We start from the raw sequence: 72,089 nt of genomic DNA on the forward strand, positions 1-72,089 counted from the left end.
TAAGTTTGTATAGAAACAAATATAAAATCACCACGTTGCCTTTTGAAATTAAATATGGGAAACACAATACTTTATTCAATCAACAAAACAAACAGTAAAACATTTTAAAATCCCTTAGTTCCAAAATATGGTCCAAAAGAGGGCATATAATTTGTAAAATCCCTTAGTTCCAAAATATGGTCAGAAAGGGGGCATTTAATTTTTCAGTGGGAGAAATTAAACCACTATCTTCTAAATCTATCCACCATTATAAGGTTTTTTGTTTTTGAAAAGTTGTAAGATTTTATTAAAACAAACACATGATAAAACATAATCCAATCAAGGTTTCAGGACTAAATATGAACCTTTCCTCTACTTTCAAAGGTTTGGAGGATCCTTGAAACTTTCATTACCAAAAGGTTAAATTATTAGTAACATTCTGAATCACTGAATAGCCTTCCTTTCCTTAACTTTGAACATTACATTTATTTGAAATGAAGCACTTATTATTAATTGCTACCCTGTCTAGGAAAAGATATTTTCTTCATGGATTCTGTCATGTTTTTATGCTAAAGAACCTGTCTTATCTGATTAATTTGCTTTCAATCATTTTAAGTGAGTTCACAGACAAGAGCAGATGTTTGTGGCATTTTTTGAATCATCTCCAAACAAAATAGAGGTTGTTAAATCTAATTGAGGAGCCAATAATGTCTGACTTTGTCCCAGAGCACCTTAAAGGCAATCAGCTCTAGCAAAATCTAGAAACCTCCTAACATAAACTTCTCAGTATTGCCCAATCACCCATCCTTATGAAATCAGAATTTATCGGCCGGGCGCAGCGGGTCACGCCTGTAATCCCAGCAGTTTAGGAGGCCGAGGTGGGAGGATCATCTGAGGTCAGGAGTTCGAGACCAGCCGGGCCAACATGGTGAAACCCCCGTCTCTACTATAAGTACAAAAATTAGCCAGGCATGGTGGTGGGTGCCTGTAATCCCAGCTACTCGGAAGACTGAGGCAAGAGAATCACTTGAACCCGGGAGGTGGAGGTTGCAGTCAGCAGAGATTGCACCAGTGCACTCCAGCCTAGGCGACAGAGCAAGACCCTGTCTCAAAAGAGGAAAAAAAAAAGAAAGAAAGAAAGAAAGAAATCAGAATGTATCAATATGAATCCAAGGTCATAACACCATTACAAAATAAGTGTTTCCTTCCATCCCACTCACACACTTTGTCTAAACATGCATCTACAAAACAAACTTAACATCAACATCCAACCTAACCACTCTGGATCAGCTTAACAAACTTCATATCCTACTGACCTGTCCCCTGCATTTGAATTCTAAGCCTACCCCCTTGAATTCACTTCCCTTCACTGACCTAGTCTATTTCAAAGAAACCATCCCCCATCCTGAAGTTTTCCTACAATCTTAACATGCTAATGAAATACAATAAGAAGACACAAGATATATGATCAAATGTTTTAATATTAGAATCAACAGATCTAAAAGTATATTTTAATAAATATGACAAATACAACAGGAACAATAAAAGAATAATAAAAACTGTCCAGTCTTAATTTAAAATATACATATAGGCAATTTATATAGAAAATTGCTGTTTCACTCATAACTTCATACTTCCATAACTGTAACTAGACAGAAAGTTTAAAGTGAAATAGCAAATTCCTCACACTCAATGCTTATATGCATACTTTGAACAAATACCTTACATATCAATATTTAAAGCTTTTAATGTGATAAGTGAGCTTGCTTCTTGCTTGTTAATTTGTCTAATCTAGGTTGGATTGATGACAATGCTACCCTCAGGGGATAATGTATATTTAAACTGTTTCTATGTTTTGTTTTAATAACACTTAAAGTAGAGAATCCGGTCTCACAGAGGTACGTTGAGGGAAAAAGAAGAAGCGATTTTAAAGCAATTTCGGCAAGCTCAGGATATTCATTTTTAGCTTTTATCCAAAATGAAGGAAGTGATGCTGTATTTTCAAAGCTGATTTTCAATCCTTCATTGGTAGCCAGCTTCAACAACTTATCCTGTAGAGTTACAGTTAGATTTAAGTTATCTTTTGATGAAAGAAATGGATTTTGGATCCACAAATTTCCTATGCGTGGATCTTCTTTTGATGGAAAATAAAATTCAAAACATTCTAACAAATTTGTAAGATGTTCACTGATAACCATTCGCAGATGTGCAATATCAAGATCATTACCTACTTCATTGATAATTGTTGTTAAATTATGAAACATGTCATAACAATCTGTAGAAATTCTGTTTTTCCAAGCTTCTAACTTTTGTTTTTGTCCTTCAACTTTATCTGCCATTGAAAAATAAGTTGCATTCTTCCCTTGCATAGAAGCATTAAGATCATTAAAAATACTGAAGATATCAGACAAATAAGCAAGTCTGGCTGTCCAATTCACATCTTTAAAAAGTTGGGACCAAACGGGTTTCTTGCCTTGCAGAAACACTAAGAGTTCATTTCGTATTTCAAACATTCTTGACAGAACTTTTCCCCGTGATAACCACCGTATCTCAGCATGCAGTAACAGTTGCTTATGATCAGCTTCCATATTATCACATAATAAAGAGAATAATCTTGAATTCAATGCATTAGATTTTATGTAATTCACAATTTTTACTATATCATTAAGTACACTATTCAGTTCAGCTGATATTTTTTTCATAGCAAGACTTTCTCGATGAATGAAGCAATGTGTTGTTTTACATTCTGGTGCAAGTTCCTTAATCAGGGTTACCACTTCAGAATGTTTTCCTGTCATTGAAGCTGCACCATCAGAACATACTCCTACACAAAATTTAAATTCCAAACCACATCTGTTAACAATATAATTCTTTACAGCTTCATATAGTTCTGAGCTAGTTGTGTTTGTAGGCAAAGAGGCTGAAAAAAAGAACTCTTCCTTTATATCATCACCATGTTCAAACCTCACATAGACTAAAAGAATTATCATGTTAGCAATATCTCTGCATTCATCAAGTTGCAATGAAAAATACTTTGCTAGTTTTATTTGTTCTATAAGTTGATCTTCCATATCATTAGCCAGTTCCTGAATACGTCGAGCTATGGTGTCATTGGAAAGTGGTACCTGAGCTACCTTCTTTGCTGCAGATTCACCCAACATTTCCAAGCAAACTTCTTTGATGCAGTCTTTCACTAGTGTCTCAGCAATTGTGTATGGTGTTTTAGACTTAGCAACCGGAAGTGCTACTTTATATGAAGCCCGCAAAGCACTAATGTTTATATGAGAAACGTTGAACACCTGCTTTGGTTGGCTTTTCAATTCACTGCTCTTTCTTTCAAAGAATTCTTTTGGTTGTGAACTTATTTCTTTATGTTTTGAATATAAATGTCGCTTAAGCTTTGATGGTTTCATTGCTTCATTAGCCAGTACATCTCCACAAATAATACACTGCGGTTTTAGTACTTCACCATCAATTACAGCTACAAAACCAAACTCAATATATGAAGGATCATATTTCCGAGTGAAACTAGCATGAACTCTCTTGGTTCTCCCTTCTTCAGGATAACTTCTATTGTTAACATTTCTTTTATTACTACTACTGTGTTCAGAAAAGGCATGTCTTTTCTTGACAAAAAAGTCTAGTGAAGCTTGTTTCGCCACCTGAAATTAGGAATAAAAGTAAATAATATGAATTTTACTTTCCTCCTTTAGCTAACAATGTTAAACCACAAGTTAAAAACTATACTTGATTAAAATAAAAAATTATTTTAAAGTTAAGTTATAAAAATAAATAAATGCCTATATTTTCTCAGTTTTATACATCTTTGGGTTATGGCTGATAAACTAAGCATAAAGTATCGCAGGTTGTAATGGGGACCTACTGAGTTTGACTAGTGTGTAACTGCCACCACATGTGACTCACCTTGAGAGTTTAACAATACCTAAATTGGTCTATAGTCTATTCGGTAAGATAAGTCCATTAATCATTTGCTTGAATGTTGCAGTAATGTCAATTGCTATGTTTCTAAATACTTATGCTCAAGTTTTATACTTATTTCCTTACGGACTGGAGTTTTTATACCAGTACTGGTCTACTGATCACACTTTGAGTACCACTAGTTTAAGTCATGAGTAATCTCCATATTTCAAAACATTAACCCTACCTCATAAAGCCTACTGATTTTAAATTTTATTGGTTCTATTTCATACTCTCCATTTAAATTCCCAAACTGAAGTCTTTCCCAACACAAACCCTTATCTTCCAAGCAAATTTATCATCCCCTACCCCTACAAATACTTCTTCACTTGATTTGAAATGTCTTTTCTTAGCTTACCCCCAACCCAAACTCACGATTGAAACAGAGAAACATTAAATTCATGTTACCAAATTCATTCTCTGAAGAAACATACTAGCATACACACTATTTATTCCCTCAATCTTAGCTTTCTCATTCTCCCAAGAAATGCGTGACATCAAAAAGGAGTAAAAGAGATACTGTTCATCACTCCCAGAATAATAAAAAAGACAGCATTCAAGGTTACAACTTTACAACTTCCAACTTGGGAAAAAAGAGAAGTATTAAAAGTAATTAGGCCTTCTTTGGGGGAAATATATCCAAGGTAATAAAAATGTGCTTTCATATACCTTGTCACACAACACTTATTCACAGTAACGTGTAATGAGATTCTTTCCCTGCTTTCATCTATGGCAGATATGCAATCTTACCCAATCTCCTACTTTGTCTGGTGAGAATGTTGTCCCTGATGGCTTTAGCATTTTGGAAGGTTGAACAGGCAAACTTCTTTGAATCTCATCACGTTTCCTTTTCATTGTGCTGGTTTCATAGCAAAGGCTACAAGTTATTTGCCGACCACAGCCCTCAGTCTCATGTTGAGAGGGCACTCCACAAATTGCATGGATATTTCCATCACATGATATACAACTATTAACACCTGTGCATTCTTTTTCACAGACTACACAGGATAAAAATCTTAGTCTCCTCTCAGGGGGGCTTTTTTCAGCCATCTTAGGAGTGACAGAAAGATTCTCTTCAATATCACTACTATCTGTTCCAGTCTCAATGTTTTCTTCATACTGGGCTCTTAAAGTATTTTCTAACTCTTTGTCAGCTTGATCTAATTCATTTTCTGTATGCAAGCTGGCAACAAGTTCTTCAGTTAACTGAGAATGGGACAAGCCCAGTTTAGCTTCAGAGCTAAATGCACTTTCACATGGAGTCTGTTGCATGCTTCTGTGATAGGGTTGATTTTGGGTCATCTGAATGAACCACAAAAATTCAGCCCAGTGTGATGAGTTGTTAGTTTGCATCCAGGAGAAAATCCTCTTTCGGATATCCTCAGTTTGTTCTGCAGAACTCTGGCTTTGGCAGGTCTGAGACTTCCCATGGACAATTTTCAATTCTGGCCAAATATTACTGAGTTCACTGACAACCTGGCTTGAAAATTCCCTCCCATTGTCAGATTGTAGGACACTGGGTGCTCCAATAATTGTAAATATATCTAAAAGAGCATGTGCAACTTCCGTAGGTCTTTTAGACTTTAATGACCGCAAAAAACTTAACTTTGTACGGAGATCCTGATAATGCATAATAAATTTATACTCCCCATCAGGATTCAACTGCATGTCTATAAGATCTACTTGGCATCTTGAACTAACTTCCTTAATTGGTTTTGATGTTAGAACCTTCTTGAGTTTTGAATTTTTCTGTTGGCATGGTTTACAGAGGGTCAGATATAGCATTATAACTTCTTTTGTGATGTTCTTATATTTCGCTTGTAACTCCTTCTCCATGCGAGTACGTCCACCATGTCCAATGCTGAGATGTGTATTATGCAGAATGTCGAATAAGTCCTCACTATGTAAGTAATACCGTATTTTATCTGTTTCCCCATTTACAGCCTCAATTAGCTTCTCATTTCCTTGTACAAGGATAACATCAAATCTAGCCAAGCGACGGTAGTCAACTGATTCCTTTTTCGCCTTAGCTTTAGCTTCTTTCACTTCCTTTATCAACTGACAGTACTTTGCTTTAGAAAATATCTTAGTATTATTACTTTTGTTTTCCAGTAACATTGCTAAGCTTCTGAAGAACTTTTCTCTCATGTTTTCTGGTTCAATTTCTGCTTCATTAGTATCTAAGCTACTGAGGTTATCATCACCCATGCTTTGGGACATCATGGAAAACCACAAAAATGACCCTAAAAACAAAGGAAAAAAATCAATTAGAATATTCAGAAATATAATTTAAAATACATATATTGTCAAAGGAGCCAGTAGTGCTTGAGGTAGAAGTAGGGACTATGGGCACACAAAAGGGGATACCATTTTCTTTCTTTTTTGAGACAGAGTCTCACTCTGTTGCCCAGGCTAGAGTGCAGTGGCACAATCTCAGCTCACTCACTGCTTCCCAGATTCACGCAATTCTCCTGTCTCAGCCTCCCAGGTAGCTGGGATTATAGGCGCACCACAATATTTGACTAATGTTTTTATTTTTAGTAGAGATGGAGTTTCACCATGTTGGCCAGACTGGTCTTGATCTCCTGGTCTCAAGCAATCTGCCTGCCAGCCTCAGCCTCCCAAAGTGCTGTGATTATAGGCATGAGTTACTGCACCAGGCTAGGGGGATACCATTTTGATTAAGGAATCCAACCTTGGTGGAAGGAAGAGCATAAATGACGAACTCCAGCTAGTAATAAAAAGTTTCACACAATAAAGGGTAGAAAGCCAGGACATGACTTTCCAGAGCAGTTTTCATGATTGAAGCATTGTTTTACATAAAATAGGATGCAAATTAGCATTTATTTGTTTGTTTACTATGCAAAGACTTTTTTTTTTTTTTTGAGGAACCTCAGCAAGCCAATAATAGATTTTTAAAAAAATCTCCACACTACACATTTTCTCTTTTATTCAGTCAGGTTAGCTATTACATCAACATTTGAAGAGTAAGTTCCAACCTGATATATTCATATCAGCTCCCTTTCAGGGCTATTAAGTACAAACTCAATACAAATAGCTTCATTACTAATTTTAATAAGAGTAGTGGATGAGTCTAAATTAGTGAAAAATTTTTGACTTAATAAAGCTTATTAAAAGAAATTTCTAGAATACTCATAATAACAGAAACACTAAGAATACTTCAAATTTGGCTAAGTGTTAAGAAAAAAACTATTTTGGAAAAAATAAAAAAGAATACTTTAGAATTAGCATTACATCTCTAGATAGTTTTATAGTTTCTTGGAAAAATACTTTCACTCAAGTCAACATTATTTATACTATCAATTTGCATACCAAATAGTGAGACAGAACAGGGACTCCTCTTAGGGGACTGACAGCCACCCCTAACCCCAACCATGGTAATAACAGAAAATCTTGAGTTCCTTCAAGGGAAATTGCACGCATCTAACTATCTCTAAGAAGTAAACGAGCAATTTGAGAAACAAGAAGGTAATACCTTAAAACAACATCCAAAAAGTCATGAGATGTTCCCTATATTAACTAAAGATAACATCTTAACATATATCGCTAAGTTGTTTTTCAGAAACCCATACCTCCACCAAATGGATCCACTGGTCTGAAGACCTCAGATAAGGGGGAACTGAGGACTGAATTCCAACCGCTGCTTTGTTCTAAAGTTCTTCCTGTGGGGCCTGGAAGAAGTCATACCCACAAGCCAGAGCTAACCTTCTTTTCTGCTGATCCCAAATTTTTAGACAAAGCTTTGCCTCCTTAACCAATTGCAAATCAGAAAATCTTTGAATCTATCTATGACCTGTAAGCCTCTTGAGATGTCCGTCCTACCTTTTTAGGTCAAACAAATGTACAGTGTCCACATATTGATTTATGACTTTGCTTGTAACCTCTGACTCCCTTCTTTTAAAAAACCCTTACTTGCAAACCATCGGGGAGACTGGGTCTTAATTTTGAGGGGCCCAATTCTCCTTGCTTGACACTCTGCAAATAAATGCCTTCCTTTCTCCTACTGATGTGGATGCTTGGTTTTCCTGTGCCAGGCAAGTGAACCATAGTTTGGTTCTGTAGCAGTAATGAACTAGTAAATTTAAATCATCTAAAATGTTTATATTTTCTAAAAGTAGGTTAAAATTAATGATATGTTACTGTGTGGTTTGGCCTCATTTAACTCTCAATTGTTCCAGTAAGCCTTCTTTGATCATTAAATTGAAGCTCACAGTGAGTTTTCCTTTCCTGAAAATCATAATCTATTTATAACACAAGTTAGCCCTATAGCACTTTCTTCTTTAACTGTTTTATAGGTAGATGCAAAAAGACTAAGTTTCTAAAGAAACAGAGATCACTTATTTCTCTAGTATCTTTCACATTATCTAATACGTTATTACATCGAGTGTTCAATAGAAAATTGTTGATTAACTTTATAATAAAAGAACAATAATGGTAAGTGCTATCTCAAAATGTGACTGAAAAAGACCATCGTATGGACAGCATTTCTTTCCATGCTGATCCATTTTGTGCCATGCTATAGAACTAGAAGCATAGAAGGAAAATAAACAAGAATGAATTAGAAGAAGAAATACAGGGCAATGTCAAGAGAACCAGGAAAATATGAGCCCTGTAAGTTTTTGAATCAATATTAATGTCTAATAAAATTGTTAGGGCTGTAAGAGGAGAAAAACATTGTATCCATTTTACCTAACCCTTTTTAAACAGAAAAGATAGCTGTTCCAGAACCAGGCCAGACTCCGCCTCTACTACACATTATACCAATAACAGACCTTAGAACACTAATAAACATAGACTTCAGAAATGCCATATTTTAACGTAGAATTTCCAAATAGTATTTCCAATGTATACACAGTCATTATGTGACAAAAATCATGGTCAGAGGCTACAGCAATGGGACCCAAGACTACAATGCCAAGTGCTCAGTATTTACATACAGAGGTATCTGATTTATCCACAGGTACTTACCAACTTCATTACAAAGTATCCATGAAAAATCTTGGGTTCAAGTATTTTTGACATTATTACCTGACTGCTTTAATTCAACTCCCTTAATAACACTACACTATATGGGTTGACTTTTCCTTCAACTATTAATACATTCAGTAGAAGCTGAAATGGAATGAGGTTTGGTAACTTTCAATACTAGACCCTTCACTCTCCCAAGTCTCACCCTCTTTCTTAGAACTAAATTATTCTCACCATTATCTTGAAGTGGGTGTGGCTCTGGAGATTCACATTCCATTCTATCTTCCATAGACTGAAGCTGGGTGCCTAAAGACTCCTTTGCAGAATCCAGAGGGGCCATTTCTTCTATAGAAGCTTCCTGACCATATGTGCCCTGTGAGACCTGTGGACAAATAGATGCATTTGGTAAACAACATAAATAATTGTAGTTTGTCATAGCTAAACTTGTATTTTTCCATTAAAATAGAATGTAAGAAGAAAAAACATCAGTCTTTACTGAATTCTTAAGTACAAGATAAAATATGAAGAGAAATGAAAAATGCTGGGACTAATAAAGCCAGAGCCATACAACAGAAACTGATGTCTTTATACGACAAGAGTTAAAATGTATCCCTTTGGTTTCTGTTTCTGGGAATAACAATGAAAGCATGTTAAGAAATATCTTCTAAACTGTGATGACTAAAAAAAATTGTAAATGAGTTTCAGTGTGGTTAATTAAAAGTAAATATTGGGCCGGGCGCAGTGGCTCACGCCTGTAATCCCAGCACTTTGGGAGGCCAAGGCAGATGGATCACCTGAGGTCAGGAGTTTTGAGACCAGTCTGGCCAACATGGCGAAACCCTGTCTCTACTAATAATAATGCAGATTCACCAGGCCTAAGAAAATGTTCAAATGGTTAAAGGATTACAAAGTTGTTAACGGTTACACTTACTCTACTACATCCAGTTGGAAAATGTCCATGGATAGTGAATCCCAAAATTGCACATAAACCAGAATATTCTAAAAGGGAATATCCAAAGACGTAGGAGGAGATGAAAGCCTACATATTATTAGAATATCATGTTGGGATTTAAGATTCTGTGTCACGCTCCTTTCCTCCAACTTGGACACCACATTATAAATTTATTTTCGCTGGGCACGGTGGCTCACGCCTGTAATCCCAGCATTTTGGGACTAATAAAAGGAGGCCGAGGTGGGTGGATCACCTGAGGTCAGAAGTTCAGGACCAGCTTAACCAACATAGTGAAACCCCATCTCTACTAAAGAGACAAAAATTAGCCAGGTGTGGTGGTGCATGCCTGTAGTCCCCGCTACTCAGGAGGCTAAGGCAGGAGGATCACTTGAACTCAGGAGGCAGAGGTTGCAGTGAGTCAAGATCGTGCCACTCATGACAGAGCGAGACTCCACCTCAAAAACAAAATAAATAAAATAAAATAAAATTCTTAAACTGTGCAAAGCACATTTCAAAAAATCAATTTTCTCAAAATTCATAAAATGGTTGAGCCAGTTCCCTTTGGTATGTTTTTCCCTTCTCTGAGCTTAATAAGGTATCTTATGTAAATTGCTTTGTCTAATAAAATAGCATGCATTTCAATTTGCCTAAATCTTTGCATAACTGCCAGAAACAGAATCTGTGAAAGAAGGCCACCTGCTGTTTATAATTAAACAATGTATCAGTTCTGTAATGTTGGTATACACAATCCCAGCTTTTGGAGCAACTAAGAAACAAAATATGGATATGGTTCATTGTGTTGAATTCTTCACTGACTCTCCCCCACCCCCCACACACTCTAAGCACAAACACAAATCTAGCCTCTTGATTCCTCTACTTGTCCACCAGCTGCACTGGACCAAAATGGGTGGGCCTGGTCTTAGAACTGGGAGGAACTCCACCTCTGTCTCTATCACAGAAGTTTGAAGTTACCCTGGGGGGTGGTAATAAATTACAAAACTGAAGTTACTTCAAACAACAGTCATTAGTCTTTCACTATTCAATTCCTGGGTTTGATTTTTTTTAATGCTGGAAAGAGGTTGAGCGCAGTAGCTGACACCTGTAATCTCAGCACTTTGGGAGGCCGAGGTGGGAGGATTGCTTGAGCTCCGGAGTTCGAGACCAGCCTGGGCAACATAGTGAAACCTCATCACTGCCAAAAATACAAAAAATTAGCCGGGCATGGTAGCACATATCTGTGGTCCCAGCTACTCAGGAGGCTGAGTAGGGTGGATCGCTTGAGTCTGGGAGGTGGAGGTTGCAGTGAGCCAAGATCGTGCCACTGCACTCCAGCCTGGGTGACAGAGTGAGATTCCATCTCAAATAAATAAATAAATAAAAATGCTGGAAAGAAACTTTTGGTTGTAATATGGTAAATATTGCTGTGTTCATTAGAAATGCACATATTCCCAATAAGTTAGAACACCTAACTTATAGTGGCACAAAAAAATAGGGGTTTATTTTTGTTACATAACAAGAAGTCTAGAAGAAGGTAGTTGCTGGCACCAACTCATTTATCTAACAGTTTTGTTAGGGACCCTAGCTGTCTTCATATTTCTGCTCTGTCACTTTTAACACTAGCATTTGGCCTCATGTTTACCATCACTTAATGGTCACAAGATGGCCAGATATCACATTAGTGTTCAAGACTGGAAGTGGGAAAAGGTGAAACTAAACTCATCTCCCCTATTTTATTAGGAAAATAAAAGCTTCCCCAGGAACCTCCTCCCCGAAATATGCTTATTTCTCCCTGGCCAGAATTCTGTTGCACAGTTAACTCTAGAACAAGGAAGCCTGGAAAAGAATTTAATTAGATACACTGCCAGTATGAACAAAACCAACATCTTGTCGGGAAGAAAGAAGGGTAGAACAGACACTGGATTGGCAGCTAAACATGTCTGCCACAGTGGTATTTCCCCTGTGGGGGAAATCACACAAAAACAAGAAAAATGAGAAACATTTATACAAACTTGATCTTCAACAAGACTAAGAGATATTTATAACTCTGATCACATTTAAAAAAAAACTATCAAATATGATCAGCGCTTAACCTGAACAATACCCAAGTCCTACCAGAAGCTACAGTTTTCAAAAAAGCTAGAAGGGGAAATTTTAAAGCAAGCTTGTCCACCCTGCAGCCTGCGGGCCACATGCAGCCCAGGACAGTTCTGAATGTGGCCCAACACAATTTTGTAAACTTTCTTAAAACATTGTAAGATTGTTTTGTGATTTTTTTTTTTTTAAGCTGATCAGTTATCGTTAGTGCTAGTGTATTTTAGTGTGGCCCAAGACAATTATTCTTCCAATGTGGCCCAGGGAAGTCAAAAGATTGGATACCCCTATTCTAAAGTAACAGGCATATCTTAAGGGGGGGGGGTGTGGAACCCTGTATTTGTTATTTAAAGCAAAAGGAAAAGGGTGTGCTGACTAGACTTGAGAAATTGCTTATATAGGCATTTGTGCTGCAATGTAATAGATGAATGTATTAAAAAACATGCTTTCTGCAAAACTGCAGAAAAGTGACAGGATTTATGGGGAAAATACGGTTAAAGGGTGGACTATTTTAACACCTACACAACTTTGTCACCAGAGCACTATTAAAACTATAACAACTCCTGGCTGGCGCGCAGTGGCTCACGCCTGTAATCCCAGCACTTTGGGAGGCCGAGGTTGGCGGATCACGAGGTCAACAGATCGAGACCATCCTGGCCAACATGGTGAAGCCACGTCTCTACTAAAAATACAAAAATTAGCTGGGCTTGGTAGCGCATGCCTGCAAATCCCAGCTACTTAGGAGGCTGAGGCAGGAAAATCCCTTGAACCAGGGAGACAGAGGTTGCAGTGAGCCGAGATCGTGCCACTGAACTCCTGCCTGGTGACAGTGAGATTCCGTCTCAAAAAATAAAAATAAAATAAAATAAAACAAACACTATAACAACGCTAGTAAAAATATAAGACGTTAATAAATCTCACTTTAAGTATAGGATTTTACCTTAGAAAGGTGATGTTATCTTATTAGAAACAAGTGTGAGGAAAGGGCGAAGCAAGGGTGGAAGGATATAATTATCAAAAATTCAAAGGTGGACCAGGCGCGGTGGCTCACGCCTGTAATCCCAGCACTTTGGGAGGCCGAGGCGGGAGGATCACGAGGTCAGGAGACTGAGACCATCCTGGCTAACACGGTGAAACCCCGTCTCTACTAAAAATACAAAAATTAGCCAGGAGTGGTGGCGGGCGCCTGTAGTCCCAGCTACTCCGGAGGCTGAGGCAGGGGAATTGCGTGAGCCCGGGAGGCAGAGCTTGCAGTGAGCCAAGATCACGCCACTGCACTGCAGCCTGGGGGAGAGAGCGAGTCTCTGTCTCAAAACAAACAAACAACAACAACAACAAAAATTCAAAGGTGGAAAGATATAATCATCAAATGTGAAGTGAAGAGGCTTGAACATTTGATGTTATATCCTTCCACCCTTGGATACAGTTATACTACAGGAAACATGATGTGGGTTCCGGTCCATCATCTTGTTTTTACTTCTCTGACACTGGCTTATAAAAAGATGCCCAGTGTTTGCTGTTTTAACACTTTCCTTCTTTCATAACGAAGCCGTTTATATGGCTCCAAATAGGACTTTATGTCATGAAGTAAAATCATGCTGCGTTCTGCATTGTAGTCATTATCTTTTAACCACTCCAACCGCTTCTCTATCATACTTGAAACAGAAGATAACTGAGCAGTGAAAAGCTCTTGGGAGGCAGCTTGTAGCTTGCGGAACTGCATGTTCTTCCTCCACACCTTCCATTTGTGCCTCAGCAACTAACTTGCAGCTCCTCTGTAGAAAGATCCTGTGTGTCAGACTGCAGCACTCCGCATTATCCTCACTAGCATCTTCTTCAAATCCAGCCCCTTTTGCAAGAGCAACACAGCTTCGGTTGGTTTTGGAGAGGTCTTCTGAAGGCTCAAAGGCTTTGGAATCATAAATTAAATCAGGTAGAATTGTATATCACACCCCATGCAAACAGGCTTTTGTGAAATCATTCCAGGCGTCTACAATAATATCAACCATAAGTTTAATGTTGAATCATTTACATAATTCAAAAACTGTTAGGGGACTGTCACCCCCTGTATAGACAATCAGTATCTTGAATGTTTGCTTTAAATAATAAGCTTTAAAGATTGCAATCACACAGTGATCAAGGGTCTGCAGTAAAGAAGTTGTATTGGGAGGTAAAATGAGAACTGTGATATTTGAAGAAAGCTCAGTAACTACTAGAGGGTGGCTTGGTGTATCACTGAGAATTATAAGAGTTTTAAAAGACAATTTTTTTCTCTTGCAATGTTTTTTTTTAATCTACAAAAAAATCACCTAAACGATCAGAAAATGTCTGCCCTGTTATCCAGTCTCTCTTGCTAGACATATAGTAGGCACCAAGGCTAGTCTTTACAATTCATTTTAAAGCTTATAGATCAGCACAATGATAATCACAGGCTTTAGCTTTAAAATTCCACTGGCATTTGCACCCAGCATCACCATCTGCTGATCCTTTGTAGCCTTAAACCCCACAGTGTGTTTCTAGAGCACTTCCAGTCCTGCTTACTCCATTCTGGATCCATGCACCCAAATTCTCCACATATCCCCTTGAGGGCATCTACTTCCAAAAGAAACTGGTTTCATAAAAACTAAAAATCTAAGCCAGGGGATGGCCTTCTTCATCAATCTAATTTCTTAATGCTGGGGGAAATGTCTTTGCAGCTTCTTCATCTGCACTTACAGCCTCGTCTGCACAGTTTAATACTGTGGAAACTACAGTAGTTCCTGAAGCCACTAAACCAGCCACTGCTTCCACTAAATGAAGGCACTTCTGTGGGATTTTCATCTTTTTTTTCTTAATGTCTCCATACATTGTGATGGTATTCTCTTTAACTCTGAGAAACACTGCACTGGATTGCTTCCTTGTTTGGTATTCAATCTACACACTTAACAAATGCTCCATTTCCTCCATTTCCTTATGCCTTGTTCCAATAGATTTCATAACACTGGCAGTTGTTTCAGCTAGATAATTTTCTTTTATTTTTCCCATCATTGTCTCTAATTGTACATACATTTACTCCTTTATGCCAGTTGCATGACCAATCTCAGTTTCTTTTCTTTCAAAACACTGTACAGTTTCAAACTTGTCTTCAGTTGTTAAAGTTTTTCTTCTTTTACACTCACTAGCAGAAATTGTATCACAAGCACACTTCTATGGCACTTGCAAAACCCTCTGCTTGCTCCTTTTCTGGAATCCAAAAAAGTTTAGCAAAAAATACACAAAGATGGGAGGGAACAACGTAAATAGGCACTTCCAAGACAGCCAAGGAAGGATGGGGGGGCAAATGGGAATTATGTACTGTATTGTATGTACTCAGGACTTGCTGTGCTCAGCTAAATCAGATACTCTGAATTCAGCCACTCCCACTTGGTGGCCCCAAACATCAACTTGCTGGGAAAACTCATACATGAGCCCTCACAATTTCAGCTTTATACTGACTCACTTATGGCATACTGACCTCATTTCAAAAGATTTTGCATTCCAGAAACATGCGTTTTTAACAGATCAGACTGTATACATAAGGGTTCATATTCTGAAACAGTTCAGATAAATGTATGAACATTATCACTAAAAAATATAAGAATGTCTGGCAATATCCATAATGTCCTAAAATTACTGTCAAAGAAGGCAAATGTAGTCCTTTAGAAACAACTCTATTGTAACGGCAAAAAGCTTTTAAAATTCTTCTAAAAATAATTTTGAGCTCAAAATATTTTACATACCAACAACTCTAGATACTGAAAAGAACCAAGGAAATCATGCAACTAGTATTTTCATTGTACAGATGAAGACATTAATGTTCCAGAGAAGGTGTAATATGCCCAAGGGTACACAGCTAATTAGTGACAAAGCCGAGATAGCTTCAAAAGACAGTAAATTTTTTTTAAAAAAATTACTATTGTATATTTCTTTAATCTCATAGTCACTACATAAAATATATTTTCTGGTAAAAAATAGATCAAGGTTTTCCATTTGGTTAAATCATTTAATTATTTGTATCACACACAAAGACTGTTATCTCATATGCATGAATCTATTCATCTACACCAGTGATCAAATAAGAAATAATGCCCTAAACCAGGGTTTGGAACCACCAGTGCGAAATAACTCTCATTACTCCATTCTGGATCCATGCACCCAAATTCTCCACAGAAGATGGCACCTCCAATTTCTCACCTGCTGTCTAGGATCATCAAGCTCCCTCTCCAAATCTTCCAGCAAAGTTACCACCTCTTCTCCACTCTCAGGATTATGCTCCCGCACCCAGGACTGGAGCTCCTCAGGCAGGATGGTCAGGAACTGCTCCAGCACCAACAATTCCAGGATCTGCTCCTTGGTATGTATCTCTGGGTTCAGCCACTGACGGCAAAGTTCCCGCAGTTGACTCAGAGCCTCCCTGGGCCCAGGTGTCTCCTGATAGCAGAACTGCCTGAAGCGCTGACGAGAGAGTTCCCTGGTATAACACAAATTCCTAGGTAGGCCTGATTCCTGATCCCAAGTATGGTCTTCTTCTTTAACCTTTACTTTGATAATCTCCCCTTGTTCTTCTGGAGCCTGGCCAGCCAAGGCTGGGAAGACCCTGGAGACTGCTTCCATCCCGAGCTTAGACAGCTCAGGGAAAGGCTCTCTCCAGACAGGGTCTAGGCAAATGGGTGATTTTACTTGAGCTCCTTTTTTGTTCTTGGTGAGGAAAGTTTTTGATATAAGAAAACACTCAACACAGGACAACTACAGACTCAGTTTAAAAGGACTTGTTTACGTGACAACACAGGTCAGTTACTCGGGCAATTCCATTGAAAGTGAAGCCATCCTCTGAAAAGACCAGAAATAGTGAGCACAGAACGACTCACTAAAGCTTCAGGGTCACAAATTGAGCGGCAAGATACTAGCGAGACAGAAAACGGAGGTTATGAAGGATACTTTGGCCCTAAATAAAACCTGGGTATATGAGCCTAGGCAAGGAAACGAAGATCGGAGCAGCCTGGGCGAGGGCGGAGAGGGAGACGGGCTCACAAGCTGCCTGGGGAAGAGGCCCGATTGTCGCCGCGCATATGCACCCTTCCCTCGGCCGCAGCTCCCACCTGAGGAGCTCAGACCCTGTCGAACCCGGACTAGTGGGTCGAGGGAAACACTCAACGGCTCAGGTGGCGGTTCCGCGGACACACCCGCAGCTGTGCCCCTAGGTTCCGGCCGGGCCCGGTGAGCCAGGCTCACTTCCGGTCCGCTCTAGGATTCCAGGTGGTGCAGTCTTCTCACTGGTTGGGCAAACACCTACGGTACCAGTAATTCTGGAGAGGCAAGTACTCTGGAAACTACGGAGAATCAACTCTCCGGAATTACCTAGTTATCTGGCATCCCAGTGAAAAGAGTTTCACAGTGTGAGTAGTGCTGGCGTAGAGGCTGCTGGTCTGTGTTTTCCTGTCACCATGATAAACTACCGCTGGCACTCAGACCCGCGTTGCTCACCGCAGCGACCTGAAACAAAACAGAGAGGAGCATCCCTAAGGACTACCACGTCAGCGAATCTGTAGGCTCCTCCCCGGCCTTTCCTCGTTAATTTCGGGCCACTTTCACCTTTCCCTTTCATCCTAAATCAGACTTAAAAAGAAATGTAAGAATTAGTCTATTGTTTCCATTTTACGGATTGGAAAACCAAGACCCACCGAGAATGAGCCTCAGTTGTTTAGTCACGGAGCACAGAGCCGTGACTAAACAACTGTGGGGAAACTGATCTCAGAAATCTAACAAAATCTGGACGGCTGATCAGCGCCTAGCGAATCACTGGAGTGGAGTAACCAGAACATTCCCTTCAAGCAGTCACTGGGTTCATCCATACCTCTGGTAGCGCAGAGATGCCCCAGGAGTATTTGTTGAATTGCTGCCTGGTTCCCTTCTCCATTCTCTGTTTCCTTCTGCTTTGGTCCTCATGTTGATTTCTCACGTTTTGGCATTTCTGAGTAGAGAAGCTTTGAATAATCAGAACATTTCTTTCAGAAATCTCTGGAAAAAAAAAATCTTAGCGTCCGTGGATGGTCTTGAGTAAATCGCTAAACCTAACGAAATTGTGTATAAAATGTTTGTCTGTGTGCCTGTGTCATCCAACCCTGAAAGGATCATTTTCTCAGCCACTATTAACGTGCTGAATTTATCTTTTGTGTTTCCCCCCTAACTATCCTTTGCAGTCAGGGATTCTACTACCTTTTTCTCATTCTGCAAGGCAGTGATCTCTGCCATGGTGAGCACAGTAGGCAGTTAACATGGAGTAAACATGACTTCTAAGTCCTCTACTGACGAGCCTTACTCTTTTTTTGGTTTTGTTTTGTAGATTTGCATTTTTAATTACTACAACAGTGATAGACATTTATTTAAAAAGTCAAATATTCAAAAAGTCAACATGGCAAAAAATGAAGTTTCTTCATCCTCAGTTCCATTCCTCAGAAAAATTCATGCCAAGAGTTTGTTGTATGTACCTCCAACCTATTTCTAACATGTTCACATAAAATTGAATACAGTATTATTATGTACAAATATAACTGAGTCACAAGTATAACTCATAATTTGCAAAACTTAAATGATACTAGACTACAATTCAGCAAGTTACTGGCCTTTTGTGTTTGTTTTAAATTTAAATCCTCCCCCAGAAACTGCCAAGCCAACATGTGTTACGTGTGTCTATCCCATTCTTTTTAGTGACTGTAGAAGAGACTATTTTGATAGATATTGCTAAAAGATTTGCACCCCAGAGAGATGTTTATCAGGAGTTTCTGTAAAGTGTGTTAAGATCCTTTCCTTGCACTGTGCTTTCCAAGGCCTTGGGAAGAAGTTGCTCTGTATGAAACATATTTTGTAAAATTTGCAAAAGTATGCTATTATAATGAAAATTAGTTAAGACAGCTGCCGCTTCCTACTCCTCTTCCTACTCTTGTACCCTCAGCTACATCATACAGGCCTTAGAGTACCCACAATTTTATGTTGACAACAGCTGTTCTTTTTTTTAAAGGGGATTTTCTAAATTGTTAATTTTCAGACCTCACAAATCTGCCCCGGATGATTTCTGGAAGCTAATTTATGCTAACAAAAGCGCAGGAAAGAGTGCACAGATCTCCTTGAGTTTTATTTTACCAGTTACTCCTCCAGCAACAAACAGCTTTCCTATCAGCGTGGTCTCACTGAAGCCTGACTTAACTCTTCCAGATTGGAACAACTAGAAAGTTTATTATCAAGGAGGTATTTAACCACGACTGTATATACCTAGTCTACCCTTGTGGTTGGTCCCATGGTGTAATGGTTAGCACTCTGGACTTTGAATCCAGCAATCCGAGTTCGAATCTCGGTGGGACCTTTCAAAGGTGAACGTTTTACAGTTCCTGGATGGCCTCTGAATGTGGGAAAAACTCGTTCCCCTGCTTCCTATCGAATTCACTTCGAAAACGCCTTTGTGGCCGCGTGCACGGTATTGGACTCTCCCCTTCTATCCAAACACAAGTACTAAGTGCCTTCGTCTAGAAGAATGCTTTCAAAGCGTATCAAATTCACTGGTTTGGAGACAAAGAGAAAGATGCTGCTCCGACTGACTTATGAAAACCTTCAGCAGCAACGTAGAAACCCAATTCCTGTGATGGAGACAAACACTTCCTCAAAATGTCCTAGTGTTCGAAGCCCTCCTCTCTGCCACAACTAAGTGCTGCGTGTAAAGTGGCTGAGCCTTGGTCTCAGGCGTGGTTTTCTGTTTTGTTTTGTTGTTTGGTTTTTTTTTGCTGTGGACCTCGCGCCCGGGTTACTTCTTGCCCCTTTTCCCCATCCCCCATCTCCATGACACAATTCACCCTCATCTGCTTTCTCAAGTCGCCTGTCCTTAGTCTCACCGCTCACCCCGACTGCAACGTCTGGAAATCCCTTCAAAGCCAGCAGCCCCGGAGGGCTAGGGTCCCTGGTGTCCACGGCGTGGGGCCTTCCAGCCGGAGAGAAAAACTCACCTTGGGACCAGACCCGGGCCTCGCCGCGCCGGGAGCTGGCATTCCCAACTCAGGACCACACACGGTGGAGGGGTCCTACAACTTGTGTGGGAGACAAGGGAGATGGGGGTAAAACGACCTCTGCCTTCGGCCGTTCGCCTAGCATCTCGCCTCTTCAGCTCCTAGTGCCAGGGTGAAAGGAGGGGACTCCCTGACCGAGTCCTCTCCAGACACTACCAAACACTTGGTCCGAAGCACCCGGGAAACAGTCCCTTGGAGCTGAAGGTCAAGAACAGAAAATGTACCCGCTATCTCGCCTCCCCTGAACTCTGTGTGTAGACCAGGATCGAATTGGAGATAGAGTTGATGAAACCTGGAAGGTCCGGAAAATTCCTAATAGACACTCATTTAGCTGTTAGAATGAGGTGGGAAATGTGAGGTGGCAAGGTGAGGGAAATATGTGCCCTAGAGGACAGAGAGGACAAGAACTAAATTAGAAACAAATATTTGTGTTTCGTACAAATTAATCTCTTCTATGATGTAAAGGCAACCTTTACATCCAATTCTTTATTTTCAGATTTCTTACTTTGACATTTTGATTTTCTTATACATACCTAAAAACCAAGTCAAATCCTACTTTCACCAAGTCCATTAAACCAGTAATAATTAATTAGCTCATATTATGAATTACCATTGGTTACACAGAGACTCTGTAAGTTGACAAAATTTATGAAAGCATTATTTTGGTTCCCATTATGTGTGCTTGATTGTACTTCATATGGTCTGTAATGGTGCTAATTGCAGAGGGAAATAACATTTTCTTGTGGTGTTGCCTTAGCTAGTGTGGCCCACCTTCTTTCCACTTTGTTCGTGTTAGCGTGATGAGATCTCACCCAAAGTGTTTCCCCTTTTCCTAATGGCCTAACAGCCTCTTCTACCTGTTTGGGATGCTTATAAGCCCAGCCATCCTTCCACCCACCACCATAGCCAGCCTGTGGTACTGTGCATATTCATTATGATCACATCCATCATCAAGCATCCACTTATCCTAGCTCAAACCAGTCACTCAGACTTTATCCCAAGCCTCTAAATTAAGGTAATGGACAAGACCTGATTGGAGATGGTGCCTGCACAACGTGACCCAGAACTGAACAGAAGACCAAGGAGCAGCTGCTGTGAGGAGGCAGAAGCAGTCACCCACACTGGGATAGGCTGGGAGCATATGTAGATTCTCCCCCTGGTGGCTTACATATTCTTTGGGTCTTCAATTCCTTTAGGAAGCTGAGGAAATTCCGGTGGGTGTTTATAAAAACTCCATCCTTGAGCAAACTTTACTTAGGTTCCTCTGAGCCCTCCTCTCAACTAGGTCTCATCCTTGGCTTGTCCAGCCCCATTTCAGCAAATAATCCAGTTGAGCCTAGTTTTAGCAAGAATCCTGCTAAGCCAATTCAGTACGAATTCCTCACCTCAAAATCCTATCAAGTTTCTGTTTTTCCGCCCTTGATATCTAAACAAGTTCCTCGTAGTCATTTTCTATCAAATGGTTGTCTTACCCTTACTACTGGCTATAGATCCCCAGATGTCCCTGATGTATCTGAATTTGAGTTTACTTAATCTCTCTCCCCTATTGCAATTGTCTGGAATAAAGTCTTCCTTGCCTATTTAACTCCATCTGGTACAATTTTTCTTTGACAGTTTCATCAAAGAATGTATAGGCATATCCTGGGAAAACTTCTTTTCCAAAGAAGAGATCCAGCTAAGGATTGAGAATATGATCAGCTGCCCAGAGAAGATGTGTTCAGAATAGACTAAGCAAATTAATGGTAGCTGATTTCCTGAGGAAATAAAAACAGACTTTAAAATCTGTCCATATCAAAAAATGTGTTATACCACATTAACAAAAATGAAGGATAAAAACCATGTGATTATATCCATAGGTACAGGAAAAGTATTTGACAAAATTCAACACCCTTCCATCTTAAAAACTCTCAAAAGATTAGTTTTATAGGGAATGTACCTCAACACAATAAAGGCCACATATGACAAACCCAGAGCTAACATCATACTTAATGGTGAAAAGTTAAATGCCTTTCCTCTAAGATTAGGGACAAGACAAGGATGCACACTCTCAACATTTCTTTTTAACATGGTACTGGGAGTCCTAGCCAGAGCAATTAGATAAGAGAAAGACATAAAAGTCATCCTAATAGGAAAGGAATTGAAATTAACTCCATTTGCTGATGACATGATCAGCAAACATAAAACCCTAAAGATGTTACAGAAAAGTTAGAACTGATACATTCATTAAAGCTGCAGGATACAAAATCAACATTAAACAATCAGTAGCATTTCTATATAATGATGAAGTATCTGAAAAGGAAATTAAGAAAACAATCCCATTTACAATAGCAACAAAAATAAAATAAAATACTTAAGTGTAAATTTAACAAAAGAGATGAAAGACCTGTACACTGAAAACTATAAAACTCTGATAAAATGACAAAAACACAAATAAATGGAAAATATTCCATGTTAATGAAAGAATTAATATCATCAAAATGTCTACCCAAAGCTATCTACAGATTCAATGCCATCTTTGTCAAAATTCCAATGTCATATTTTACACAAATAGTAAAAACAATTCTTAAATTTGTATGGAACAACAAAACACCTCAAATAGACAAAACAAGCAAAATAAAGCTGGAAGCATCACACTCACTGTATCTATTATAAAGTGATTGTAATCAAGGATGGTACTGACATAAAAACAGACACACTGACCTTTGAAAGAGAGTAGGAAGCCCAGAAATAACCATATATTTATTGTTGATTGTTTTTGACACAGGTGCCAAGAAAACACAATGGAGAAAGGACAGCCTCTTTAATAAATGGTGCTGGGAAAGCTGGTTATCCACGTGAAGAAGAATGAAATTAAACTTTTACACCATATATAAACATCAACTCAAAATGGATTAAAATACAAGACTGGAAACTATCAACCTAATACTGAAAAATAAATAAATAAATAAGGGAAAAGCTCCATGACATTGTCTGGGCAATGATTTTTTTTTTTTTTTTTTTTTTTGGCTCCGAAGCACAAGCAACAGAAGCTAAAGCAGACAGATGGGATTGCATCAAACTAAAAGAAGTTTCTGCACTGCAAAGGAAACGACAAAGTGAAGAGACAAACCACAGAATGGAAAAACATTTGCAAACCTTATATCTAATAAAACGTTAATATCCAAAATATGTAAGGAATTCAAACATCTAAATGGCAAGAAAACAATCAATCTGATTACAAAATAGGTAAAGGACTTGAACAGACATTTCTCAAAAGAAGATATACAAATGGCAATACATATGAAAAAAATGCTCAGCATCACTAAGCATTGAGGGAATGAAAATTAAAGCCACAATATCACTTCACACCCATTAGAATAACTTTTTTTTTTTTGCCGGGCGCGGTGGCTCACGCCTCTAATCCCAGCACTTCGGGAGGCTGAGGCGGGCGGATCACCTGAGGTCAGGAGTTCGAGACCAGCCTGGCCACCATGGTGAAACCGCGTCTCTATTAAAAATACAAAAATTAGCCGGGCGTGGTGGTACGCACCTGTAATCCCACCTACTCGGGAGGCTGAGGCATGAGAATCGCTTGAACCCGGGAGGTGGAGGTTGCAGTGAGCAGAGATGCACGCCAGCCTAGGGGACAAGAGTGAGACATCATCTCAAAAAATAAATAAATAAATAAATAACATTTTTTTTGTTTTGCTTTTTGCTTTGTTTTGCTTTTTGTTTTGAGACCGAGCCTGGCTCTGTCGCCCAGGCTGGAGTGAAGTGTCAAGATCACGGCTCACTGCAACCTCAACCCCCTGGGCTCAAGCAATCCCCCTTGCCTCGGCTTCCCAATTAGCTGAGACCACAAGCCTGCACCACCACGCCCCGCTGATTTTTACTTATTTTGTAGAGACGGGGACCCCTCTATGTTACCCAGGCTGCTCTCAAACACTTGGGTTGGAACTCCTGGGCTCAAGCGATCCTTCCACCTCGGCCTCCCAAAGTGCTGGGATTACAGGCATGACCCACCACACCTGTAACAATCTTTCATCTTTTTGACAAAATCTTTTTGATAAATGCCAGCTTTTATCAAAAAGATGAAAGATGATAACAAGCGTTGACAAGGAAAGAAAAGGCAACTTTTGTACATTGTTGGTGAAAATGTAAAGTAGTACAACCATTATGGAAAATAGTACATAGATACCTCAAAAACTAAAAATAAAATTACCTTATGATCCAGCAGTCCCACGTCTAGGAATATATCCAAAGGAATTGAAATCAATATATCAAAGAAATATCTGTACTCTCATGTTAATTGCAGTATTATTCATAATAGCCAAGATACGGAATCAACCTAAGTGTCCATCATCAGAGGGATATATAAAGAAAATGTTCTAGGCCGGGTGCAGTGGCTTACACTTGTAATCCCAGCATTCTGGGAGGCCGAGGCGGGTGGATCATCTGAGATCAGGAGTTTGAGACCAGCCTGGCCAATGGGGTGAAACCCCATTTCTACTAAAAATGCAAAAATTAGCTGGGCATGATGGCGCATGCTTGTAATTCCAGCTATTTGGGAAGCTGAGGCAGGAGAATCACTTGAACCTGGGAGGCAGAGGTTGCAGTGAGCTGAGATTGTGCTATTGCACTCCAGCCTGGGTGACAAAAGCAAAACTCAAAAAAAAAAAAAAAAAAAAAAAAAAAAAAGAAGAAGAAGAAGAAGAAAAGCTATATATACAATGAAATACTATTCAGACTTTAAAAAGAAAGAAATTCTGTCATTTTTCACAATGCGGATGAACCTGGAAGACATTATGTGAAGAGAAATAGCCAGACCCAAAAAGACAAATACTTCATCATCTCACTGATATGTGGAATCTAAAAAAAAAAAAAAAAAAAAAAAAAGATTGGACTCGTAGAAATAGAGATTAGAATAATGGTTACCAGATGTTATAGGATGGGGTAGGCGTTGGGTAAGGAATAGTGTGGTTAGTCAAAGTGGTACAAAGTTTCAGATAGACAAGAGGAATGTTTGGAGGTCTATTGCACAGTAGGGTGGCTATAGACAAAATTTAAAAAGTGAAATTAAATTTAAAAAAAAAAAAAAACCTGTCCAAGTTACGAGATGTGTACCTGGAAACATCGAAGACAGAATCTGTCCAGGAGCGGTAATCTCACGCCTGCAATCCCAGCACTTTAAGAGGCTGAGGGGGGCAGATCAAGCCTAGGAGTTCAAGACCAGATTGGGCAACATGGTGGAAGGATTGCTTGAGTCTGGGAGGTGGAGGTTGCAGTGAGCAGAGATCACAGAGATCATGCCACTGCACTTCAGCCTGGGTGATAGAGCAAAACTCAGTCTCAAAAAAAAAAAAAAAAAAAAAAAAAAGAACAAAAGAAAGAAAAAGAAAATTATAGATGAATGGATATAACATGTAGATACTTCAGCCATGTACAAGCCTGAAGACCAACATAGGAAACATCTGAATACTTGATTAAATCATAGATTCAGGAACACCACACCCCCGCCAATCGCCCCGCCACGGAGGTTATAATGCAATAGATATGATCGAGGCCCAGAATTCTTCATTCATAACAAACACTTTGGGTCATTCTGATGTAACAGCCCAGAGGAGGGTGAGAGAAACAAGAATTTTAATCATTACTGGTGAAGAGTGTAGACTATTAAAATCCTTTTGGAGGGCCATTTGGCAATATCTATAAATATTTTACATTCGTGTATCCTAAGACACAGCAAACTCACTTCTAAAAATTTATATTGCAGTATTACAGATATATACATTCAAAATTTTATGTATGTATATATAAAGTTATTTGTTGCAGCATAGTTTATAATAGCAGAAGATACAGAAAGCCCAAATTGTCCAATAGAGAACTGGTTAAATAATATATGGTAACGTATGCATTGGGATACAATGCATCCTTAAAAAAGAATAAGCTTTCACTTTTTTGATGATAGGAAAAGCTCTCCAAGATATATTGGTTAGGGAAATGGGGCAGGATAAGGAACAATGTTCATAGTATGTTGTCATTTGTGATTTTTTTGAGACAAAAATAGAAATATATATTTTATGTAATATATATCCGTGTGTGCTTTAGTATAATCCTGGAAAAATTAACAACAGTGGTAATCAGTAAAGAATGTAATTAGGTGGTTGGGGAATAAGGGTGGGTGCAAGATTTTATAAAGCTTTATACTTTTGAAATCATGTGAATGCAGTGCCTATTCAAAACCTTAAATAAAACAAATAAAATAAAAACTATATATTTTTTATCCGAAGGCCCACGATGGAAATCACAAGTAGAAACGGTGGCTCAAGCCTGTAATCCCAGCACTTTGGGAGGCCGAGACGGGCGGATCACGAGGTCAGGAGATCGAGACCCTCCTGGCTAACACGGTGAAACCTCGTCTCTACTAAAAAATACAAAAAACTAGCCGGGCGAGGTGGCGGGCACCTGTAGCCCCAACTACTCGGGAGGCTGAGGCAGGAGAATGGCTTAAACCCGGGAGGCGGAGCTTGCAATGAGCTGAGATCCGGCCACTGCACTCCAGCCTGGGCGACAGAGCGAGACTCTGTCTCAAAAAAAAAAAAAAAAAGAAAAAGAAACTATTCAATATGGACATTCCTCTCTGTCTTGTTTATGGAAGCATCTTTAGATCTAACTGGGAATGTTGTATGGAGTATATTTTTCAGCTTTGTGGCATCTCTAAGCGGAGACAAATCCTCCTCAAAGCTAGAGATCAACAGACAATAATGGTTAAGTATTTTGTCGGGGATGGGCACTTTAAAGTTAGCAAACAGTAAAAATTTCAGTTAAACTTAGGCTGAAAATACCTGCAAAACATAGTATCAATAATTTGTTGTATATATTTATGTGAGTGATTTTTATCATTTACTTTAAGTTTATTGACAATATTTTTCTGTAGCCCTCAATTAATTATTCAGTTGCTCCCTCAGAAGAACTGGAAACTCTATGGAGAACATAAATATTTCTTGCCCTTAAGAAGGTTACCATTTGGAGGGAAAAGTAAACACTACCCAAAGTGGTGTCTCAACTGGCTAATTTAACTTACAAGTATAATCAGTGTTGCTGACAAGGAATGCTCGCCAAGACTGAGAGAATCTTATACTCAGAACCGAAAATTAGCAGAGGCCAGTTAAGATACATTCAGTAATTTACTCGGTTTCTTGGCGAATTAATCTACCAAAGATAAACGCTAACTATGCAGCATCCAGACCCATCTTTTTAGAGGGTTAAATAAAACCTCACGAAACGACGAGGATGGGATTCGAACCCACGCGTGCAGAGCACAATGGATTAGCAGTCCATCGCCTTAACCACTCGGCCACCTCGTCACATGTTAAGTGTGGTAAAGTCATTTTCTTCCTCCGCACAGTTAGTCCTGTAATAATACTATTTTTAATTGGTTTTTTTTTCTGGCGTAATCCTGATTCAGTCCTTACAACGACACTCAGAATCGAGTATTTTTAGGTACATTTCGCAGCAACCACAAAAGTGATAAATGACACCTAGAGTGGTTCAGTTACTCGGCACATATCAAACGAACGGATAAAAACAGTACGCGTAGGTATTAAACACGTAGATCCTTGCTGAACACCGGAATGAATGGACATAGGATTTGAATTCTGATCTGCTGACCTGGCTCCAGCCAGCTACTCTGCGTTCTCCCTTTGGAGGGACCGGATTATTCCTTCTCCTGATAAGAACATCTCCAGGGATTCCTGTTTTCTGGGAGGTGCCAGAAATTAGTAAATAAACTACAACGAACAACAAACAGGCTCTGTGATTCCCTTATACGTTTTTGCTTCTGAGATATGCCAGACAGCAAGGAGACGCTTTCATCTCTCTCTTATTCTTTCTCTGGGGTTTGGAATTATTGCATTGCTGCGATATGCAGCAATGGGTCAAAACAGGGTTGGAAAAAAAGTAGAAAGACTCCCCGATGTGAGCATTTTCGTTCTAGAGTAGTTTGGAATGTTACTGCGTAAGATGATTTAGCCTGGCTGCCACCAACACTTAAAGGGTCGGGTCGGGAAATCTTTCCTAGAACAGGAGCCAGCTAGCTTGGGTCGGGGTTCTGTCCCACTCACCATGTGACCTGGGCGGGCTACTTCACCAACTTCATCCCATAGTTTTTATCTATCCAGGAAAAAGCTGACTTTGACAATTTTAAATAAACCCAGCACCAAGGAACCCATCTACTCTCTAGGGCTTCTCTGCTTTTCTGTATCTGGTGGAAAAAATTGGAGAGATTATTTCTTGCCCAAATGCTGGGTTTTGTTGTTGTTGTTGTTGTTGTTTTGTTTTGTTTTTCCTTCCTTTGAAACCTTTACTTCTGTTTAGGCAGAAGGGACTGTCTTCTCCCCCCATCAAGTTCCTTTACCAAATTTCATATCTCCATCCTCACCGTACAACTACCCAGCATGGGAAACTGACCTGTGATCCCTTGGTTAGAGGACTAAAGATTTGTTTATTTAATGATTCAAACAATCGTAGTTATCTATTTTAATGAGGCCAGTTATGATTTTCCGGTCTGAGGTGGGTGTATCACTTGAGGTCAGGAGTTTGAGACCAATCTGGCCAACATGGTGAAACCCTGTGTCTACTAAAAAAACAAAACAAACAAACAAACAAACAAAAAACCATTAGCTGAGTGCGGTGGCGCGCGCTTGTAATCCCAGATACTCGTGAGGCTGAGGCACAAAAATCGCTTGAACCCAGGAGGTGGAGGTTGCAGTGAGCCGAGATCACACCACTGCACTCCAGCCTGGGTGACAGAGTGAGACTTTGTTGAACAGAAAAGAAAAGAAAAGAAGAAAGTAATTATAGCAAGGTTGCAAGATACAAGGTTAATATATGAAATTCAATTCCTTTTCCACATACTAACAATACTCATTTGGAATTTGAAATTAAGAAAGCAACACTATTTATATTAGCACCAAAAAAAGAAAAGAAGAAACAGAAAACAAAAAAGAAACAGGATACTGAAATATAAATCTAACCAGATATGTACAAGATCTATGTGAGGAAAGCTACAAAACTCTGATTAAAGTGATCAGAGAATCCAAATAAATGGAGAGATATTCCATGTTCATGGATAGGAAAACTCAATATTGTCAAGACATCAGTTCTTTCCATTTGATCTATAGATTCAACACAATCCCAATCAAAACCCCGTGGGTTACTTAGTTTTAGAAAAAACAAACAAACTCAAAATTTACATGGAAAGGCAAAAGAATCAGAATTGCCAACATCATGCAAAAGAACAATGCTGAAAAACTAACACTACCCAATGTCAAAGTTACAGTAATCAGGACAGTGTAGTGTTGTGATATGGTTTAGGTGTGTCCCCACTCAAATCTCATCTTGAATTCCCACACATTATGAAAGGGACCTTGTGGGAGGTAATTGAATCATGGGGGCAGGTCATTCCGTGCTGTTCTCATGATAGTGAATAAGTCTTATGAGATCTGATGGTTTTAAAAAGGGGAGTTTCCCTCCACAAACTCTTCTCTTGTCTGCCACCATGTGAGACATGCCTTTCACCTTCCACCATGATTGTGAGGCCTCCCCAGCTACATGGAACTGTAAGTCCAGTAAACCTCTCTCTTTTGTAAATTGCCCAGTCTTGGGTGTGTCTTTATCAGCAGTGTGAAAATAGACTAATACAGTTGTCAAAATAGAAAAATAAATGAATGGGAAGAAGTGAGTTTCAGAAATAGACCTATAGTAAACTTATCTTTGACAAGGGAGCAAAAGCAATTCATTGGAGAAAAGCATGATTTTTTTAAACAAATTTTAATAAAACAATTGGAGATCCATATGTTAAAAAAAAGACTTTAGACATTGACCTTAACATTTTCATAAAAATTAACCCAAAAATTGATTATACACCTAAATGTAAAACACAAATCTATAGAATTTCTAGCAGATAACATAGGAGAAAATCTAGGTTGTGTTAGCTTTGGCAATTAGTTTATAAAGACAACACCAAAAGCAAAACATCTGAAAAAAGAAAAAAGTTGGATTTCATTAAAATTAAAACTTCTCTGTGAAATACACTGTTAAGGAAACGAAAAGAAAATGTACAAGAACTCTCAAAAATTTAACAAGAAAACAAACGACCTAGTTAAAATGTAGGCAAAAGATCTGGACACTTCACTAAAGAAGATGGCAGCTAAGCTTATTTATAGATTCTCAACATCATATGTCACTAGGGAATTGAAAATCAAAACAGTAGGTGTGGAGTGGTGGCTCATGCCTGTAATCCCAGAACTGTGGGAAGCTAAGGCAGGCGGACCACCTGAGGCCAGGAGTTCGAGACCAGGCTGGTCAACATGGCAAACCTCCATCATTACTAAAAATACAATAATTAGGTAGGCACGGTGGTGTGTGACTGTAGTCGCAGCTACTTGGGAGGCTGAGGTTAGAGGATTGCTTGAGCCCAGGAGATTGCAGTGAGCTGAGATCCCACCACTGTACTCCAGCCTGGGTGACAAAGTGAGACTATTTCTCAAAAAAGTAAAATGTAAAAAGTAAACAGAGTTTTAAGAAATTTATCACCCAGAAACAATATATGAACCTACTTTGGATCATAAATCGAACAACTCACCTATAAAAAAATTTTTGCATAACTGGGAAAATCAAACATGGACTAGGTATTAGATAATATTAAGAATTTTAGTTAAATATTTTAGAAGTGATAAAGTTATTAAAATGATGGTTTTGTTTGTTCATTCTTTTTGTTTTCTGTGACACAGCCTCAGGAGGTCCTGATAACATAAGTCCATTTTTTAAAATGTTCTTTTCTTTTAGACATATACTGAAGTATTTAAACATCAAATTACATGATGCTTAGAAGTAGCTTAAAATACTTCAGTGGAGAAAAGGAGGGATGAATGAAATAAGAACAGTAAATGCTAATTGTTGTTGAACCTGGTTGATGTGTGCATGGAAAGTCAGTACACCATTCTCTCTAACTTTGTGTAAGTTTGAAAGCTTTAATAAACAAAACTAGAAGAGCTTTTTTCTTTTTTTTTTTTCTTTTTTTTTTTTGAGACGGAGTCTTGCTCTGTCGCCCGGGCTGGAGTGCAGTGGCCGGATCTCAGCTCACTGCAAGCTCCGCCTCCCGGGTTTATGCCATTCTCCTGCCTCAGCCTCCGGAGTAGCTGGGACTACAGGCGCCCGCCACCTCGTCCGGCTATTTTTTTGTATTTTTAGTAGAGACGGGGTTTCACCGTGTTAGCCAGGATGGTCTCGATCTCCTGACCTCGTGATCCGCCCGTCTCGGCCTCCCAAAGTGCTGGGATTACAGGCTTGAGCCACCGCGCCCGGCCAAGAGCTTTTTTCAATGCAAGCGTTAGTTGTCAACTACCTGTTTTTGTCAATGATATTCAAAATTACTCTCACTCTTGTTTCAAGGGGAGGAGGGGGACAGGGTCTTGCTCTGTCGCCCAGGCTGAACTGCAGTGGTGCAATCTCAGTTCACTGCAGCCTCCGCCTCTCAGGCTCAAATGATCCTCTCACCTCAACCTCCCAAGTTGCTGGGACTACAGGCACGTACCACCACACCTGGCTAATTCATGTGTATGTATTTTTAGTGGAGATGGGATTTTGCCACGTTGGCTAGGCTGGTCTCGAACTTCTGACCTCAAGTGATCCGCTCGCCTCAGTCTCCCGAAGTGATGGGACTACAGACGTGAGCCACTGCGCCCAGACAGAACTCTCACTCTCAAGGCTCCACCGATGTTGAAGTGTTTGAGGGGGGAAAAGTCGTTGTTCTGTGGGACCCTGGTACTGAAGACACGATCTGGGTGACCCCTAGCTCTTTCCTACTCACCCACCCCGCTATGCTCTCCATTTCCCTCTCTCTTCTGACATAATGAGGCATGCAGGCCTGAGTGAAGGAGTACCTTCTGGCAGCTATCGGAACTATGGCTATGCTGATAGTGCATATAATGCCTGTGAAGAAGAGAGACTCACTAAAAGTTTGACCTAAATAGGTCCTTTGGTTTATTTTTTAATTTAATTTAATTTTTATTTAATTTCTTCTGATGGGTTATTTTTTCTTACATATGACGATGATAATTCATGACACTTAAATAGTGATGTTTTGTTTTGTTTTTGACACAGAATCTTGCTCTGTCACCCAGGCTGGAGTGCAGTGGCATGATCTCAGCTCACTGAAACCTCAGCCTCCTGGGTTCAAGTGATTCTCCTGCCTTAGCCTCCCAAGTAACTGGGACTACAGGTGCGCACCACTACACCCACCTAGTTTTGTGTTTTTAGTAGAGACAGTGTTTCACCATGTTGGCCAGGCTGGTCTCAAAACTCCTGAGTTCAGGTGATCTGCCCACCTCGGCCTCCCAAAGTTCTGGGATTACAGGCGTGAGCCACAGTGCCCAACCCCTTTTTGCCTAAATCTTCCTAATAATTTTTGATGATAATGACCTCTCTTTCTTCTCTGCCCTAATACCTCATTCTCTAAATAAAGCTTATGATTTTGGCATGTGTCTAGTAGGGCCCAATTCATATATGTATTAGTCTAGTCACTGTTTTATATTAACTTTATAAATTCCATTGACTTGGCTTATAATAGCTTTATGATTTTTGCTACTTCGGTAGGCCATTTGATTATCGTTGGTGACAGAATAATGTAATTACTAAACTCTGAATGGAAATAAAGTATTCAAAAACTCAAATTGAACTTGGAGTATTGTTGCTTTAATTTATGGAAAGCAAATCATAAAGGTGGACTGCTGAGTAAAAGAAAATATTAAAATAATATTAAATACTCTGTGTTGCTGCTACTTTGGGATTTATCCATTTGTAGGCACCAAAAATAAATTTTTAAATAAAATTTTAAACACTTTCTCATCCTTAAAGTTTACTTTGATGGGTACACAAGTCTAGATTGGCAATTATTTTATTTCAATATTTCCAAAATATATTTTATTGTTTCCTGGATTTTACCATGAAGATGCTTGTTAACATTCTAATTGTTCTTTCTTTGCAGAAAATCTATACATTCTCTCTGGCTGATTTGAGACATCCTCTTATGTTTGATATAACACAGTTTCAGTATGAGGTGTGTAGTTATAGTTGTTTCTCTTTAACTTGCTTGTGACACATTTGCTTTCTGACTCTCTAAGTGAAAATTTTCTCTCCAATTTGGGAAATTTCCCAGGTATATTATATCTAAATATTACCTCACTTACATTTTTTTCTCTTCTTTTATTCCTGAACTCTAATCGTGTATACTTCAGAATTTTCACATAATCTTCCATTTCCATTATTGTTTTTTTTAAATCAGTTTTCTGTGGCTGTGTAATAAAGTACTCCAAACCCGGTGGCTTAAAACAACATAGAACTCAGCTGAAATGTATCATCTCATCTCCTTGTAAAATCAGCTGGATTTACAAATTAATGTGAGCTGGCAGGTCAGCTGGGACTCGCTGCTCCTGGATGCCCTTAATGCCTGGATGTCTTGATACTTGGCAAGGGCTATTTTCTGGAGTTCATCAGTTTTCCTTCATGTGATCTCCCCAACAGGACTGCCCAGCTTTCTTAGACAGTGATAATGTTCCAACATGTTGAGAACTGAAGCTGCAAGCTTTCTTGAGACCTGCACTTGGAAGTAACACAGCAGCACTGCCACTGTGTTCCAATGGTCAAAGCAGATCACAAAGGCAGCCCACATTCCAGGGTTAGGGGAATAAGATTTGGCTCCACCTTCTGATGGGAGGAGATGCAAATAATTCGCAGTCGTGTTTAGCTATCTCAGCTTGCTTCATATGTTCCATGTTCTTAACCATTTTTGCTGTATTCTGGGTTAATGTTTTGTCTTTATCTTTCAGCTTAGTAATTCCTTTGCCAGTTGTAGCTAATATGCTATTTAGCCTTGTCCATTAGGAATTTTTTTTGGCTGGGCACGGTGGTTCACGCCTATAATCCCAGCACTTTGGGAGGCTGAGGCTGGTGGATTACCTGAGGTCAGGAATTCAAGACCAGCCTGGCCAACATGGTGAAACCCTGTCACTACTAAAACTACAAAAATTAGCCGGGCGTGGTGGCACACCCCAGCTACTCAGGAGGCTGAGGCAGGAGAATTGCTTGAGTCCAGGAGGCAGAGGTTTTAGTGAGCGGATATCGTGCCACTACACTCCAGTCTGGCTGACAGAGCGAGACTCTGTCTCAAAAAACAAAAATCTTTTTTTAACTATTGTGTCTTTATTTCTTGAATCTAAATTTTTACATAATTTTACTCTCTCTTTTGCATACTTCCATTTGTAATCATATCCTTAATTTATTGATATATGTCATACATAGCTATTATACATTTTGTATCTTAAAATTTAACATCTACAGTTCTTTAGGTTTCAATATGACTTTTTTGTATCTGTTGAGTCTCAAGCATAGTAATTTACCTTCTTCGGTTTGTAGTAATCTTTATTTTTAACCTTATTTTGTGATCTTAACATAAGAGCGTTCTGCAGGCCTAACTCGGGGAAGTTTTCTTTCAGGGAGGATATATTTCTACTTCTGCCCGGAGCTAGGGAACAAACTTGACCCTGAACCACTTGGTCTCACTACAGGTTTTGCCCCATAACAAGAGTGTCAGGCTCAGCTTCTCCACCTCTCTGCTTTTCTGTTATTAAATATTCATCCTCACAGTTGTAGTATTTCTACTGGTATCTGATTTCAGGTTAAACCCACTCCTCTGTTGGTCCAGGCTGGCTTCCAGCAGTTCTTGCTCCCAACTGTTCTAACTCCCAGGAACTTTAGGCAGAGTTCCAACAGTTACGGCTTTGACTACTCACTACCCTGACCTGGGCTCCAGGTGTTTCTAAGTCACTTTAGCTCTCAGAAAATATTCATTTATGTTTGTTTTGAGTGACCTCTAAAGAATTCCTTAATCCTTTGTGAGACCAGAAACGTCACAAAAAGTGTACTATCAAGGGACTTTGTTGGAAAGATTTTTTTAAAGCAAGAACCAAAAAGTACAGACCAATGGCTGAAAAATATATAAGCATGCAAGATTATTTAGTATTCCAATGGATAACGTATACCCTGAGCCTAGTCATGAGAAAGTATCAGTCAGTGAAAGACATTCTATTTTTAAAAATGAAATGAGGCCGGGGCGGTGGCTCAGGCCTGTAATCCTAGCACTTCGGGAGGCCAAGGAGGGCAGATCACGAGGTCAGGACTTTGAGACCAGCCTGGCCAACACGGTGAAACACCCGTCTCTACTGAAAATATAAAAAAAAAAATTAGCCAGACGCAGTGGCGGGCACCTGTAATCCCAGCTACTCAGGAGGCTGAGGCAGGAGAATCATTTGAACTCGGGAGGCAGAGGTTGCAGGTGAGCCGAGATCGAGCCATTGCACTCCAGCTGGGCGACAGGGCGAGACTCTGTCTCGGAAAAAAAAAAGAAAGAAATGAAAATAACACTATTTTTAAAATGACATATCAATGTCATAAAAAATGAAGACTATGCAAATATTCTTCATTAAAGAAGACTAAAAAAGATATGACAACTAAATGCAACGCCTGACCCTAGACTAGATCCTGTATGAGAGGGAAACATCAAGTCAATTGGTCAACTTGAAATGCAGACTGTAGATTAAATACAGCTATTGTATCAATGTTAAATTTACAAAAGTTCCTAATAGTACTGTGGGTATATAGTAAAATACTTAGTAAAGGAAATAGAAGTGATGTATGCAACGTACAGGAGAGAGAAGCAGCAAATGATAAGGCAAATGGGGTAAAATATTAATAATATCTAAATCCGAGTAAAAGATAGAAGGGTATTTTTGTATTATTTCTATTTTTTCAACTTTTTAGTGAGTTATAAATTGTTTCAGAAAGAGAGAGGGAGAGATTTCAACGGAGGTGCCTCAGAAGTCAGTAGTTGTGAATCTGGGTTGGCTGGGCCAGCTCTTTAAAACGTGGGAAGCTTCCCCCACCTCCCCTCACCATTCGAGAAACCAATAATTTTTCATTGCTCCATGGTTTCCTACAGATCGGTCGCCAAGAAACAGATGCCAGCCCTGCCTTAACCTAATTCATCTTTTTTTCAAATAACACTACTACCCCACCCCCACCCCCACCAGCTTGGCTTAGCAGGGGACCCTCAGAGTTTTGTCGGAGGTAAAGTACTCTAGAAGTGCCGATCTGGGTGCCTACGTGATGCCTCTCACCCGGGTCCAGGTTTCCAGTTTGTCCTTGTGATTGATTCATGACATCTTGAGCTCGCAAGAACGTTCCCTGCCATCACCACTAAATGTTCAGTGGACGTTATGGGCTTTTGGAAACGGAAGTGATTTGAGAGTATTTGTTCCAAGAAAGGCGGCGCTGGGCGCGGGGACTGGAACTCGGTAGGCGAGGATCCCCTTTGATGCCCCCCTACAGTTCCCCTTCAAACACGTAGGTCTCAGCTGGTACTGCGCTACTGGCTTTGGCCTCCTGGGGCCTTATGGTTGAAAAGAGCAGGAAATCAAGCTGGAAAATGCGAGAGACAACAGATTGTCTGCTTTCAGGCTCCTTCCTTTGTAATTTCACTGTGTTGCTTTCTTTGGACGCTGCTTGTGCAGGACCTAGGCTAGCTGTTTCACAAATTGCGGAGTTTGCATTCATGATTTCACTGCAATTTACTAAATCTTTGAGAAATACTGATTATAAATCATGAAAGAAATGCAAAGCAAGCTGCCTGTGGTTGGGGGTGTAGCTCAGTGGTAGAGCGCGTGCTTAGCATGTACGAGGTCCCGGGTTCAATCCCCGGCACCTCCACCAGTTTTGGGAGTGAGCACTTTCTCCCCCGGCTTTCCACTTTCATTTCTCCCTCCCGTTAAATAAACCTGGTCTCACTCACTCAATTTTCTGCTTGTCTGTACAGCCTTTGCGGTGTTCAATATCCGTATCGATAGATAGCATTGCCACACTAGGAAGGTCTTGAACCCTTTGTAACAAGCATTTTTGCAAATTAATCGGCCTGGTTTCTTTGGATTTCATGCTATGGTATTACTGAAAAACAGAAAGAAAAAAACAGAAAAAACATAAAAATAATAAGAGACCCTTTGTTTTATTCACTGTTTTTTTCTTTTCTTTTCTGAATTCTGAAGAGTTCTTGGAGCAAAGAACAGCATGGAGGTTTAATAGCAGAAACATATCTTATTGATGTCTTTCTTCTGAGCTTCCAACCACCCTATACCTTACCTTTTCTTGAATCACCAGATAGGGAAGCAGTGGGCCCCGTTAGCATCATGGGGTGATAGGTACACGAAGGACAATAAAATGCTGTCTGCCATAGCATAGGGTGCCTCCCAAATCTAACCTGAATGAGACAGATGGGATTGGCTGGTTAAATGAAGCCAGAACTACTGCCCATTTGCTGAAATAGCTTAGTGGGAGTGTGAGACCAGGCATCCAAATATCTCTTGTTCAAGAAAATGTCATTAAACATAAATGACATGTTGTTGGGAAAAGGGCTTGTGGGAAAAGAGCTTGTGGGATGCCTGCATAAACTGGCCGTAAAAATATGAGACAATAAGTTGTGGAAAGCCACAAGAGGCCTCTGAGGAGGAAAGCCTCCTAATTGCCATCATGTTCCCACGCTCAGAGCGAGACCCGCTCTCTTATCTGTAAACACTGTGTTCAAGGAGAAAGACACTCCTTCGAAACACTGGAATGTGGACAGACGTGCAGGCTCCTAGTTTAGCCTGCTCCCACTAGCTACTCTCTGATAAGTTAAAGATATGCCGTTTGAGCACAAAGGAGATTCATTTAAACCGCTATTGCTATAGATTACGGCTATGACGCACTGCCACCTATTCACTTTTTTGCCCGGAACATCTGCTTGTTAGATCTAAGTGATTGTACTCTTAGCGGAGACCAGAGCTCTGAGCCTTTTGCAGCCTCTATTTTGCAACTGGCCCGCTGGCTCCCCACCTTTACTCTTAACTTGTCTCTTCTCAATCCTTTGTCACCACCGGACTTTGGGTACCCTAGGGGTGGTGTTGAGGCTGGTCCCCAACACATGTTGAACTCATTTTACAAACACATTTAACTAGAAGACCACCTCCACTGCCCCTAACACAAAAAAGTCTCCCACAACACCTACATATGGTAATCAATCCAAATTAAAGGTGATTTGCCTACGCCAGAGCTAGTATGAAATATTGATCAAATATATAGTATGAGAGGAAAGAAACCAGTTTTCCCCTTTTTAACTTATTGATTTCTAGAAATTATGTTTTATTCTGATAAATAATTCTGTATAATATATAATGTTAATAGATGTTTATGAGGCTGGGCATGGTGGCTTATGCCTGTAATCCCAGAACTTTGAAAAGCTGAGGCAGAAGAATTGCTTGAGCCCAGGAGTTCCAGACCAGCCTGGGCAACACAGAGAGACCTCATCTCTACAAACAATCTTTTTTTTTTTTATTAGCAGGTCATGGTGGTGCATGCCTGTATTCCCAGCTAGCTACTTGGGAGTCTGAGGCAGGAGGATCACTTGAGCCCAGGAGGTTAAGGCTGCAGTGAGCTTTGATTGTGTCACTGCACTCCAGCCTGGGCAAAGAGAGCAAAACATTGTCTGAAAAAAAAGGGGGGGGGGAGGTGTTTATGGTATATATTCCCTATTTAAGTCTTTTTACAGTATTTTGTGATCAAATACATTTAAATTATTTTTCATGACAAGACAAGGATATTCATTATCTTCACTACTACTAAACATTGTAATGGAGGTATTAGCCAAAGCATTTAGACATGAAAAAGTAATTAAAGGATTAACTGTTGGATAGAATGGGATAAAGCTATCTATGTATCTTGGTAGGATTATATATCTGGAAGCCACCCCTCAAAATGAAAAACTAATTATAAATAGAGAATTTGGTCTTTACCAAGAAGCTGGATGCAAAGTTAACATAAACATACACATTCATATACACACACACACAAAATAGCTTTTCCATATTCAACCTTTGAATGTTTTTGAATATCAGTTTTATTTTGAAAGCTAACAAATGAAGGAAAAGAATCAAGTATTTATCCTCTCTCTCCCGTATGGAATGTATTTCAGGATAAACATATAGTTGATGAGGGAAAGATTTTTCTTCTCAGGAAATAACAGCTAATAAATGCAGGAGACATTACAAAATTAGAGTCAATATTTTGCAACTGGTATTGCTGTAACACATCCAGGTCACAATTGGCAATGGCTGCTATAACCATGAGATGAAATTGGATGAAAGACTGCAGAATGGTTGGAGCAGGCTGATGTCACCTAAAACCAAAGCTAAATTTTATATCATCAGATGTGAGACAACCACAAATCATGTGACCCATAATAAAGTAGAACATAACCAGGACCACAATAAAATACTGGTGTTGAAAATTAAATTTCTATAATCAAATAGATAAAAATCATTTGTTTAGAGTAAATATTGGAGATACAGAAATGTGTTTAATAACATTATAATGATGCAATCAGCTAAATCCACAATGTGGAAAATTCTCCTGGACAAATTGACCTTCAAGAAAGAAATGGCATGGAGTCCGGGCATGTTGACGCAAGCCTGAAATCCAAGTGCTTTGGGAGGCGAGGAGGGCTGATCACTTGAGGTTGGGAGTTCAAGACCAGCCTAGCTACATGGTGCAACCCCGTCTCTACTAAAAATACAAAAATTAGCCGGCTGTGGTGGCAGGCACCTGTAATCCCAACTACTCGGGAGGCTGAGGTACAAGAATCGCTTAAAACCATTAGGGCTTTTTATTCCCCAGGTTTTTAAAATAACCTTTTTTTTTAAAGGTAATATGTGCATTATAGGAAATTAAAAAACACAAGAGGCCAGACGTGGTGGCTCACGCCTGTAATCGCTGCACTTTGGGAGTCTGAGGTGGGTGGATCACCTGAAGTCAGGAGTTTGAGACCAGCCTGGCCAACATGATGAAACCCCGTCTCTACTAAAAATACAAAAAATTAGCTGGGTGTGGTGGTGTGAGCCTGTAATCCCAGCTACTCAGGAGGCTGAAGCAGGAGAATTGCTTGAATCTGGGAGGTGGAGGTTGCAGTGAGCCGAGGTCACACCACTGCACTCCAGCCTGGGTGACAGAGTGAGACTCCAAAAAAAAAGAAAGAGAGAGAGAGAAAGAAGGAAGGAAGGAAGGAAGGAAAGAAGGAAGGAAGGAAGAAAGGAAAAAAAAAACCACAAGAAACAAAGAACAAAGTCATCCACAATCACAAGTAGTTTATATTTTGATGTGTCCTTCTAGGTCCCGTGTGTGTGTAGACATAACATCCAGTTATATGGGATTGAGATTGCACAGTATATAGTATATATTATGCTTTTTACACATTATAAGTATTTACCAATTCAGAATTGCAAAGCTATATGAGTATTTTGATGACCAAGAATATACAGCACCAACTCAGTCTGTTAGAAAAAAAATGTAATCCTGCCTTTTTTGGGGACAAAAATTTCATAGAAGGCAAAAATGACAACATGCCTCTAGATAAAAGCATTAGCAGAGTTCTGATTAAAATACTGCATTCCCTTAGTGCTCAATTTAAAATAAAACATAAAGCAAGTGAATACACTAAGTATAAGGTTTCTAAGAGAATTCATTAACAGATCTATACCATTAAAATATTAGCAAGAAGATATGTTTCCCTTGAATTACTTCATGTGTTCCTATAGTACAGCCAAAGGAGATGCACATATATCAATGGCTCTCATCAAAATGGAAATATGGACACATCTGCATTCATCTCTCCCTTTATACTTCCTTCTGCCCCTCTACTGCTAACCTGATGAACAAGTCCTGATAAACATTGCCCAGTGGTGGTTTCACAATTCCATGTCCAAGATACATCTCTTCTAAAGATGTTTACTGAAAAGTAAAGGGCTCATATAGACATATGGTTATCATCTAAAACCATGTTCTAGATAATGGAGATATTAGCAAAGAGCCTTTCCCATCACCTTTCCTCTTCTCCCTCTTCCACCATCCAAGTGGCTATGTCCAGCTCCAAGAGGTGGATTAACAAAGGTCACTCCCAGAAGACAGGCCTTCCTAAAAACTAATACAAGGATATAAAGGGATTGTTTTACTACCTCTACTTCCAACACACTTTGAGCAAAAGGACTTACCTTTTAATATACAACAATATTAACTAAAATGCACATATAGAACAATGGTTAGACCATCTGAACTAATCTAACTCACCTGTACAGAACTCTTCCCCCTACATACTTCTTCCTCCACAACTTGCCACTACCCAGTGAAAAGTCAGTATACTCTCCAAAACATCAAGTTTAACAATTCCATTCCCAAATACAACCACTCCTAGGCAATTTTGGTGAAAGGTGTTACTTAGTCTCTACTTTTAACCTATGTTGTGTGCTTTTACGCATCTAGAAAGACAAGATGTTTCAGATCGGAGTTGTTTTCCACTGTATATACAGTAGCATTGAATAAATGGTGCACATACATAACACAGGCTATAATTTAAAAGTGTCTTCTAAATAGGAACATTATGGCCTAGAATTCTTCCCCTTCTCACCTCTAAATTAACCCTGTGGACAGGTATGAGCATCCAGAAGAGGTATAAGCATCCAGTTAGAGATTTTAACAATTTCACTTCTGTGGGGGTTTTTTTGTTTTGTTTTGAGACGGAATCTCACTCTGTTGCCCAGGCTGGAGTGTAGTGGCGTGATCTCGGCTCACCGCAACTTCTGCCTCCCAGGTTCAAGCGATTCTCCTGCCTCAGCATCCCGAGTAGCTGGGACTACAGGCGTGTGCCAACATGCCCGGCTAATTGTTTTGTATTTTTAGTAGAGACAGGGTTTCATCGCGTTAGCCAGGATGGTCTCGATCTCCCGAGCTCGTGATCTGCCCGCCTCGGCCTCCCAAAGTGCTGGGATTACAGGCATGCGCCACTGCGCCCAGCTCACTTCTGTGTTTTTAGGAACACTCTATGAATTTTAACACAAACTGTACTCAATGTATCAGTTTACTAACTCTACTTTTGTCATACACTAGCAACCTCCTTAACATCTGGAAAGACTAGATGTTGTAAATTAGGACTCCTTTGTGGATTTATATACACTATATACACGGCACAGTAAAAGACCATAAACACACTGGTATAAAGCCCTTTGCACTTTCTTCTCCTTCCTCCCTGAACCAGCACAAATATAATAATGTGTACTGCTCAGGGAAGTAGTTTGATCAATTTTCAAAAGATAATATTTCATATGAATCAAAAGGATATCTACAATGTATTTTGTGCACTTCTAAACACTTAGAAAGCCTAGACTTTTCAAATAAGGACTTAAGTTTGTCCACTATATACACAGTAGTGTTGAATAAACTACATACATGTAACAGTGGTTATATCTGAAAGTGTCTTCTAAATTGAAACATTCTAGTTTAGAATCCTTAATTTCTTCCAACTCCTCTCCACCACAAACCCAGTGGATATAGGCACGTGTGTCACTTAGCCGATGTTATCATTTCATTTCCAAAAGTCCTTTTCAGAAGACAGTCTTTAAATGAAGTTTAACACAAAGTGTACAAAATGTTAGTTTATTAACACTACTTTTGTCATAAACTGGCAACCTCTTTAATATCTAGAGACTAGATGTTATAAAAATTAACTAGATATTATAAATTTTAATATCTAGAGACTGTATATTATAAAATATACACTTGACAACTCATTTATCCAGTATATACACAATATGCACAATATAGCAAAGTTAAATGAAATGCACATAACATATAAGGCAATGAATAAGCTGAAATTTTCTAGTACTAACAACACACCTTTTGCAGTTTCTTTCCACCCACCTCCCTCAACTCAACGAACAAGTAGAGAGCACACTGTTCAGAGAGGTGGTTTAACAATTCCACTTCCAAACACAGTATTTCCCATCAGTCTTAAAAGCTATTTAAAAGTGTCATTCAACTACTTCTACTTTTAAATACATCAAGCACTTCTAAATAGCTGAAAATACTAGATATTTCATATAACTTTTCCACCATGTACACAGCACTGTTAAATAAAATTGCATACATGCAACAATAGTTGTAATCTGAGGTATCTTCCAAATACGATCATTTTGGTCTTGAACCATTCCCTCCTCACTTCCTTCTCTCTGACTTCAATTCAGTGGACACGTACAGGCACATGTAATGCTTAGAGATGGTGGAACAAATTTGTATCCAAAAGTCATTTACAGAAGACAAGCTTTCCTATGCATTTCAACACAAAGTGTACAAAAGGTGCTAATTTTACTGAGTACTTTGTCATACACTGGCAACCTCTAACATCTAAGGGACTAGATGTTGCAAAATTATGACTCATTTGTTTATTATAAAGTTTATACACTGCAAAACAAAATCCACAAAACATACAGAAAAATGGTGTCTAAAAAGTCCAAGTATAAACACACTAGCATATTACCTTTTGCAATATCTTTCCTCCCACTTCCACTAAACCATTAAACAAGTATAGACACTACTATACCGCTCACAGAGGTGGTTTAACAATTCCACTTTCTTTTCTTTTCTTTTTTTTTTTTTTTGAAATGGAGTTTTACTCTTGTTGCCCAGGATGGAGTGCAATGGCATGATCTTGGCTCACTGAAATCTCTGCCTCCCAGGTTCAAGTGATTCTCTTGCCTCAGCCTCCCAAGAAGCTGGGAATACAGGCATGCGCCACCATGCCCAGTTGATTTTGTATTTTTAGTAGAGACAGAGTTTCACCATGTTGACCATGGCTGGTTTCGAACTCCTGACCTCACATGATCCACCCGCCTTGGCCTCCCAAAGTGTTGGGATTACAGGCGTGAGCCACCGCGCCCGGCAACAATTCCACTTTCAAAAGACACTATTTCTTATGAATTTTAGCAAAAAGATATTTTTAAGTGATTATTTTACTCTTACTTTTACAATAGAGGTTAAATGTTACCTGTACATTTAACATATGCCAGGCACTTCTAAACATCTAGATAGGCTAGATGTTTCAGGTAAGGAGTATATTTGCCCACTATATACAAAGCAGTCTTTTTTTTTTTTTTTTTTTTTTTTTTTTTTTTTTTTTTTTTTGAGACAGGGTCTTGCTCCATCACCCAGCCTGGAGTGCAGTGGTATGATCTTGGCTCACTGCAACCTCCACCTCCCAGGTTCAAGTGATTCTCCCATCTCAGTCTTCCAAGTAGCTGGGATTACAGGCATGCACCACCACACCCAGCTAATTTTTCTATTTTTAGTAGAGATGGGGTTTTACCATGTTGGCCAGGCTGGTCTTGAACTCCTGGCCTCAAGCAATCCACCCACCTCGGCCTCCTAAAGTGCTTGGATTACAGGCGTGAGTCACCGTGCTGGTCCTGCAAAGCAGTCTTGAATAAACTGTACACATGTAACAATAGTTAAAATCTGAAAGTGTCTTTCAAATAAAAATATTCCAGCCTAGAACCCTTCCCATCTCAACCCAGTGGCCAATAATGTTCAAATTTTCAGAAGACAATCTTCCCAAGGAATTTTAAAACAAAATGTTCAAAATATATTAGTTTACTAACTCTACTTTTGTTATATACTGGAAACCTCTTTAATGTCTAGAAAGTCTACATGTAAATTAGGGCTTGTTTTTCTCTATAAACACTGTATACACAGATAAGGAAAACAAAGTGAACAGACATGAGAGACAATAGCTAATCTTGCCTCACTGTAAGCACACTGGTGGCATAGGGCTGTCTGCACAGCCTCCTTCTCCTCCTCCCCTGAACTAGTGTATAAACACAACGTGTGTTACTGAACTGGTAGTTGGCCATTCTCCTCTTAAAACATTTCATACGAATTTTAACCAAAAGATATTTACCAAATGTGTTATTTTACTATTTCTAATTTTAACACAAATTAGACACTTCAGAACATCTAAAAAGACTAGACATTTCCAGGAGCAGTGGCTCAGGCCTGTAATCCCAGCATTTTGGGAGGCCAAGGTGGGCGGATCACTTGAGGTCAGGAGTTCAAAACCAGCCTGGCCAAATGGTGAAACTCTGTTTCTACTAAAAATACAAAAATTAGCTGGGCATGGTGGCACGTGCCTGTAATCCCAGCTACTTGGAAGACTGAGGCAGGAGAATCACTTGTACATGGGAGGCGACCACGATCATGCCACTGCACTCCAGCCTGGGCAACAGAGACTCCATATCAAAAAAAAAAAAAAAAAAAAAAAAAGACTAGACATTTCAAAAAGTACTTGAAGTTGTCAGCTACATAAACAGTAGTGAGGAATAAAATGCACACACAAGACAATGATTATAATATGTAAACGTCTTCTAAATATGACCAGTCTGGCATAGGACCTTCTTCTCTTCCTTCTCACTTCTCCATGTCCTAGTCTAACCCACTGAACAAACGTGTATGTGTCTGCTCCTGGTGTTGCTTCCAGAGGTGGTGCAAAAACTCCATTTCAAAAAGTCATCTACAGAAGATGTTTATTTTCTACGATTTTTTAAAAAACAAATGGGAATTTACAAGATGTGTGATATTCTTACTCTATCATACGTCGGCAGCTTCTTTCCCTCTGGAAGGGCTAGATGTGGCAAACGTTGTCTTGTAAAAGTTTTGGGGGAAGCTGAGAGCAGTTTTCTCACATTATATACACAGACCTTCTATAAACGCCGGTACATCTTCCCAAAGCGTGGGCATCTCCAAAGCGCCAAATGGGGCCTGTTACTCCATTTCTCTCTTCCCACATCAAGGTCTGGTAGAAGGAAGGCCAACCGCCCCACGGCCATTATCGTTCCACTCGTCCTCATCCGGGACTCCGCTGACCTTCCGGCCGTTAAGGCCGTTGTCCGTTGTCATCAGGACCAGGTAGGTCTCGCCCAATTGGGACAGAGCGGTCGCCCGAGGACCGGATCTGCCCCGCGCCGTGGCCTAAAGAGGTGGCCTAGCCCGTCCCTAGCTCCGTCTTCCGGGGCCCTGCGCTCCAGTGGCCTCTGCGCGGTTCTTCCCGCCCCGCACACATGCCACCACCCAAAGGCTCTGTGTCCCGGCAGCCACCAGGTCACCGAGGTGTGAAGAGAGGTTTCCCGCCGCTTCCAGCCGGGCCTGACAAGTGGGAGGCGAGGCAGCGGCCTCTGCTGGGAGCTCCGGAGCGCGAGTCGGGCTTTCTTAAGAGGCAAAGCGCGGGAACTGACATCGGGGTAGGGCGTGCAGGGCGGCAAACCTACTTGCTCTGGTTATCTTGAGTTAAAGGGCCGCCCTGTGGTCTGGCCGGAGGCAACAGACTGTAAATCAGTCGATTGTTCAACATTCCTTCCCAAAGTGGGACACTCGGCAACCGTGGTTGTCTCCTAAGGTCAGTTCCTGGAATTCTTTTAAATGCATGGTTCTAATATTATGGCGTCAGTGAGGCAGTGGCGTAGATTTTGTGATCAGTGGAGATGCATGAAGGAATGGCCTAGTAAGGGTAGGCTGAAGCCAAACCCCCTTCCCACTCTGCCTCATTTTATTCTATTTTTATTTCAGATAGATTTAAGGTAATCATGGTCTTCTCTTCCACAGCAGTTTGTAGAAGGCTCCTCTCTTATTTTATTTATTTTTAATTTTTAATTTTTATTGTTTTTTTTTTAGATGGTGTCTCTGTCACCCAGGCTGGAGTGCAGTGACACGATCTCGGCTCACTGCAACCTCTGCCTCCCGAGTTCAAGCGATTCTCCTGCCTCAGCCTCCTGAGTAGCTGGATTACAGGCGCGCCACCACGCCCAGCTAATTTTTTATATTTTTGGTAGAGACGGGGTTTCACCATGTTGGACAGGCTGGTTTTGAACTCCTGACCTCAAGTAATCTGCCCGCCTCAGCCTCCCAAAGTGCTGGGATTACAGGTGTGAGCCACAGCGCCCAGCCTATTTATTTATTTATTTATTTATCTCAGTTCACTGCCGCTGGACCTCTTAGGCGCGGGTGATTCTCCCACCTCAGCCTTCTGAATAGCTGGGACTACAGACATGCACCGCCATGCCCCGCTCATTTTTTTGTATTTGTTGTAGAAATGGGGTTTCCCCATGTTGCCCAGACTGGTCTCCAAGACCCTCCCACCTGGGCCTCCCAAAGTGTTGGGATTACAGGCCTGAGCCACGGCGCTCCGCCTATTTGTTCCTTTTTAAAAAATCTAATTTTCCCTTTCTTGTCTCAGATTTCTCCCATAATTTGAATGTATTTAATGTGCCTTTTTATTTGTATGTCTTATTGTAACTTGTGTTGCTTTTGTGCATATATTTTTAATAATGTAAGTGCTGTGATTTATAGAATTCAGTATTATTTCTTACTCTTTAAACATGATGTTTGTATGTTACTACATGTATATTTTCTTCATTGTTCTAATTGTTTCTGGACCAAACTAAGGGTCTGGCTGACAGCAGACCCTTATTCTCCATGCCCAATAACAAGATGCAGATGAACTGGGGAGGAAGAGAGTTTTGGTTTTTTTTTTTTTTGGAGACGGAGTCTTGCTCTGTCGCCCAAGCTGGAGCGCAGTGGCCGGATCTCAGCTCACTGCAAGCTCCGCCTCCCGGGTTTACGCCATTCTCCTGCCTCAGCCTCCCGAGTTGCTGGGACTACAGGCCCCCGCCACCTCGCCCAGCTAGTTTTTTGTATTTTTTTTTTAGTGGAGATGGGGTTTCACCGTGTTAGCCAGGATGGTCTCGATCTCCTGACCTCGTGATCCGCCCGTCTCGGCCTCCCAAAGTGCTGGGATTACAAGCTTGAGCCACCGCGCCCAGCCAGAAGAGGGTTTTTATTCCTGTAACCAGTTACAGGTAGAAGGCCTGGAAATTATTGCCAGACCAACTCAAAATGTCAAAGTTTTCCAGAGCTTATATACCTTTTAAGCTATATGTCTACATGTAAGTGTGCATTCATCTAAAGACATAAGTGATTAACTTCTTTTAATCTATAACTAAGGTCTGAGTCTTGAACACCTTCCTCTGGAGCCTCAGTAAGTTTACTTAATCTAAATGGGTCTAGGCGCTGGGGTGATTACCCTTATCTCGTCTCCTGCTAAATCACGGAGGTTTGGGGAGTTCCTTCAGACCTCCAATAAGCTTGTTTGTGGAGGCCTGGGGAGTTTCTTCAGACTCCCAATAAAACTTGTTTAATCCTAAATGGGTCCTGTTAAGAACTCCTTCAATATTTTGTCATGCTTTAAAGCCCACGGAAGTCCTAGGCAAAACTCTGAGGGGCTTTTGTTACATTCTAGCCTTTGTATAAGGGCACTGGCGTTTTTAAGCTTTTCATATTTAACTTAACCACTTGGTCAGTACTGAAACAGCTGTGATGCAGGCCTGAGTTGGTGAAACCTGGCCTGCCACATAATGGATGCAGAGTAGTTAGTGTGTAGGTCTACCACTATGATACTTTGATATAAGAAATACAGACCAACAGTGGCTCACGCCTGTAATCCCAGCACTTTGGGAGGCTGAGGTGGGAGAATTGCTTGAGTCTAGGAGTTCAGAGACCAGCCTAGGCAACTCCGTCTCTACCAAAAATAATTTCTTTAAAAATTAGCAGTGGCTGGCTGTGCGCACCTGTAGCCCCAGCTATTTGTGGGGGGCTGCAGTGGGACTTCGCTTCAGCCAGGAAGATCGAGGCTGCAGCGAGTTAGTCATACCACTGCACTCCAGGCTGGGTGACAGAGACCCTCTCTCAAAAAAAAAGAAAAGAAAAATAAAAGAAATACATATATTATATATATATGTGTGTGTGTATGTGTGTATATATATTATATGTGTGTGTATATATGTGTATATATATATACACACACACAAAAATATATCTGTGCCCCTGGTTACTGACATAAGAACTTCTGAAACCCTTAGGTGGGCAGTAGGAAAATCTTTTGTTCTAATATTTGATCTTTGACCCCAGTTCCTGACACAGAGCTCCTAAGACCTTTTTTTTCTAATGAGAAGACTCTTGCTGAGCTCCTGGATAGCCTCAGGGGCTGGTTGTCAGGGAAACCGACCTTGTGATCAGAGGGATAGAACTTTCAGCTCCAACCCCAAACCTCCAGGGAGAAGAGAGGCACTAAAGGCTTAGCTGATCACCAATGGCCAGTGATTTAACCAGTCATGCTTATGTAATGAAACCTCCATAAAAACCCAGAAGGAGAGAGTTTATAATAATATATAAATACAAATTATATATACTAATATATAAATATATGTACAAATAAAGATGTAATATATAAATATCTGATAATAAATGATGCAATAAAAATCTTTCCTCATGTCCCTGTACATGTATGTGTAAGAATTTTCTTACAATTTTCCACCTATACACAGGAGCATAGTGGCTTGATGTCACAGGTTTGATTATCTGTGAAGTGGACCTTGAGATAGAGTTGTTTTGTTTTGTTCTGTTTTGTTTTGTTTTTTTGAGACAAGGTCTCACTCTGTCACCCAGGCTGAAGTGCAGTGGCACGATCCCTGCTTACTACAACCTCCACCTCCCAGATTCAAGCGATTCTTGTGCCTCAGCCTCCCAAGTAGCTGGGATTACAGGCTCATACCACCACACCCAGTTAATTTTTGTGTGTGTGTGCAATTTTTTGGTAGAGACAGAGTTACACCATGTTGGCCAGGCTGGTCTTGAACTCCTGACCTCAAATGATCCACCCACTTTGGTCTCCCAATAAGCGTGAGCCACTGTGCCCAACGAGATAGAGTTTAATGTGCAGGATGTTTATTATGCAGTATCTTTGAGATCCACATCTGTGGAAGGCAGAGAGTAGACTCAAGATTGAGAAGAAGTCAAGCTAGGATGCATGCAAGGTAGGATGCATGCCTGACAGCCTCAGCTAACACCATGGGGAGTTCTGAGGCTAAGTGGTTCATCTGATCCACTTTGGGGCCTTAATATTCTTGCCCCCTCTGCTGGGCACGGTGGCTCACGCCTGTAATCCCAGCACTTTGGGAGGCCGAGGTGGGCAGATCACCTGAGGTGGGGAGTTCGAGACCAGCCTGACCAACATGGAGAAACCCCGTCTCTTCAAAATTAGCAGGTGTGGTGGCGCATGCTTGTAATCCCAGCTACTTGGGAAGCTGAGGCAAGAGAATTGCTTGAACCCAGGCGGAAGAGGTTATGGTGAGCCAAGATCACACCATTGCATTTCAGCCTGGGCACCAAGAGTGAAACTCTGTCTAAAATATATATATATATATATATATATATATATATATGTGTGTGTGTGTGTGTGTGTGTGTGTGTGTGTGTATGTGTGTGTGTATATATATGTGTGTATATATATATATTCTTGCCCCTTCACTCATTTGATGTGAACAGCCTCAAAAAGGATGTGATCTTGGGCAGGCAGCTCTGCAGCTGAGACAATCCCTGAAAGTCCTGACAGTTGTGGATTGTCTGCTGAATGCACTTGTATTAGCTGAGGCAACAAGTCCAGGTAGATCTGGGCAGAGCATCTGTGTCTATTACATTTGGTCATAGAGAATGTGTTAACATGTTTGCCTAAATACTAGCCAATTTCTCTGAGGATGGCTGTGTGTTATTCTGCATTTTACCCAGCAGTGTAAACCAAAAACAAACAAATAGAAAGTCAAATAAGGATATAAACAGGCATTTACAAAAAGAAAAGATACAAGAGGCTAATGAGGATGTGAAGATGCAGTATTAATTCATTAGTAATCAACAATAAATAACAACAAAACTTCATTTTACACTACTGAAACAAGCAAAAGTTAGAAGTCTCAATAATTTCATAGCAAAAGAAAACAACAGAATAAAAAGGTAACCTACAGAATGGGAGGAAGCATTTGCACATCATATACCTGTAAAGCAGCTAATTTTCAAAATATATAAAGGACTCATACAACACAATAGCAAAAAAAGAATACAAACAAAAACCAAATAACCTAATTAAACAATGGGCAAAATACTTGAACACATTTCTCCAAAAAAGACATACAAATGACCAACAAGTATATAAAAAGATGCTCAACATCATTAATTATCAGGAAAATGCAAATCAAAACTACGATGACATGTCATTTCATACTTGTAAAGATGGCTATTGTAAAAAACGACAACAAGAAAGATAACGAGTGTTGGCAAGGATGTGGAGAAATTGAAGCCCCTGTATACTTGTTGGTGGGAATGTAAAATGGTGAAGCAGCAATGAAAAACAATATGGAGGTTCTTCCAAAAATTAAAAATAAGACTACCATGTGATCCTGCAATCCCACTTTTGGGTATATTTCCAAAAAATTGAAATTAGGATCTCAAGGAGATATATGCACTTCCATGTTCCTTGTAGCATTATTCACAGTAGCCAAGATATGGAAACAACCTGTATCCATTGACAGATGAATGAAAAAAGAAAGTGTTGCATATATATCCAATGGAAAATTATTAGGCCTTAGAAAAGAAGAAAATCCTGCCATTTGCAACAATACTGATGAACCTGGAGGACATTATGGGAATTGAAATAAACCAGTCACAGCACAAATACTGCATGATTCCACTTGCATGAGGTATGTAATAGTTAAACTCAGAAATGGAGAATGCCATAGTGGCTGCCAGGGGCTGGGAGGCTGAAGAAGATGGGGAATTGTTGCTCAATGGATATATTTCAGTTATGCTACACGTCGTTCTAGAGATCTGCTGTACAACATAGCACCTATGGTTAACAATAAAGTATTGTACGCTTCAAAATTTGTTAAGATGACAGATCTCACGTTAAATGTTTATACCACATACAAAAAATAAAGACAAAACAAAACCAAAAAAACCCAAAGAGACATAAGGAAATTTTGGTTGGTGGATATGTCTATTACCTTGATTGCGTTGATGGATCATGGGTATTTCCCTATGCCCAAATTCATCATATTGTACACATTTTGTGCAGTTCTTTGTATACCAATTATGCCTCAATAAATCTGGTTTTTTGTTGTTATTGCTTTTTGTTTTTGAGACGGAGTCTTGCTCTGTTGCCCAGGCTGGAGTGCAGTGGCACGATCTCGGTTCACTGCAATCTCTGCCTCCTGGGTTCAAGTGATTCTCCTTCCTCAGCCTCCTGAGTAGCTGGTATTACAGGCGCCTGCCACCGTGCCTGGCTAATTTTTGTATTTTTAGTAGAGATGAGGTTTCACCATCTTGGTCAGGCTGGTCTAGAACTCCTGACCTCATGATCCACCCTCCTCGGCCTCCCAAAGTGCTGGGATTACAGGTGTGAGCTACTGCGCCCAGCCAATAAATGTTTTTTTTAAAATAAATCTAACGTCAAGAGTTGGCAGATTTGTTATTGCTTTGCAATTGTTCTTTGTATATTCTAAGAATGACTTCATTGCTGGTTTTAAATATTGCAAATAACTTCTCCAAATCTGTCGTTGTGTTAGTCCGAGTTCTCCAGAGTAACAGATTATATAGATATATATTATTATACATATAATTTATTATATGCACATTTTATAACATTGTAGTATAATTATAATTAGTATATATTATAACATATCCTAACATAATGAATAATACTTATTATGTTACTATAACAAATATTATGCATATGTATTACATATATAAGGAGACTTATTTTAAGATTTTGCTTTACACAATTCTGGAGGCTGAGAGGTTCCATGATCTACCATCTGCAAGCTGGAGACCCAAAAAAGCTAGTGGTATATTTGGAAGGCCTAAGAGCTGGAGGGTGAGTGGCATAGATTCTTATCAAGTCTGAGGGCCTGAGAACCAGGTGCATCAAGGACAGAATATCAGTGTTCCCGCACAACCTGTCAAGCAGAGGGAAGGTGAATCCAACCTTCTCCCTCCTTCTGTTCTATTCAGACCCTCAATGGATTGGATTATGTCCACCCACATTGAGGAAAACCATCCGCTTTATCAGTCCAGCAATTCAAATGCTACTGTCTTCTGGAAACATCCTCACAGACATACCCAGAAACAACATTTAAACACATGTCTGGGCATCCTGTGGCCCAGTCAAGTTGACCTATAAAATTATCGGATTCATCAATGTGTTAATTTTGTTCTACGGTATTCTTTGTCTCTAAGGTATTCGAAATCTTTGACAATCTCCAATTTCTTTAAAACTAAAGGCTTTGCCAGGCATGGTGGCTCATGCCTGTAATCCCAGCACTTTGGGAGGCTGAGGTGGGTGGATCACGAGGTCAGGAGATCGAGACCAGCCTGGCTAACACAGTGAAACCCCGTCTCTACTAAAAATACAAAAAATTAGCCAGGTGTGGTGGTGGGCGCCTGCAGTCCCAGCTACTTGGGAGGCTGAGGCAGGAGAATGGCGTGAACCCAGGAGGCGGAGCTCGCAGTGAGCCGAGATCGTGCCACTGCACTCCAGCCTGGGCGACAGAGCAAGACTCCGTCTCAAAAAAAAATAAAAAATAAAATAAAATAAAATAAAATAAAATAAAATAAAATAAACCTAAAGGCTAAAATTAATTTTTTAAATACATTTTAAATTTTGATTTAATCAAATTTATCTCTCCTTTTTTTGACTTTAGGGACTGTGCTTATTAGCGTGTGGCATGCCAATGGATAATAATGATAATGAAAACTGTGATGATGACAAAAATGATAATGATGATAGCATGTAATTTATTGTGTGCATAATAGGGAAGAAACAATTTTTTATTCTTATTCCTTATTAAATGTCTTATTTCTTTTAAAATTGTTTCTTACTATTTCTTATTAAAACTGGGTTGGCCAGGCACAATGGCTTACACCTGTAATCCCAGCACTTTGGGAGGTCAAGGTGGGTGGATCACTTGAGATCAGGAGTTCGAGACCAGCCTGGCCAACAAAGCGAAGCCCCATCTCTACTAAAAATACAAAAATTAGCTGGGCATGGTGACGTGCATCTGTAATCCCAGCTACTATGGAGGCTGAGGCAGGAGAATCGCTTGAACCTGGGAGGTGGAAGTTGCAGTGAGCTGAGATCGTGCCACTGCACCCCAGCCTGGGAGAAAGAGTGAGACTCTGTCTCAAAAGTAAAAAATAAAATAAAAATAAAACTGGGTCATTATTATAAGTTATTATGAAGAAACAGAACCAAACCATTAATCACAACAACACAGTAACAGCCGGGCATACAATGGCAGCCCTTGCCTATAGTCCCAGCTACTCAGGAGGCTGAGGCATGAGGATCACTTGAGCGTGAGTTGGAGGCCAGCCTGGGCAACATAGCAAGACTACATCTCTAAAATTTAAAAAACAAAAATGACAAAAAGCAATGTAATAACTCCTTTGCCTACTGATAGGGCAACCAGAGTGGAGTGAATATGGAAAGCTAGTTTACATATTGATATGATTTGGCTCTGTGTCACCACCCAAATCTCACCTTGACTTGTAATAATCTTCATGTGTCATGGCAGGTACCTGGTGGGAAGTAATTGAATCATGGAGGCAGGTTTTTCCCCTGCTGTTCTCATGACAGTGAATAATTCTCATGAACTCTGATGTTTTTATAAAAGGCAGTTCCCCCCACATGCCTTCTTACCTGCCACCATGTAAGATATGCCTTTGCTTCTCCTTTGCCTTCTGCCATAATTGTGAGGCCTCTCCAGCCATGTGCAGCTGTAAGTCCATGAAACCTCTTTCCTTTATAAATTACCCAGTCTTGGGTATGTCTTTCTTAGCAGGGTGAGAACAGACTAATATATATGTTCAGTTACCTTTCTCATGAGAAACTTTTTGTTTCCTTCAGAACCAGTTCTCTTCACTAAAGTCTTGTTCTAATCTATCATGAGAATCCATTCTACTTCAGCTTATGTGTGTTCCATGGTACATATATTTTAAAAGCAGTTGGCTTCAATGGGAAACCAGGAAGAGGAGAAATTAGAGTAAATGACATAGTGGCAACAATCATAGTGTTACTGAAAGACAAATGGCTGAGTGGGATACATACCCATGCATTATTCTCCCCTATCCTGCTCCCTCCACCACCAAAAACTGGATGGAGCCAGAGGTCCTAGCACTGCAAGCAATGTGGCTTTATTTCACCATCTGCATGCACTCCAATTTAAAACTAAGATAAAGAAAGGTGGTAGTGACTTAGTTGCTTTACATTTAAATTACTTGGAAATGTTCGATGTTTACATGTCATAGAACACAAGAACTCAAAGGCATATAGGGTCAGTATGATATCAGTAATTTGTCAAGTTCTCATTTCTTAGGTCAACAGCTGGTACACCAGAGCAAGTGCGCTCTATTGAAAATAAAATAATAGGACAGGCCGGGCACGGTGGCTCACGCCTGTAATCCCAGCACTTTGGGAAGCCGAGGTGGGTGGATCACCTGAGGTCAGACATTTGAGACCAGCCTGGCCAACATGGTGAAACTCCGTCTCAACTAAAAACACAAAAAAATTAGCTGGGCGTGGTGGTGGGCACCTGTAATCTCAGCTAGTCGGGAAGCTGAGGCAGGAGAATTGCTTGAACCCAGGAGGCGGAGGTTGCGGTGAGCCGAGATTGCGCCATTGCACTCCAGCCTGGGTGACGGAGTGAGACTCTGTCTGAAAAAATAAAGAAAGAAATAATAGGACAATAACTGAAAATAAAGAAATTTCTTTGCTGGAATCAAAAGGGAGAAAACATTCATCATGTGATATTAGGACATAAAGAGATGTTGGGAGCTTTGGAAAAAAATCAATTAAATTCACCACACAAGGCTGGGCCCGGTGGCTCACACCTGTAATTCCAGCACTTTAGGAGGCCAAGGTGGGCGGATCACGAGGTCAGGAGATGGAGACCATCCTGGCTAACACAGTGAAACCCCGTCTCTACTAAAAGTACAAAAAATTAGCCGGGTGTGGTGGCCTGTGCCTGTAGTCCTAGCTACTTGGGAGACTGAGGCAGAAGAATTGCTAGAACCCGGGAGGGAGAGGTTTCAGTGAGCCAAGATCATGCCACTGCACTCCAGCCTGGTGACAGAGCAAGACTTCTTCTCAATAAATAAATAAATAAATAAATAAATTCACCACACAAAAAAAGAGGCCCTTGCAAAGATCAAAAATCCACTCAGTATCAGCATCTAATCTACTAAGCCAGCCAGCACATGGAACGATACATCAATAAAAAACTAAATAAACATATATGTCTGTATTTAACTGCGTCAACTTCTGGTGTTTTAACCTATTTTCGAAATTGTTAAGGGGAGAAAGACAAAGGCCTTGTTTTGTTTACAGAATTCATGCAATGTCTCACTCTTTAAGTGTCTCACTCTTTAAGTAGGTGGGAAGAGGAAGTTCTGCGGATCAAATCTGGGTCTTCCAATCTTTACCACTGAACCACATCCCCACTGTAGGTATTACTGACTATTCTGATTGTTGACCAAAATGGCCACAAAAATGGCGTCTTTATATAGTTTCTTGGAGAGTAACTACCAGGAAGTGGGAATGAAGACAGAAAGTAAACACCAGCAGTGACATCGAAAGAGGAATGAAATAACCTATGAACAAACAGAATAGGTTTTGCTTCATTTGCTCCTTGTGGGGAAGACAAAGTGGAGATACCAAGGATCGAATTGGGAACCCTAGGCATGCAAATTGTAAGCTCTACCAGTTGTTATATCCTTGCAACCACCTCTGTTCTCCCCCCAATCTTGAGTCCAAAAAATTCTGTAAACATAATTTGCATAGTTGTTTCTTCAAGATTGTGTCAATAATTCAGGTCTTTTTTTTTTTTTTTTTTTTGAGACGGAGTCTTGCTCTGTCGCCCAGGCTGGAGTGCAGTGGCCGGATCTCAGCTCACTGCAAGCTCCGTCTCCCGGGTTTACGCCATTCTCCTGCCTCAGCCTCCCGAGTAGCTGGGACTACAGGCGCCCGCTACGTCGCCCGGCTAGTTTTTTGTATTTTTTAGTAGAGACGGGGTTTCACCGGGTTAGCCAGGATGGTCTCGATCTCCTGACCTTGTGATCCGCCCGTCTCGGCCTCCCAAAGTGCTGGGATTACAGGCTTGAGCCACCGCGCCCGGCCCAGGTCTTATTTTTTAGAAGAAAAAGTTACCCTTTAGGTCATTCAAATGGCCTTAAATTCAATTGAACCAGACCAGGTCTCATTCAACAAGCAACTGAAAAAATGGCTTACAATACAATATATGCTATATAAACCGATACTATAGATTGTATATATGACAGCCCCCCCCCCAAGAAAAAGTAGCATATTGGTGAAAAGACCAGGGTAACAACCGCAGAAAAGGTATCTTAAGGCAAATAGTTCAGACAATTCCTGATATAAAGCTCAAAGCTAACTTTTTAAAAGTGCTTCAGTTGTATTTAACACTTAAGCAAAACATTTTTGACTATACATCTCTATAATGCACAGTACTAAAACAGTACAAAATTTTTATCACAAAGATGTTTATGAAACAATACCACAATGTTTGTAATGTGGTATTACAGTTTTTGAAGACAGTTTTTTGTTTTTTGTTTTTGTTTTTTTTTTTTTTTTTTTGAAAGTTTTTTGGACGTTAACAGGCGCTCAACATCTTCCATCTACTCCTTTCTGAACTGGCTCAGACTGCTTAGCACGTATGCAGACGGTGTTAAGAAGGTCGTAAAACACCACAATTCCAACACCCATATTTCCGTGGCATACATGGGCTGGCACGGAGGCTCAGAGTGGGCGAGGCAGGGGTCGGGCTGCAGGGCAAGCACAGCCACACAGCGATGGTGGCAGAGTTGAGGACAGAGCCCAGGTAGGCAAGACATGGCGCGTCAGGTGACACAAAGCCAGGCAAGCTAACGGGAGGGACAGCACGAGTGAGGTAAGGCCAAGCGGCGCGAGCTCCAGGGCTGGTGAGGCAGGTGGTTTGCTCTGGAGCCCCAGCCACGAGGACGCGTCTGCTCTGCCCTCGCCCTGCCTAACCCTTCTGCCTCAAAACTAGGAGTCTCGCTCTGTCGCCCAGGTTGGAGTGCAGTGGCGCAATCTCGGCTCACTGCAAGCTCCGCCTCCCAGGTTCACGCCATTCTCCTGCCTCAGCCTCCCGAGTAGCTAGGACTACAGGCGCCCGCCACAACGCCCGGCTAATTTTTTTTTTTTTTTTTTTTTTTTTTTTTTTTGTATTTTTAGTAGAGACGGAGTTTCACCGTGTTAGCCAGGATGGTCTCGATTTCCTGACCTCGTGATCCGCCCGCCTCGGCCTCCCAAAGTGCTGGGATTACAGGCATGAGCCACTGCGCCCGGCAAAACTAACTCTTAAAAGATGATCCCTGTGGCTGAGAGAAGCTGGCGGGCGGATCACAGGTCAAGAGATCGAGACCATCCTAGCCAAAATGGTGAAACTCCGTCTCTATTAAAAATACAAAAATTAGTTGGGCGTGGTGGCGTGCATCTGTAGTCCCAGCTACTACGGAGGCTGAGGCAGGAGAACGGCGGGAACCCGGGAGGCGGAGCTTGCAGTGAGCCGAGATCGCGCCACTGCACTCCAGCCTGGGCGACAGAAGGAATCTCCGTCTCAAAAAAAAAAAAAAAAAAAAAAAAAAAAAAAAAAAAAAAAAAAAGATAATCCCCGTGGCTGAGAGAAAAAGGTAGAATCATCTTCAACTGTGCTCCAAATAACTGTATTTCTGGTTACAAATCATGTACCTTCAGTGATAACAACGTAAACCCAATTTTGTTAATGAGTGATGAGATTTAAAGGTGTTCTAAAGCAGTTAGCAGTTACAGGATTTTGGAGAAAGTTTAGCAGTATACAAGTGTACCATGTTAAATACATCTGACCTTCAAAGCCAGCGACCCATTTTCAAGCATCATGAAGACGTCATGACGCTCTGCCCAAGCCTAAAGAAAGAGGAATAACAAACCAACATTCTCATTCTTCAGCACACTAAAGTGGAGACGCCGGGGATCGAACCCGGGACCTCGTGCGTGCAAAGCACGCGCTCTACCACTGAGCTACATCCCCCAAATCCTGGGACTCTCTTCTCCCTTTGTTAACTCATATAGCTCTTAACAACATAGAGTAGCGCTGCACAATTCCGTCGGCTTTTTCAATTTATATTCATAGAAAATCAAGTCTGTTCAACAAATTATTATTAATACTATACATAACTTCCCTGTGTTTTCCCTAAATTTCATTTACCACAAAGAGTTTATAAGTGTCGATTTATGTTAAGTTTGTTCCCTTTTTCTAGTAAGGTAGCTTCTGGAGGGCAGAGGCTCATTGCGCTCACTGGAGGGGACCGTTGAGTATTTCCCGGAACCGTTTATTAGCTCAGTTTTGGACATAAGTCCTTTTACTCTTCAGCAATAAAAACATGGCCCTTTCTCCCAGCTCTCGGGCGGTTGCTTTTAACCTGCAGATCGCAGTTTCAGCGGACTAACACTCCTCGCAGACCGTGCCTCGCCTCTGCCTTCTTAGGATTCAGCTTGGGGTGGTCCGTTGACTTCTCCGGTGAGCTTAGCGTTTTTGGCCGCATCACATCGCCAACCTGTGCCTCGCCCTGCCTCTCATCCCCGTTTTCTTTCTTGCCCGCGTAAGTGTGGCGGACAGGGATCCTATTCCCTGTCTTCCATCCCGCCCCTTCCTCCTCGTCGCGGACTCCTTGTCCTCGCAAGTTCACCTCCCCGTGGAGGACCTCCTCTCTCTGTCATTGGAACAAGCCTTGCTCGGTCGTCAGTGTGGATGTCCCCGGGTCCCCTGGAGCACTCGAAATCTCCCCAAAAATACCAGAGCAGCGGTGGGTGCCCTGCCCCTTCCTGTTGTACCCCTCTGGCCGCTAGAAAACCAATTTGAACAAAAAGGCAAAAGCTAAGATGAAACCCTTTGAATCAAGTAAAAGAGGCCCGCAAATAAATAAATATAAATCTCTAGAAATAAGCAAAGAGAGCCGAACTGGAGGATAAAATCTTTGGCTCTTTGCTTATTTCTCCCGCCGCGCTTCTCTGCATCCCAGATTAACTCTCTTCCACCCACCACCTGCCGCTCCTCGCGGCCGCAAGTGGTTCCTTAACAGACCGCAGCGGGTGGCGGAGAGATCTGGGTGACCTGACTCGGGCGTCCATACACCAGCCTGGGCTGCGGGACACGCTGGTAACCAACAGGCCCATGCAGGTTTAGCCCTGCGTGTTTAGTGAAAGTTGCCTAGCACCTCGAGTCGTCCCTGATTCTCCCGCTGCCTGCAAAGGGCTGGTCTCTCCTCGGGGGGATGGGGAGTAGGGACAGCAGCCGTCGCGGCACCGCAAGCCAACATGCAAATGCGTTAACTCTGTCTGCCCCAGCTCGGTGTCGGGGTGTGCTTCTGATGGCTAGGAGCCCTGAGCAATATCCGTGGCAGCGGCCAGACCGCAGCTGCCTCTTCCTCTTCGTCCCAATTCCACCCTTCCCGCTTCCTGACGTCGAGGAAAATGTATCCCAGAAACCCCAAAAGAGGAGGAACGCCCCAGGGTTGGGAGACCTTTCCCTCCGCGGCTGTGCGGTCGCTCTTCTCTAGCGGTAGGAAGAGGATCTGCGGCCGCAGTTTGCCTTGGGGGCCACAGTTATCTCTTCCAATGGAGCCACCGCTTCCCTCCTTGCTTCTCTCCCGCCTCGGTCCCGGATCACCAGCCTGGTCCTTGGAACATCTTGCCAGCGGGTGCAGTCGGCGCCGGGACTCTAAGGGGGCACGTGCTCGAGGTCACTCGGCTCTGATATGGGGTAGTGGTTGGGCCTGGGAGGCGTTGCGAACGTTGTTTGGGATAAGCTTAGTTGAAATTTTGGCATCCGAGCGCAAGACACCTCCTCCCCGCCAAAGGGGCAGGAATCTTCTGGAACCCAGAGGCAGAGGCCTCCCCTCCCGCGTGCGTTTACACTGGCGCTGAATGTTCTCCCGGCTTCTTTCGCTTTGTGGCTGGGGCTCCTTTGATGCTGGGTCAACTGTCAGACACGTGTGTCCTTTCCTCTTCTCCCTGCTAGCAAGTCTGACTGATTTATCCTTTTGGATCACAGGTTTGTCTCCAAGATGAAACCTGCACGATTGGGAACACCTGGCGCGGACAATGAAAATGCGAATGGTTCCCGGACTCTCTTGCTCCTCTCCTACTCGGATAGCCCTATCGATTTCCGAGCTAAAATGGCTCGACATGTGTGAATGGGGGATTCAAGAGGTTTTGTTTTGCTTTGTTTTACCCCCAGAGGAAATCAGCTTAGATATAACACGATGCTAACAACCCCGTTGGCTTGTACCGGCCTCATCCAAGATCTTGGGAAGGCTCCCAAGCAATGTGTTCATGTGTTCAGCTGTATACATCTGCAAAATTTGTGACAGCAAAATTTTAACCATAATCAAGGTTCGATTCCAGAAGCTTATACACGGGCTGCCACATCCAATAAAGGCGGCAGGAGTGCAAATGACCTACTCCCCACCCGGACACCAGGGAGTGAGGGGAGAATCACAAGTGGAAACTTTGTTGGCCTTGTAATTGGAGGGAAGCACACTTTAAATCCTTCAACTAAGATCCACTGGAGGGCAAGCCGGGTGCTAGCAGTCAGTAATACAGCCTTAATACCGCCTTAAAACCATACATGAAAGTTGCCGGAGCTAAAGAAGGTAGTAGTTGGATCTTGGGAGGTGTTCTTCAAAGCAGGCCTCAGTGGCCTGGATACAGCAGCTACAGAGTAGCTCTTGATTCTTCCTTATTGATTTGCTAACTGAGGGCATGATTAAGAGAAGCAGACCTTAGTGTTCCTAGAATGCTCCTAGACTGATGTTCTTGGGCTAGGGTAAGACAGATCAGAACAAACCTCAAGAACATTTTCAGTAATGAAGCGTGGAAGACAAAGAACCAAAGAACATCAGACTCCCCCTTCTTAGCACCAAAAGTGGAAATTGACTGGTGCACTGAGGCCTTATTCTCCTAGCCCTTTCTGAGAAGGCTGTCTTTGGTTTCCAGTAAGAGAAGACCAAAGGGCACCACCAGGAGGGAAGCCTGCAGCTTTGTTGGACACAAGACCCTGACATTGAAAAAATGGATGTGCTGTTACCTCTTTCTCCAATCTATGTGTGGTAATATCTCGCCATTTTTAGTGGTGGAGTAGTTTTTCTGATGAATTCTGATAAGGAACAAGACTAGTACATGATAACAATTACATGACCGTCGTTGACCCCCAAATGGTCAATTCTTAATTTCCAAATTCTTAGTGGATCAGCATCCCTCCTACCCCCAAGACTGAGCACTGCCAGGTCTAAATGCCCATCAACATGTGTACTGCCTTGACTCACCTGGGAGTTGCTTACCTTTAGGCCTTTGAATTCCATTCAAGGTGGGGATCTGGGATTGCAATGGTCCCCCACATATAAGGAATTCCTTGCAAGTTGGGCCAGGGCATCATAAACTTAATGATTTAGACCACGCCCTTTGTGCCATGGCTACTAGTGATTGGATGGTTGGGTGAAGTCTTGCACTGGACAGTTCAGCTTAGAGCCTGGAAGGAGCGAGAGAACCATGGTAGAAAGTGTGTTAAGAGCAAGGAGAAAAAAATGTATAGAGTCTGCGGTTAGTGGCACTTCATATGTATTTATGAAACTAAACTGACTTTAGTCTAAGAAATGTTTTCCCAGAATTAAGCAAGCCTAAATCCCCTCAGCTAATTTTGTTGTTGTTTTGTTGTTTTTGAGACAGAGTCTCGCTCTGTCACCCAGGCTGGAGTGCAGTGGTGCAATCTCAGCTCACTGCAACCTCCATCTTCCAGGTTCAAGCGATTCTCCTGCCTCAGCCTCTGGAGTACCTAGGACTGCAAGCACCCACCACCACACCTGGGTAATTTTTGTATTTTCAGTACAGACGGAGTTTCACCATGTTGGCCAGGCTGATCTCAAACTCCTGACCTCAAATGATCCACCCACCTGGGCCTCCCAAAGTGCTGGGATTATAGGCATGAGCTACCACACCCAGCCCCCTCAGTTAATATTTTGAGAGAGACTTTGGTAAAGATTAGAGAACAAATCTTCCTTCCTGCCTCCCTTCCTCCTTTCATCCCTTTCTCTCTTCCTTCAATGTGACTTGGTATAGAGCATATGGTTCGCAAGCATAAGGTCTTAGGTCCAATCCCTGGTATGTTTGCATTGCAGGGCAAATACCTGTAGATCTGCTTTATGTCGCTTTTTGCTTTTTGAAAAAAACAGTTTTGTTTATTTTAGGAAATGAACACATTTGGGAGGTTTTGGGGGGGTTGGGTTGTTTAATTGTTTGATTGTTTTTTCCCCAGCTGAAACAGGACAGCTCAATTTCTTAATGATTAAAGGGAAGATCAGGGTGTAAACAACCAGAGTCTTCAGCAGCACTCTGTTGTCTCCAGGAACTGGTTGTCTCCCTCCGGGTTCCTGCAGCCTCTCTGACAACCAAACTGAATGGATTGGAGGTTTTGGGGCAGAGGGGCTTAAGCCCCTGTCCTGCTGCACCTGCACTGGGCTGACCCAGATAACTACATGTTCAGGAAGAATGAGTTCCTGTCATCTTGCACTTATCTCTCCACCTGGCCGAGTCTGGTGGGTTCCATTCCTAGTTAATCTTGCTTGTGAAAACCATTGCAGTTTTGAATTGTGGGTCTGTGTCTTCACACTAATCCCTAGCTCTCAAACTGCCTGTGTGTGGAATTTTTTTCAACTTCTATTCTTCCTTTTTCAAAATATCTGCACCCTTCCTTGTTCTCCCCCTTATTCACTACTACAAGGAAAGTTTTAAAGAGACCAGTTGTGGCAAATGGGACCACATAAAAGGCACTCCAAAGGGCAATGTCCCACAAAAATTCTCTCACTAGCAGGAATTTGAGATATCAAGGGAAATTCAACCAACACAAGTACATTTTTAGGTTTTTGGCTTCACATATTAAAATCTGCCATTTTGGGCCAGGGATGGTGGCTCATGCCTGTAATCCCAGCACTTTGGGAGGCCAAGACAGGCAGATCACAAGGTCAGGAGTTCAAGACCAGCCTGACTAATATGGTGATAGCCTGTCTCTACTAAAAATACAAAAATTAGCCGGGCATGGTGGCACGCGCCTGTAATCCCAGCTACTAGGAGCTGAGGCAGGTCAATTGCTTGAACCCAGGAGGTGGAGGTTGCAGTGAGCCAGGATCATGCCACTGCACTCCAGCCTGGGCAACAGAGCGAGACTCTGTCTCAAAAAAAAAAAAAAAAAAAAATCTGCCATTTTAGACAACTGTGATGCATTCTAGGTCTGAAAGGTCTTAGCTTCCTTGTTTTTGTTTTGTTGTTGTTGTTTGTTTGACTTCGGTTTTTTAGACTTTATTTGTTTGGAACAGTTTTAGGCTCACAACAAAATTGAGAGGAAGCCACAGAGAAATCTCATATAATCCCTGTCCACACACATGCATAGCTCCCCTCTCATCAACATCCCCAATACAGTAATACATTTGTTAAAACTGATTACCTAAATTGACACATCAGTATTACTCAAAGTCCATAGTTTACAATAGGGTTTACTCTTGGTGTTGTACATTTTATGGGCTTGGATAAATATATAATGACATACATCCACCATTATAGTATACAGAGTATTTTTGCTGAGCTAAAAATCCTTTGTGCTCCACCAATTAATCAGTTCCTCCCTCTCCCTCTAACCCTTGGCAACTTCTGATCTTTTACTATCTCTATAGCTTTGCCTTTTCCAGAATACCATATATTTGGAATCATACAGTATGTAACTTTTTCAAATTGGCTTCTTTCACCTAATAATAGAGTATATGTTTCCTCCATGTCTTTTCATGGCTTGATAACTCATTTCTTTTTTTAGCACTGAATGATATTCCATGGTCTGGATGTGCCACAGTTTGTTTATTCACCTAGAGAAGGAAATCTTGGTTGTTTCCAAGTTTGGGCAATTACGAATGAAGCTGCTATAGACATATATGTGTAAGTTTTTATGTGTACATATGTTTTCAGCTTCTCTGGTTAGATACTAAGGAATATAATTGCTGACTTGTATGGTAAATGTATATTTAATTTTGTAAGAAACTGCTAAAGTCTTCCAAAGACGTCATACCATTTTGTATTTCCATCAACAATGAATTCGAGTTCCTATTTTTTGACATCCTCAACAGTATTTGGTATTGTCAGGGTTCTGGATTTTGGTCATTCTAATAGGTGTGTGTGTTGTCTCTTGTTTTAATTTGCACTTATCTGTTGGGATATGATGTGGAGCATCTTTTCACAGGCTTAGTTGCTACTTGTTTTGGGTTTGTTTCTTTTCAGTCTTTCTTTTGGAAATTTCTACTGCTATATCCTTAAGTTCAAAGCTTCTTTCTTCAGCCATATGAAGTGTACTAATAAGCCCATCAACATCATTCATCATTTCTGTTACAGCATTTTATTTTTATCTCTAGCATTTCTTTTTGGTTGTTTCTTAGAATTTCCATCTCTTTGCTTACATTACCCATCTGTTCTTGCATGCTGTCTAATTTATCCATTAGAGTCCTTAGCATATTAATCATAGTTGTTTTGAATTCCCCATCTGGTAATCCCAAGATCCCTGCCCATGTCTGTTTCTGAGGCTTGTTTTCCGTCTTCAAGCTGTTGTTTTTTTGTTTTGTTTTTTTTTGTTTGTTTTTTGTTTTTGCCTTTTAGTTTGCCTTGTAACTTTTTTCTTGATAGCTCGACATGATACACTGGGTTAAAGGAACTGCTACAAATAGATCTTCAGTAATGTGAGGGCAAGATGCAGGGCGACAGGAAGATTTCTGCAGTCCTCCAATTAGGCCTGTCTTTTAGTAAGCCTGTGTGTCTGCACTGTGAATCATACAAGTGTTGCTTAGTTGTTTTTCTCTTCCCTTAAGGGGATAGGATGGCTGGAGTGGACTGGAGTTAAATATTTCTCTTCCATGACATGGAAGGTTAGAGCTGTCTGGGTTGGGTATTTTCCTCCCCTCAGAGCTGATAAAACCTCAGCAGGTTAGGCTCTGATTAACCAGTTTCTCCTGAGGGCAGAACTTATTAAGACAAACAGGTGCTATTCAAAATAGTCCCTTTTCCTCTCCCCATGTGGAAGCACAAGGGGATTTTTCTCTAATATTTACCGTGAGAATCTGGTCAAGTTCCTGTAAGTAAAACACACAAAAGCATGGGGGCCTTGCTGTGACTGGGTCCCCCTGGAGTTTTTAACTCTCAGACTTGTGTACACCTAGCCTCCAGCAATTCATTGATTAGAATTCAGGTTTTCTTACCCAGGCAATGGTTCCCACAGATGTTTCTGCCCCAGTGTGCTGTGATTTTTGGTGTCTGTCTGTCTCTCCAATTTGGCAGGGGGGGGGGGGCACCAGTTTCCTCTGTGACCTATCTTCTTTTATGAATCTGAAAAGAGTTATTGATTTTTCACTTCCTTCAGCTTTTCAATTGTTGTTAGAGCAAAGTGGCAACATCCAAGCTACTTACATGCAGAACCCCAAACTGGAAATCCAAACTGTTTTTACTCAGTTTTATTTTCCTCTCTTCTCTCTCTTTTTTTTTTTAATCTCAATGAATTGTACCTCTATTATATGTACTGTTGTTTCAAAAAAAAACATGGATGGGCACAGTGGCTCACACCTGTAGCCCTATCACTTTGGGAGACGGAGATGGGCGGATTGCCTGAACTCAGGAGTTCGAGACTAGCCTGGCCAACATGGTGAAACCTCGTCTCCTTACCCGATGTGGTGGCACGTGCCAGCTACTCGGGAGGCTGAGGCAGGAGAATCACTTGAACCCGGAAGGCAGAGGTTGCAGTGAACTGAGACCCTGCCACTGCACTCCAGCCTGAGTGACAGAACTCCATCTCAAAACAAAAAAACAAAAAAACATGAAACAAAATGTATTTTGAAGTACAAAGTGCTAAAGGGCTATGGGGCAATATTGATATTTGTATACATTCAGAAATGTGGCTAAAAGGAGAAATCTGACAGCCCCTGAAAATTTCAGCATAACACAAATTGACTTGTTTTCAAATAGATTTGGTGATTTTTTTTTTAATGCAGGTTTTAATTTCAGCCTTCTATTATCACATACATCTTTTTAAGATTTTCAGTTCTAGGCCGGGCGTGGTGGCTCACGCCTGTAATCCCAGCACTTTGGGAGGCCGAGGCAGGGGATCACTTGAGGTCAGGAGTTCCAGACAAGCCTGACCAACATGGTGAAACCCCCTCTCTACTAAAAATACAAAAATTAGCCAGGCGCGGTGGTGGGCACCTGTAATCCCGGCTACTCGGGAGACTGAGACAGGAGAATTGCTTGAACCTGGGAGGTGGAGGGTTCAGTGAGCCAAGATCGTGCCACTGCACTCCAGCCTAGGTGACAGAGCAAGACTCCATCTCGAGGGGAAAAAAAAAAGAAAGATTTACAGTTCTAGTCATAACAAGCTTTGTGTAACACTCATTGGATTAGGCAAAGATTGTGTCAGTCATTTTGCAAATGTGTTAATCTTCAAAAATAGGCTACAAAAGTACAAAACTATGAAAACAAAATATAGATTATGTACATGTGGCTCAGCTGTGAACAGAAAAAAAGGTCAATAGTGTACCGTTTCCTGATACAAAGCACTTCATTGCAATGCCAGCAGGCTGATCTCAAATGAGGTCTCCCTTGTAACACAAGAGCTAAGATATATTAGTCTGTTCTCATACTGAAACAAAGAACTACCTGAGACTGAGTAATTTATGAAGAAAAAAGGTTTAAATTGACTCACAGTTCCACATGCTTAAAAGGAAGCACGACTGGGAAGCCTCAGGAAACTTACAATCATAGCAGAAGGTGAAGGGGAAGCAAGCACATCTTACCAGACGGACCAGGTAAGAGGGGTGGGGGAGGTGCTACACACATTTAAACGATCAGATCTCCAGATCTGATATCACTATCAGGAGAACAGGAAGGTGGAAACTGCACCCATGATCCAATCACTTCCCACCAGGACCCTGCTCCAATTCCACGTGAGATTTGGGCTGGGACACAGATCCAAACCATATCACAAGACTTCTGTCAAGGACACCTTGTATTGCATAATTAAAATAAAAATAGGATTATTTTACGATTTTATCCTTGCTCTATGGAGAAGAGCAGAGCCAGAAAAATTAACAGTGAAAATTTATTTTTTAAACAGTTTCTTAGTTAAATATTTTGTGGTTGCCAAACCCATGTACTACTGCATAAACTCAGCCATGGTCAACACATTAAAGAAACAAAAGTTTAAACTCTCTAGGAAGCCAGCGGGTGGACATCCTCTCTAAAGCCCAAATTGCATGTGCACTGAGACAAACGTTGCTACTTCAAAACAACCAACACGGGGAAAATAACTGAGGTCCAGAAACAAATTCTCTCTCTCCTGACTCCTCTTCTCCTCTCAGAATGGTGGATAGATTCTTTAATGTTCAAAGGCTTTCAAATATAAACAGAAATATCTGCTACTGTTTGGCTAATACACAAGTAATTTTAAAAATAGTCACATACTATTTTCACAATATATTAAAAATCACTTTTATTTCCCTCACAAGTTTAAATGTTTTAATACACATACATAAAAATTCAGGTCTAATATGTCAAATTATTTTATTTTTAAATGTTAGAAACACCTTAGTACTGTGTTAATGTTAGAAAATGAAACAGCAGGCCGGGCGCGGGGGCTCACACCTGTAATCCCAGCTCTTTGGGAGGCCGAGGTGGGTGGATCACCTGAGGTCAGAAGTTCAAGACCAGCCTGGTCCATCCACATGGTGAAACCTCATCTCTACTAAATATACAAAAATTAGCCGGACGTGGTGGCAGTCGCCTGTAATCCCAGCTACTCCGGAGGCTGAGGCAGGAGAATTGCTTGAACCCGGGAGGCGAAGGTTGTAGTGAGTCAACATCACGCCATTGCACTCCAGCCTGGGCAACAAGAGCAAAAACTTCATCTCAAAAAAAAAAAAAAAAAGCAAGAAAGAAAATGAAATAGCAATGTTGTATTCATCACTACCTTACATCAGCGGTTCTCAAACTTAAGCATGTACCAGAATCACCCTCAGGGCTTACTAAAACACAGATTATTGAGCCCTACTTCCACAGTCCCTGACTCATACGTCTGGAGTAGGCCCAGAGAATTTGTATTTTTAGTAAGATCCTAGGTGATGCCGATGCTGTTGTTCTGAGGACCACACTTTGAGATCTATTGCCTGACCCTGAATTCTGCTTCTCACATTTTGTAACCCAGGTTTATATTTGAATATTCACATTTCTCTTATGCTTTTTATTCAACAAGATACAGATTTACTCATCCAACCTACTGAGTGGGATTTTTCTTTTTAGACTAGGTGGAGGGTTGGTCTGTGGATAATTCCAAGACCAAAACCTAAGACTGGGTATGCCCTACAAGATGAATCTATCCCAGTACTTTACCCCGCCGAACTGGCTTCTGATTACTGTTAGACTTTGTATAACACATCAGGAAATTTCCCAGTAGTTTGCTGTAACCATCTATGGTTCTACTTTTTTTATTCTGCCCTTTTCAAATGACTGGATCTGAATGACTTATATACATAGTCCAGCTCGGATAAAAGCCAGTTTTGCAACCACTTGTTCTGTGTTGGGCCTGGTGAGTTTCCAATTACTCTAACGGACTTAGTGACATTCATTTAAATCTTTCTCACACTCATGACCTGCAAAATTCACACAATTCTTGCACAAGAAACTATTTAAAACTTATTTTGGGGGAAAAAAATTGATCGAATACAGTATATTTTAAGAAACTTTGTTAGTGGAGTATTCTTGCTGGGGATGTAGCTCAGTCATAGAGCGCATGATTTACATGCGTGAGGTCCCGGGTTCGATCCACTAGGTGCTGAGGTTTTTAATGTTGATTCTTGTATGTGCTGCTGAGCAAATATTTTGCTCACTATTATTGCCAAGGTCTCTCGGGCTCTGGTGCTGTAACTCCTTTTCTGGAAAGTGGGAGGGGTAAGAAAGGAGGTTAGGCAGAAAAAAGGATTGGTTTGTTTCCACCTCTGCCCTTTGTTTTTTCAACAGCTCTTTGATCTTTTCACAGTACTTCTAGGTTTCCAGGCTAAAACCAAGTATTTTATTTCTCATTCCTTCTATTTTACAAGTGATCATATTTAAAGTCATCTGTTGTATAGAAAGTACATACTGGGTCCGCCGCGGTGGCTCACGCCTGTAATCCCAGCACTTTGGGAGGCCGAGGGGGGCGGATCACCAGGTCAGGAGATTGAAATCATCCTGGCTAACACGATGAAACCCCGTCTCTACTAAAAATATAAAAAATTAGCGGGGCAGGGTGGCTGGTGGGCGCCTGTAGTCCCAGGTACTCGGGAGGCTGAGGCAGGAGAATGGCGAGAGGCGGAGCTTGCAGTGAGCTGAGATCGCGCCACTGCATTCCAGTCTGGGCGACAGAGCGAGACTCCGTCTCAAAAAGAAAAAAAAAAAAGAAAGAAAGAAAGTACATTACTGGTAAAGTGAGTAAAAGTATGGCTAATTTCTTTCTTTTTTTTCTTTTTCTTTTTTTTGAGACAGAGTTTTGCTCTGTCGCCCAGGCTGGAGGGCAGTGGTGCGATCTCGGCTCACTGCAACCTCCACCTCCCTGGTTCAAGGAATTCCCCTGCCTCACCCTCCCAAGTAGCTGGGATTACAGGCGCATGCCACCACGCCCGGCTAATTTTTTTGTATTTTTAGTAAGGACAGGGTATCACCATGGTGGCCAGACTGGTCTCGAACTCTACACCTCAGGCAATCTGCCCGCCTTGGTCTCCCAAATTGCTGGGATTACAGGAGTGAGCCACCCGTGCCCGGCCAGTATGACTAATTTCTAAGTGGGTGGCTGTGTGCAACTATGAAGGTGACCAGGAGAAATTGTAGGCAAAGAAGGGTCTTTAGCTAACAAGCGAGAGCTGTTAGAAATGTTTGTGAAGAGGGGGAAGGTCAACAGCTTTTGTTAGTTGCTCCTTAGTTCTTTTTGTAAACTAGAAAAAAAAAAAAAAAACTGCTGTTATCAATTAACATCAATAAGCACAGGTCAAGAAATGGTGTTCTTTAAAATAATATGATGAGAAAATTTGCTCCTGGAAATTATATCAGTAAGAATGGAACAATCCATTATTACCTAGATTATCTGAGCCGTGTGGCTCTGATGAATTTGACTTTGACATTCACTTTGACTACAATCTTGATGTAAAACCTCAGATTCAATTTCCAACCAAGTCCAGAATTTCATTAAGGGTCTTCAGGCACATCTGTCAATATTTATCTTAACTCTGTAGTTTCAAGAAAGCAGGTTCTGAGTCTGCTTCTCAGCCCAACCCTGATGCAAACTGTTTTACTTATAGTCCTGCTTTACTTTGATGCTATCAAAATGCTGCTTCGTTTAAATTGAATTAAACCAAACTAAAGGCCACCCTCTCCCAAATCCTATAATAATTCTGGCTTTTACTTTGTTTGGTGAAAGTCTGCACTTCTATTTACATTTCTCCCTTGCCTCAGCAAGCATTAAATTAACTTTTTTAAGTGTTAGGATCGAACAATTGAGATTTATTTAGTATTTTGAATATAGAAGCTAAATATGAATATTGTGAGGTTTAGAGGCTAAGAAACAGAAGCTGGTTTTTCTGACAAAAATAAATTAAAGTTTTTGAAGTTAGTATGGGGAAGGCCTTCTTAAGACACATAAAAACTTCATGAATAAAAATATTAATTCATTTGCCTAGGTCAAATTTAATATAATCTTTTGACAAACTGAAAAACCAGGAATAAACTGTAAAGACATTTTCAGCATATATAAAAATAAAAATGTTATTAAAAATAAATAAGGAGCATCCACAGATCAATTTCAAAAAAAAAAATTAGAAAGTGAGTAAAGTTTTTTTTGTTTTGTTTTTTAGTTTTTTTGAGACAGAGTTTCGCTCTTGTTGCCCAAGGTGGAGCGCAATGGCGTGATCTCAGCTCACTGCAACCTCTGCCTCCAGGGTTCAAGCAATTCTCCTGCCTCAGCCTCCCAAGTAGCTGGGAT

At 40.9% G+C, this 72,089-nt stretch overlaps 1 protein-coding gene and 4 non-coding genes across 6 annotated transcripts; 2 read left to right on the forward strand and 3 right to left on the reverse strand.

The window, feature by feature from the left end:
• Positions 1 to 1,445: 1,445 nt before the first annotated feature.
• ZBED9 (zinc finger BED-type containing 9) lies at positions 1,446 to 45,893 on the reverse strand. Of its 2 annotated transcripts, XM_030929088.1 has the most exons (6): positions 45,744 to 45,893; positions 17,862 to 18,025; positions 17,366 to 17,500; positions 9,181 to 9,328; positions 4,708 to 6,200; positions 1,446 to 3,641 (listed from the first exon to the last, which is right to left on the reverse strand). In XM_030929088.1, exons 4-6 carry the CDS (start codon positions 9,284 to 9,286, stop codon positions 1,725 to 1,727), a joined length of 3,516 nt encoding a protein of 1,171 aa, XP_030784948.1. In that variant the 5' UTR covers positions 9,287 to 9,328; positions 17,366 to 17,500; positions 17,862 to 18,025; positions 45,744 to 45,893; the 3' UTR covers positions 1,446 to 1,724. The 2 variants fall into 2 exon arrangements, with proteins under 2 accessions (XP_030784948.1, XP_010375559.1); XM_010377257.2 differs by lacking the exons at positions 17,366 to 17,500; positions 17,862 to 18,025; positions 45,744 to 45,893 and adding an exon at positions 16,202 to 17,237.
• TRNAQ-UUG lies at positions 19,296 to 19,367 on the forward strand. Its single transcript has one exon. It is a non-coding gene; the product is annotated as a tRNA-Gln (tRNA).
• Positions 27,326 to 27,407, reverse strand: TRNAS-GCU. The gene has a single exon. It is a non-coding gene; the product is annotated as a tRNA-Ser (tRNA).
• On the forward strand, positions 36,793 to 36,864 carry TRNAA-AGC. The gene has a single exon. It is a non-coding gene; the product is annotated as a tRNA-Ala (tRNA).
• A 13,074-nt stretch (positions 45,894 to 58,967) lies between the features above and the next one.
• Positions 58,968 to 59,039, reverse strand: TRNAA-UGC. Its single transcript has one exon. It is a non-coding gene; the product is annotated as a tRNA-Ala (tRNA).
• Positions 59,040 to 72,089: the final 13,050 nt, after the last annotated feature.

This window comes from Rhinopithecus roxellana, chromosome 4 (genome assembly GCF_007565055.1).
Source record: "Rhinopithecus roxellana isolate Shanxi Qingling chromosome 4, ASM756505v1, whole genome shotgun sequence".
Taxonomy (NCBI): Eukaryota; Metazoa; Chordata; class Mammalia; order Primates; family Cercopithecidae; genus Rhinopithecus; species Rhinopithecus roxellana.

What these genes read in the sequence shown, in the direction of transcription:
- ZBED9 (XM_010377257.2), bottom strand. Translation starts at nt 16,621, where the DNA reads ATGGAAGCAGTCTCCAGGGTCTTCCCAGCCTTGGCTGGCCAGGCTCCA. An exon ending in TTGATGATCCTAGACAGCAG is followed by an intron (nt 9,329 to 16,201) that starts GTGAGAAATTGG and finishes ATTTGTCCACAG; the next exon opens with GTCTCACAGGGCACATATGG. An exon ending in CAGACAAAGTAGGAGATTGG is followed by an intron (nt 3,642 to 4,707) that starts GTAAGATTGCAT and finishes TCCTAATTTCAG; the next exon opens with GTGGCGAAACAAGCTTCACT.